General features: G+C 47.3%; 6 protein-coding genes across 6 annotated transcripts; 2 read left to right on the forward strand and 4 right to left on the reverse strand.

Moving 5' to 3' along the window:
- Window positions 1-1,600: 1,600 nt before the first annotated feature.
- On the reverse strand, window positions 1,601-2,782 carry LOC101757779 (transcription factor ILI1). The gene is made up of 2 exons (XM_004976943.4): window positions 2,287-2,782; window positions 1,601-2,183 (listed from the first exon to the last, which is right to left on the reverse strand). The coding sequence occupies exons 1-2, from the start codon at window positions 2,440-2,442 to the stop codon at window positions 2,031-2,033; spliced, it is 309 nt and encodes a 102-aa protein (XP_004977000.1). The 5' UTR covers window positions 2,443-2,782; the 3' UTR covers window positions 1,601-2,030.
- Window positions 2,783-11,146: 8,364 nt separating this feature from the next.
- LOC101758192 (ABC transporter B family member 19) lies at window positions 11,147-17,789 on the reverse strand. Its single transcript, XM_004976944.3, has 9 exons — window positions 17,233-17,789; window positions 17,061-17,115; window positions 16,277-16,653; window positions 14,859-15,118; window positions 14,428-14,744; window positions 14,103-14,326; window positions 13,198-14,023; window positions 12,874-13,115; window positions 11,147-12,651 (listed from the first exon to the last, which is right to left on the reverse strand). The coding sequence occupies exons 1-9, from the start codon at window positions 17,515-17,517 to the stop codon at window positions 11,443-11,445; spliced, it is 3,795 nt and encodes a 1,264-aa protein (XP_004977001.1). The 5' UTR covers window positions 17,518-17,789; the 3' UTR covers window positions 11,147-11,442.
- An 8,078-nt stretch (window positions 17,790-25,867) lies between these two features.
- On the forward strand, window positions 25,868-30,400 carry LOC101758597 (microtubule-associated protein RP/EB family member 1A). Its single transcript, XM_004976945.2, has 8 exons — window positions 25,868-26,175; window positions 26,377-26,445; window positions 26,578-26,664; window positions 28,754-28,860; window positions 28,948-29,069; window positions 29,262-29,338; window positions 29,603-29,716; window positions 30,052-30,400. Exons 1-8 carry the CDS (start codon window positions 26,059-26,061, stop codon window positions 30,166-30,168), a joined length of 810 nt encoding a protein of 269 aa, XP_004977002.1. The 5' UTR covers window positions 25,868-26,058; the 3' UTR covers window positions 30,169-30,400.
- An 8,205-nt stretch (window positions 30,401-38,605) lies between these two features.
- LOC111257842 lies at window positions 38,606-39,199 on the reverse strand. Its single transcript, XM_022828022.1, has 2 exons — window positions 39,113-39,199; window positions 38,606-39,014 (listed from the first exon to the last, which is right to left on the reverse strand). The coding sequence occupies exons 1-2, from the start codon at window positions 39,161-39,163 to the stop codon at window positions 38,658-38,660; spliced, it is 408 nt and encodes a 135-aa protein (XP_022683757.1). The 5' UTR covers window positions 39,164-39,199; the 3' UTR covers window positions 38,606-38,657.
- A 16,309-nt stretch (window positions 39,200-55,508) lies between these two features.
- On the forward strand, window positions 55,509-59,120 carry LOC101759408 (V-type proton ATPase subunit D). Its single transcript, XM_004976947.2, has 2 exons — window positions 55,509-56,494; window positions 58,783-59,120. Exon 1 carries the CDS (start codon window positions 55,665-55,667, stop codon window positions 56,472-56,474), a length of 810 nt encoding a protein of 269 aa, XP_004977004.1. The 5' UTR covers window positions 55,509-55,664; the 3' UTR covers window positions 56,475-56,494; window positions 58,783-59,120.
- A 306-nt stretch (window positions 59,121-59,426) lies between these two features.
- Window positions 59,427-63,670, reverse strand: LOC101759008 (glutamyl-tRNA(Gln) amidotransferase subunit A, chloroplastic/mitochondrial). The gene is made up of 10 exons (XM_004976946.4): window positions 63,043-63,670; window positions 62,368-62,679; window positions 61,554-61,733; window positions 61,340-61,434; window positions 61,183-61,258; window positions 60,451-60,528; window positions 60,249-60,342; window positions 60,123-60,172; window positions 59,857-59,970; window positions 59,427-59,744 (listed from the first exon to the last, which is right to left on the reverse strand). The coding sequence occupies exons 1-10, from the start codon at window positions 63,583-63,585 to the stop codon at window positions 59,661-59,663; spliced, it is 1,626 nt and encodes a 541-aa protein (XP_004977003.1). The 5' UTR covers window positions 63,586-63,670; the 3' UTR covers window positions 59,427-59,660.
- Between the last annotated feature and the right edge of the window lie 6,372 nt (window positions 63,671-70,042).

A 70,042-nucleotide genomic window follows, 5' to 3' on the forward strand; every position in this document is an offset into this window, starting at 1 on the left:
ACCATGCATTATTAGCGTGATGCAACGTGTCTGTCATTCTCTGTAGACCGTGTTTTTAAAAAAAAAACAACGATGATGCACATGTAAATGCAACACAAAAACACTCATGAATACGTACACCCACGATCATACAACTAATGAACCACTGAGAGCACTCGTTGTGTGTACTTAATCTGGGGCACTAGGATTTAAAGCCTAGCAGCTAGAGTCATTCCTTCACGCTTCCAATAGGACATTAAGAGGTGGTTCTCACTCCTGTTGCGCTCGTATATTAACAGTTATCGATAGTTAAAACTATAAAACAAGTGTGACTTTAGAACAAACCTTGATGAATTTATATTTGTCATCGGTGGAAGCATCCAACATTACCATGCTACCAGCAGCTAGTGTTGCCTTTTCTCCTTCATGTTTTTTTGCAACCTACAGTTGAGTGCCTTTCTAGATACCGAAAAACCAGTCGCTGTATCCGATACCGCAACACTAACTAGAACGCCTGTGTACAATTTAGAGCTCATCAACAACAACAGTGAATCCCCTATTCTTCTGCAACTTTTGTATGTCTCGATCTAATCAGGCAAACCGGGCTTAATTTGGCCGTGGATTAGGTACTGTTACGTGATTAGTTGCACGGTTGTATTCATGGCCGTACGGGTGTATCTTTGATTTCCTGCCTCCTGTCGCCCCACTTAGATAATATGATTCTATGCATGCATGGTCCATGCATCCACATCTGCATCATTCACGACGTACGTACTATATTGCGTCCAAAACATTTCTCTGTTTGATATTTTTTTAACATTAATGAAATCCAACACCAAGCTCAAATTTGAATGGCCGGCCGGCCACCTTTTTCGGCCAAGAGATTGTTTGTCTGACCCGGCCAGCCGAGGAGGAGCATTGCATGTCTGAAATAAACTGAAATTAAACCTAATAAATATATCCAAGTGCATACAAAAAATTCAGAATAGTAAATTGTTCTATTGAGCTCTTGTGACTTTATTGTACTACAATAATACAAGAAGTACATATATGTGGCCAACCTACTATATCTATGTTTGCTGTTTGCTTATTCTCTTACTCCATACAAACACCTATGAACTTAGAAAAGCCAAAACGACCTACAATTTAGGACGGAAGGAGTATTATATATATGGTGGATCGGACTTTCATATAAATTTTGTAATAGGAACCAATAGTGGTAAATAAAAAAGAAAAGAAAAGAAAAGAACATGATTATTTTCAATCTTCATGCACGTATATGCATGGAGGGATCGTACTGAACTGGACGCCGAAAATTGGACTTGATACGAGAGTCGCAATTGTGCATAGTAGTACAATGTTTTGTAGGAAGAAAAAAAGGGCAAAAACATCCATTTACTTGAACAACTTTCATTTTCGCGTATAGTAATTAGTACGTCGTAGTAGCTAAACAAGGACGAGGAGGCACCAATCTCCCCTGTCCCCTGCAACCTCCAACATCAGAAAAACGCAGGGCACAGCAACTACACGCAAACACGTCCCCAAAGAGTTGCAATAATTTTAGTGTGTGTGGCCCATCAAGAAAACAACCCAGGCATCTTAGAGTCAAGTACTAGCAAACTTAATTAAAGCACCACTGCATTAAACAAAGCCAATTAGCCACCTCAAAGTACATCAACATGAACCTCTAGCCTAGTAGTAAGTAGTAGTAGTATCTTCTATAATTGAAACCTCACGCTTGTTTGTCCATCTCCCATTATTTGCAAAACCTCTCACATCCAACTTGGATTAACAGCCAAACCGATCGAAAGCGAGCGAGGTAGAGATAGACGACGACCACAATGCAAGCTTACATCAAAGTACAAGAACCACACGCTGCTAAGCATGGCTCACTAGCTACTAATGTACTTGAGCAGTAGTTTAGTAGCTAGACAGCGGCAGGGCAGCTAATGATGAGCAGTTGCGAAGGTACGGTAACTAGCTAGGCCATGCCTGCTGAGATCTAGCGGCCGTGCATGCGCTCGCACCGAGCTTTATGTGCCGGAGATCGATCACATGAGGAGGCTCCTGATGATGGCGGCCTGGTCGCTGGTGACATCGGCGGAGGAGAGCAGCTCGGCGAGCGTCTCGCTGAGGTTGTCCACCTCCTGGTGCAGGCTCCTGATGTAGCTGCACGTGTCCTGCAACACCCTCGCCGCCGAGCCCTGCATTCGGTCGACCATTTCCACGAGTATAAGTTTAAGAGCTTGAGAGCTTAATCAGATGGGTTAATATAATTGAGCAAATATGCATGATCAAAGTGCTTACCCTATGCGCGCCATTGCGAGTTTGAGACTCCGGGAGCAGCGTCTGAAGCTTGGACAGGAGCTCGGAGATCTGGTCCTCCGAGATGGACCTTGACGACGACGACGACGACAGCGAGCTCCCCGCCCGCCGCGTGCGTGACCTCCGGCTGCTGGACATACTCGATCTAGTAATATATATTGGCTAGTAGCAAGCTACTGATGATAAGAGAGTCGTTAGGTTCAGTGTGGAAGCAAGTAGAAGAGCTAGCTAGAGAGCTCGGCGACTAGCTAGAGAGTTGTAGCTGCTTTAAGGCAGGTGAGTGGCGGTTGCAGAGATCAGAGCTATATATAATGAGGGGATGGCCGGCCGGCCGCCCGGCTGCGGCCCGTGATGGAGGATGGGGGGTTAGCAATCGGGAGGAGGGCAGGCCGGAGGGAGAAAGCGAGAGTTAGGAAGGACGTGGTGAGGTATATGGAGGGAAAGTAGTGGAGGATGCATGGAGATATAGCCGGCTGCGTGTGTGTGTGTGTGAGAGCATGGAGGAGCAAGCAACCAAGCGTTCTGGCTCCTGTACTTTTATTATTGCGGCCTCTGGATTTGTCAGTACTATGTGTGGGTTTTTTCTATATGATGTGCCGCCTGTCTGTGTGGCTCCATCTCCTGCATCTGCCGAGCATGCACGCAGCAGCAGGGGCAGCGCATCGATCCCTGAATTCAATTCATTATTAGATTATATCAGTCACGATCCGTGCTAGCAGCATCTTGTTCGTTGTTGAGCAGAAATATATAGAACAGGAAGAAAAACTGCTTTATTTTAGAAGATTTATTAAGCAACTGCAAGTACTTTACATGTGGTTGCAAAGCTTCTGTGGTGTGGTGCACACGAGAGCAGTACTCTGGTACACTGTTTATGATGACTATTTACAAATGATTTGCTCTGTAAATAGTTGGAACATCTAGGGATGCTGGAAAACTTGTACTCACGGTTGTCTGAAGCTGCGTGGTGGCGATTACAAAATGTTGTCTGCAAGTCCTTGCCTCGCGCGTCGATTCCAGAACTGCCAAATGCTTGAACCCGGCCGGCCGATCGAGATGCGGATTGGTCATACTCATACATGCTGGTGCCATGAACTAACTCCACGTACAGTAGCGTTCTCATGGCTGCTCACCTACATACTGGTGGTCGCCACGACAGAATCGACGATCTCGCAACGTGATCATTCACTCAGAGCCATGGAAACCGATCACCACCTCAACTGTCTGGAAACAGTTGTGCTTATAGAAATCTACCAACCACCACCCTCGGATCCGATCCGTCCACCGCCTCATGATACACATCCAATTATACAAGTTTGACCAGTTTTTATAATTTTCGTTTCGGATGGCGCATCCATGGGCAGCGAGCGGAACACGTGGCTGCGTAGTGATCGGCAGAGACTAGATACCATACCAGATGGTCCTGGAATCATTGGAGTCAACAGGATCATGCTGCATTGTTTCGTGATCTCGAAGGACGAACGGATGGCGCCTGCCTCATCGATCCTAGCTGATGATACTATATGCGCCGTGCAGTGAACCCAGGAAGCAGCGCCTTATGGGTGGTCTTAAACTTTTTCCCCCGGAATGGCGACCTGGAACCATAACAACAGTGACAGGCGATGACACGATGACAAGGATGAGAGCCTGATAGGAGCTCTCGGCATGCAAAAAAGGGGGTCAGTGTGGCGGCCTAGGTGAACTGCATCAGTCGTCAGGGTGTGTGTAAAGTTAAAAGGGTGATCGACCGGTCGGCCTCATTTTGTTTGCGTTGCGGTGGTGCTTGTTGTCTAGGCCTGTCGATCGTCTGAAGTGTGAACTGCATATGGAAACCCCCAGCCTGACAAGTTAACATCAGTTAAAAGAAAGTGATGGTGTGTTGTTGTCGTCTGTGTGTGACTGACCCACACCGTGTTCACATCAGTTAACAGGGTGCGTGCTACTTGGCCCATGTTGCCAAAAGACGGAAGAGTCCACGGGTCCACCCTGCTCGATGGCGAATACCTGAATGCGCCGCTGCCTATCTTGTTGTATGCAGAGAACCATTTCTGAATAACATTGAACAGTGCAGTAACATTTTCTTCACCTGCTGCGAGCCTTTCCGTTTTATACCTTTACGATCGGCTACTTGAGATGAACGATCGGCTTGGCTACTTGAGATGAAATGAGGTACGAGTACGACAAGTCGAGAACAGAGGTTCACAGTACCAGGCTACCAGTAGTAAGAAAAGGCATTATTGGGTAATGAGTATGCTTCCTGGATTCTCGTGTGGCGACGACGGTTGAACGGCAATCATGGCGCCATGATTTGTTTGGGACTGCACGAGGGCTCACGCACCTCTCGAGCAAGCGACGAAACTAAACAAAGCGGGAGCCCGGTCAGGGGCACCCAATGCAACATGGCACAAGACGCTTTGTCCCCAGCTCGGTCAAGACAAAGACCAACGAACCAGAACGGCGGGCCTGCTGCCGTGCTGCAGGACCACGCTGGCTGCTGCTGCAGACAGAAACGCGCTCCGCCTCCTGATTGGGGCCGATGGCATCTGGCGATCCGATCCCGATCCCAATCCCTGGTCCCTGGATCGAGCAAAGTAAAGGGTGTGTTTGGTACCGGGGACGGGACGGGACGGGGCGGGACGGTCCCAAATTTGATAGTGTTTGGTTCGGAGTCACGAGGGACGGGACGGTCCACAAATGGGAATATGCTCCCAAGATGCGGGATGACCCCGTCCGGCCAAAACGAGCGGACAGAGTCATCCCACTTCGGGCGCCGTCTGCTCCGTCCTTCTCCGTTCGCAAGACTGGCGCGGGGCTGCTTCGTCTCCGGCAGGACGGGGTCCTCCAGTGGCGCGGCCGGTGCCCAGGGTCGGCGGCCGGCAGGGACCTCCGACGGCGTGGCCTGGGACGAGCGGTCGCCGGAGCAAGCGGGTCCAGCCGGCGGGGCGAGCACCCCGGCGCCGCGGCCGGTGCCCACGGCCAGCAGGCCCCTCCGGCGGCGCATCCTGGGGCGAGCGGGTACCTCCGGCGGCGCGGCCTGGGGCGAGCGGGGGCGGCGCGGTTGGGACCTCCGGCGGGGGCGAGCGGGGGCGGCGCGGAGCTCCGGCGGGCGAGCAGGGGCCGTGCAGCCTGGGCCTTCGGGAGCTCTAGCGGGTTGGAGAAGATAAGGATGAGGAGAAAAAAAAAAGAAAAGAAGATGACATGTGGGCCCATATATGACATGTGGGTCCCACTAAACACATGTAGCTAACGGTGTTACCCGAGCCATCCGTCCCTCGTTTTCAATCCATCGTACCAAACAAAAAACTGGGATGAATTCATCCCTCTCAACCAAACATAAGACGGGATGATCCCATCCCAAAAAATAGGAACGGCACCGTCCCATCCCTTCTTGTCTCCAAACCAAACGCACCCTAAGGCATCGTCGGCACCCTGTCTTACAACGCACGCACGCGGATCACCAGCAAGCTGCAAGCACATGCCTGCGCTTCGGTTTCGATCGTTTGTTCTGCTGGCAACGAACTCGGCACACGGCTCGCAAGATCTAGCGCGGCGGCGTCGGTGGTGGTGGTGGTGGGGTGGACCTCGGTGCGCGCGCTGGGCGAATGCCGGCCACGGCATGCAGCGCGCCGACCATGTGTGTCGTAGCACCTACCAATGAGGCCAATTCGAGTGGAATCGAGCCCATCTCGTTTATTAATCGCTCGCCTGCGGGGCACAGCAGGGTGTTCTACTCGTCACAGGCTCACATGGCGCAAGTAAACAGCGCCTAGACGACTGGAGTAACTTCCGAGGCCATATCCTGGGCAGTTCGTATCCATGCACGGATCGAGGGAGATTGGCTCTGATGGGTTCTGGTCTGAGTTAACTGCGGCGGCGGCCGAACGACAGCTCCAACCGGCGCTAGTCGTTCCCTTCCAGCTACCTCTTCTCCCTCTCATTTCTTCCGTGAAACCAGCGATGGAGCAAACCAGAGAGCCGCCCACCGGACATAGCTACTCCTCCCTATGCAAAGGACAAATCCGGCCTGGAGGGGTTTGCTAGAGGCCTGATCTAGTGCCAAAGCACCTGGATCGAGCTACCCGTCGATGCTGGGTTAGACCTGCAGATCAAGCGCGAGCACCGCTTGCTCATCCAGCATGCAGATCCAGCGCGGCCACCGCTTGCTTGTCCAGTGCGGGCACGCGGTGACCGGGCACCGTAGGCTGAGGTCGGCGCACACCTCAGGTGAGCAACGCCCCGAGCAACGAGGGGTAAGCCAACCGCAGCCTTTGAAGGACTAGCCTGTTCCGTTTCTGGAAAATCCCTGTGGGGAAGCTCGAGGCTCCTTGGGCATTCCTCTCTAGGAGTTCACAGACTAGGCTGACGCTGGTTGGCACTGTGTTGTGGCTTCCGTTGTGCTCGATGCAAGCGGATCCACCGGTGCTCCTTACCGTGCATTGCTTGAGCCTGGGACTGGGTTGGGGTGGCGCATGGTGGCGGTGGCCGGTGAGGCTACTGTCTACGTATGTGCGCCAGTGGTGTGAGTCACCGGTGAAAGTCTAGTTTCCTACCTCCGACAACGACGACGCCTGCAGGCGCCGTTCTCCTCCATGGAGGCGTTGTCTTGTGACTCCTATACCATCTCCACCGCCAGTGCCGTTCACAGATGTGGCGGAGGCTGTTGTGCAGCGAAAGCTTCGCGCCTGGAGCGCGAGGGTGTCTCACATTTGCACAATCAGTTGTGGTCCTCGGCTGCTTGATGCCTCCTATCTTCTTCATCTCTTCATTGTCGGTATACTTCATGCACTTGTTGACATTGGTTGTTGGCTATCGTCGTGGTTCAGCGAGTGTCCCCCATTTGGCGCCTCTACTCCATCGGCACTCTTCTTGTTGATGGTGCCATCAAATTTTATGCCGGGTGGTGTTTCCACCTCTTCCACCATTCCCCTTCGAGGCTTCCTCCCCTCGAATAGCGTTGGAAGATGGTATTTGGAGCTCGGATGTCCTTCTAAAGGTGTTACCGTTAGCTTCAAGGAAGATCGTCGTGTCCCGTAGTCTCTGTTTTGCGCACCTCTCTCCACCTTTAATCCCCCTTCATTGATGGTCCCTCAGATGGAGGGCAACAACGAAGCGGCACAGCTACGAGGGGTGGTGTGGTCGTGCAATGGTCATGGCGTATTGGCGAGTATGTTGTTCAATGGTGGTTCTAATCGGCGAACGGTGGCTGTTTTTCGACTTGTGTCATAACTTGTGTGTGAATTGTATACGTGTTGTATTTCTCTTTCTTTGTGTGTCTAGTTGTACTCTTATTTTGTTTCTTAAGATCTTATACTGCTTTGATCCACTCAAGACAGTATTCTCTCCCCCGGTGACCGTAAAAAAAATTGCAGTTCGTGCAGGTACAGCGACTTTTCTGTCTGCTTAACTGGTTCTACTGTTTGAATTTATCGACTGATAGAAGCATTTCTAACAAACCCCGACACATTTAAGTCAATTTATATTTTCACCAACCAATCAAACGCTGACCATCTTAAATGTTGCCAATCAAAAAGTTGGCCATGTAGCTTTGATCGTGGGGGCAGGAAGGTCTGATTTCGTCCTTCTTAGTTTGTCCTAAAAATCCTAAAAGCACTTGCGTTTATAGACGGGGAGAATAGTACAGTCCATTTACCGTTTTTTAATCAAATTCTTCGCCTTTGACATAAGGCCATTCGTAATTATGTCCAAACTTTGATCTCTAACTGTCCGTGTGTCCTCATATTTTTCAAGTTTGCACCATTACCCCTTATTTGACTAAGTCAATGTATATTCGCCCCTGGTTTTGCCATCAAAATAGGCAAAATCATCAGCAACGCTGCATTGACAGAGTTGAAGATCAAATTGAGGTCCAAGCAGCGATAGTTGTTCAGAGCCTAATCACTACATAGCATCTACACAGAGTGATGCTGTGCATGCAGCGTTATCCGATCCACAGCAACGTACTAACTCGATGCCTTCTTGATTAGTAAGTACGGAGTATCATGTTAAGATGAGCTGAGAAACGGCTAACACTTCACAGTCGGAGCCCGGCATACCTGGATCTGGATGAGACCATGGGAACCAGTGCTCGATCTCCTGCATGGGTTTGGCTGGTGACGAGGCCGCCACGAGGCGCCGCACGTGGGGCGCGGGATGCGCGGCCTCGTCATGCATCTCGGAGCATCTGCCCTGCGCCGCTGCGCGGATCAGGATCCACCGCGCGTCGGCCGCGCCCGCGCTGGTCGGCTTTGGCCGCGCGCACGGCCTCCGGCTGGTCGGATTCGCCTGGCCCGGCACGTACCCCGTCACGGGTCGCTCGCCGTACCGCCCAAGGGTACCTTTTTGCTAGTCACCAGCCCGCCACGTCGTACCGCGCAGCACCGTACCCCCGATCACGTCGGTTGTTGGAAGGCCGCGAGCGCCGGTCTCGGCTGGGGCCTGCGGACGGATCGACCTCCATGTGCAGGCCTTCCAACCGGTGGATTATGGCTGGTTCCCTCGCACCGCACCGATCACGTACGTTCATGCACGTACCCATATTGCCACAATGCCACCAACACTAGGGTCTTATGATGTGAGACCTGGTTCTTCAAAAAAAAATGATGTGAGACCTGAGAAAGTGAGAATTAAGGGTGCATGTGGCGATCGCGATCACTGGGAAAAGTCGAAACAGCCGGGTCGATCGATCGAGCTGAGCAGCAGAGACATCGAGCGGGCTGGCGGCTTCCAGGCCACGGGACAACAACAACTTGTTACAGGCATGCTGGCGCATTGATTCGCCACACTGTGCACGGGCTCCGACCGTGCGCCGGGGTTACAGTGCTCTCTTGCGGCAGACACGCGTGGCTCGATTCGGATCCGGAGGCGATATATCGAGGCCTCCCTCGCCGAGGCGTGCCCGTGTTCACCGATGGGGAGACGGGCCGAAAGCTCCCGCCGGCGGCGTTGCAGTACGTCCGGGCGCGCAGCTGGACGGAGCAAAGCATGAAAGCGCGTCGGCGAAGATTTATTAACGTACAGGTGCCGCATTGCAGTCGGTCGAGCGATCAATCGCTAGCTGTATGGCGCACGTACGGGGGCGCTCTAGTCACCATTGAATTGATCTCAAGAGATTTTCGTATCGTCCCTGCTATTCGTAGTAAGTGTCACGAGGGAAATCTTTAAGATCTGTACAGTATGTATTTGCAGTCAGATATGGCTTTCAGGACTGTAGAGATACGGATCGCGATGCTTGCAAGGTTTTCTTTTTTTTTTGGTATGTCCGTGTAGTCAGCTTACTGCACGCTGTGCTGCCTGGTCAGGTCAGCCAGACAGAACGTACAAACCGGTGCCCCGTCGAGTTACCCGATGTACGAGACCACTCATCGACGTTAAGCATCTCTCGTACAAAGCGCGATTCACTCGCCGCACACGCCCTGACCAGCTCGGAATTCAACATGCACGCACGCACGCCGCACGCGCGCGCGCGTACTGGCAAGCACGACGACACAGTGCCGTAGCCTGTAGCAGGGCGCGAGTCCACCACCCCACCCGTGTCAACCACCGCCGGGGAGCGGGACCCGATGGTCCAGCACCTGCGCCACGCGCCTGCGCGCCGTTGGGAAAGCAAGGCCTCCCCGTCCCCATCCACGTCCAGCAGCGAGCGGCCGCGGTCGCCGACCTGGGCGCAACAGTGCGGCGGATACCGCGCGGATCGGCCCAAACAGTCGCCGCTCTAGCAACCCGCCGCCAACCGGCCAGCCACAGCCAAGGGAAACACCGGCAAGCCGGCCGGTCAAGCGGCCGCCGGAGGCCCATCAACGCGCCGCGCCCCCCATGCATCTCATGTGTATGGCCGGCAGCGGCTTGCAAGTACGCCGAGCAACAGGGAAACCAAATCTATGGTCGCTACGGTGAGCGGCGTCGTCTTGCGGCGACGGAGGCCCATGCACAGTGTGCGTGCTGTGTTACGCGCCACCAACCGGAGGCCGGAGGAACCAGGTGTACCGGCAGGGTTCGTGTGTATGGGGGCGTATCGCGACTGTACAGGGTACTGGGGCGAGCGTACGGCTACTTCCGCGCCCCTGCAGCCGGAGGAGCTCGACGTGCCAGCGACCGAAGATGCCTAGTTTGGCTGGCACGCAAAGTGCAGCAGGGTCACCTCGGCTCCATTAATTGCGGGCCTAATTATATCGTGCTCTATGCTTATGATGAGAGTACAGTTATCAATGGGAAATTAAGATTATACTCTTACATACCAAATTATCATTCGTTTTAAATTTTTCTATATACATAATTTTTATACGCATTTAGACGTACATACATTTAGATCCATATCAAAAGTTTTGTATCTAGAAAAATTAAAAAAAAATAGTAATTCGGAACGGAGGGAGTAGATTCGTACGAGGACATCAGGTAGGCACCATAGGTATTGCGGTATTTCTACCATGTGACGGTGTACAGAGAGAGACAGGAAGGAAATGGTGGTCAACGTGGACCCTACATTAAGCCCAAAGGCTATTATAGGCCTAAGAAACAACACCGTTGGGGGCCGAAGAAAATACAAAGTATGGGCCGAACTTAAGACAGTTCCAGGGCCCGCGAAGTCGATAGCCCGATGCTCTCTTGCTGCCTGCTCCATCTCCGGCGGCGCCCAACGCCGCCGCGCCATGCCCGCCGAGACGCTGATGTGGGCTCGCCTCCGGAATCCGATTGCGACAGCCAGCTCTGCTCGAGGATCACACGACGTACGGCCTCCGCGCAGGTGAGAACTTTTTTTTTTTACGAGGGCGCAGGTGAGAACAGGAATTAACCAACGTTGCATCCATGGGACCATACAATGTGAGCATGTGACCCGCCGCTCGGGGCATTTTCATTAGTCCCTTCAAAAATCACATAATAATACTAGAGAAGATGCGAACAGATGGAGAAAAGTCAACAAAAAGATCTAAAGAAGAGTTGCATCATACATTCCGGGGGAAGATACAGATCAGATGTTCCAAGTTCAAGCTTGCGATCCACAGCATTAAGAACATACACGGTTGCCCTAGTATCTACATCCGCACGACCACCACCAACCGAAAAAAAAAAATCCGGCCATCCCAGTCTCCAAAACGAAGGTGTCATCATCATGTATTAATCAGAGGATGCACTTGCACAACGCCGTCAGACACGGTGGTGCTGCAACTGCAGCAGCCGTGAGTAGGCGCCCTCCGGCCGGGTCAGGAGCTCGTTGTGGCTGCCGTGCTCCACGATCCGCCCGTCCTGCACCACGGCGATGCGGTCCACCCCTCGGATCGTCGAGAGGCGGTGGGCCACCAGGACGGTGGTCCGCCCCTTCATCAGCCGCTCCAGCGCCTCCTGCAGCACGCACTCGGACTCCGCGTCCAGGGCGCTCGTCGCCTCGTCCAGCAGCAGGATGGCCGGGTCCTTAAGCACCGCCCTGGCGATGGCGATCCGCTGCTTCTGCCCGCCTGACAGCTGCACGCCACGCTCGCCGACTGCCGTCTTGTAGCCGTCGGGAAGCTGGCTGACGAAGCCGTGAACGTTTGCTGTCTTTGCCGCCTCGATCACCTCCTCCTCGGTCGCACCATCCTTGCCATACGCAATGTTTTCTAGGATGCTCGCAGCGAAGAGGACCGGCTCCTGCTGCACAAGGCCGATCTTGAGCCGCAAGGACTTCAAGTTCAGCCTCCTGATGTCCTTGCCATCAATACTGACTTTGCCCCCAGTCGGATCGTAGAAACGCTCGATGAGAGCAATGACAGTGCTCTTCCCTGAACCGCTGGCTCCGACTAGAGCTTGGCTACGCCCAGCATGGATCTTCAGGTTGAAATCCTTGAAGATTTGAATGTCTGGGCGTGCTGGATAGGCAAAGTCCACATGCCGCAACTCAATGTCCCCTCGGATGGTGGTGACACGCTCTGACTCAGGATCATCAGGCTCAATTCTTGTTGCCCTGTTGAGGATGCCAAAGATGGATCGGATGGATTCACCTCCACGGACGATCTCTGGGGCTAGGCTCACAGTCTCAGCTACAGAGTTGGCAGTCACCACAAGGACAACAAACACCTTGATGACCTTGGAGAAGGTGGATCCATGTGATCGGACGAGATGAGAACCATACCAGAGAATGAGCGCCTCCGAGGAGTACAGGCATAGCTGTGAAAGTCCAAACAGAAGACCTGATGTCTGGCTACGACGAAGGATTTGCTGCTCTGGTATGCGCAGTTCATGGCTGAAGAGTGACAAGATCTTGCTTTGAGCGTTGAATGCAGCCACGGTGCGAATATTGCTCACTCCTTCACCAGCAACCATACTGCTCTTGGCATGTGCCTTTGCTGTGTCACCAGCAAAGCCCTTCATTGAAATTTGCTGAAAGCATAAAAACAAACAACATTCCCGTTTCAGAGGCATGAAGCTGCTACACAGGCAGAGTAAAACTAAGACTTGTTCTCATTTAGATACATTGCCCTAAATTAGCTAATATATGCCTTTGACAAACTGCACTAAGAATTGTTCTTATAAATGGACTTGGTATAAGTTTTAACGGTGAAATGGTGACATGGATCACTGAAGAGTAGGCCAAGAAATTACCTGGGCAAAGTTGGCAAGCACAAGAAGAGGGAAAGTGGCCAGGATAAGGAGTGCCACTCTCCATTCAATGATAAAACCAACAACAAAAGAAGTCATAAGGGACGTCATGTTCTGCAGGATGACTGATATTCTCTCAGCTATAGCTGACTTCACATCTGCTGCATCGACTGCTAGACGAGCAGCCACAAGACTTGAGTTGTTTTCTTCTTCGTCAAACCAACCCACTTCATTCCTAAGTATTGCTGCAGTAAACAGAGTAGATATTCATACTATATTCAAGATGGCACCACAAAAAACCGATTGTGGAATGGAGATGATACATACCGGATAACATCATCCTCCTAACCCTGGTTGTAAGATTTTCTCCCATGATGCTGAAGAAGTAATGCTGCACAAGATAAGCAACAACAGCATATATGCCTGTGCCGATGTAGATGAACACATATAGCTTTGTTTTCTTCTCCATTTCATTGGGGTCCCTGTAGTAGAACACATCCAGCATTTCACCCATAACAATGGCAAATGTTGGACCAATAAATCCCGAGAGGACGGAACCAATGGCGCCCAATACAGCATAAGGCCATTCAGGTGCATTCAATTTCAGGAGCTTCAGGAAGTAACCACGTGGTGCTGGGTATTTGCGGTCATTATCTGCATTCGAGATCATCTCTATGCGTCCATCTGCTCCAGTACTGTACTGGTAGCTCAAGTTCCTTAGACTTCCAGACCTGAGGCTGAGAGATTTGGTGGAAAGTGAGCTTGTCAAGTGCATTGACCGTGATCTGCGGGTAGATGCACCTCCAAGATCCCTATTCCGTGCTGATTCCTGAAAACGAACCAGGGAGGCATATGCTCCAGTGCTTCCTTTTGCTAGGAGTTCATCGTGTGTCCCAGTCTCAACAACTTGGCCTTGTTGAATCACAGCAATCATGTTCACGTTTCTTATAGTGGACAGACGATGGGCAACAACTACCGTCGTCCTCCCAACCATCAAACGGTCAAGAGCTTCTTGCACGATGCTTTCTGAGTCTGCATCTAAAGCGCTGGTAGCTTCATCAAGGAGTAGAATCTTCGGGTTCTTCAGCATAGCACGAGCTATTGCTATACGTTGCTTCTGACCACCAGACAGCTGGGTGCCTCGCTCACCAACCTGTGAACAATAATATGATAAAGTTAATATTTGGTCGTTTAGGCTACATTACATGTACGGAGGGAAAGTAGAGACGCACCATTGTGTTGTAGCCATTTGGAAGAAGAGATATAAAACTATGAGCATTGGATGCAGTCGCCGCAGCCTCAACTTCTGCAACAGTGGCATCTGGCTTTCCATACAGTATATTCTCAAGGATAGTGGTTGCAAAAAGAGCAGGTTCTTGGTTTACTAAACCAATCTGGTCTCTCAACCACCTCAGTTGGAGTGTCTTTATGTCAACATTGTCGAGCAAAACCTGGCCTGAAATGCAGTTAAAAGTTTAAGACAATAGTTTAGAAGGATCTCTACATATTCACAAAATGTAAATCAACAGTCCCCTTAGGCAATGCATTTGTTATTACCTTCATTAGGATCATAGAACCTTTCTATCAAAGCCACAACAGTGCTCTTTCCAGAACCACTGCCTCCAACGACCGCGACAGTTTTACCAGCAGGGAAGAAGAGAGAGAAATCCCTAAAGATCATAACATCAGGCCTTGACGGATAACTGAAAGTAACTTCCTTAAATTCTATGTTTCCATGGACCTCAGCCAACCACTTTCCATCCTTATGATCATTGACTATGGAGGGTTTCTGGCGGATGATCTCCAGCAATTTGTAACCAGCAATCTTCCCTTTGCTGAAGGCTCCAAGGTTTGAGAAAGCCTGCCCAAGGCTCCTGTAGAACAAAATAAGCAGTTATTACACACAAGAGAAACAAGGAAAATAGTTTCACGGACAGGAGAAAACAAATGAAACAGGATTATCATAAAACCAACATCTTTTTACTTACATGCCACCGACGATTGCAGAAAAAATTGCAGTAAAAGCCTTGCCACCGTCACTCTGTCCATTCCTGATGAAAACACCAGCATACCAGAATACCAGTGCCCAAGACATGCATGCTATTCCGTAAGTACATCCGATCCCAAGCCCTTTGGCCATACCAGCTTTGTAACCAAGCTTCAGTGTGTTCTGAATTGCCTCAGAATAGGAATTAAGTGCTTTGCTCTCTCCGACAAAAGAGTACACTGTTCTTACTTGGGCAATTGCCTGTACAAGGATGTTTCTCGATCAGCATATAAGCAGATACAAGCAATTAAATTCTTATATATTGCAAGATGGTGATTAACAGACAGTGTCAACCAAAATAATTTGAACAATAAACAAATCAAATAAAATGCTATCCCACCTATTGCTGGTAGCAACATAGTAGAGCACTTCATACTAAAATTACTGAAATTGCACAAATCATTAGGCAATTGGGCACATGGACATATATGCGGTTTTGTTCTAAGAAAACTATATATGTGATTTCCATATCGAAAGAAACAAAAGCATTCACCAGTTTTGTAGTATCAACAGTTGATCACCTGCATCATATGGCTAAAAATCATCAACTCAACTCCCATATTCCTCTAGCATCACATACTACATGTTTTCCAGTGATTGAATGTTACCCACAAAAGAATCAAAAGGTATTATCCCAACAAAGTAACATGACTAAACTTTCTTTGTACGGGGCACCACAATTGATAGCTTATAAAAGAGATACTGCAGTTCAAACTATGCGCAGAGCCATTACGCATAATTTTTTAACAATCTACTAATAGTCTAATACTAATTAGTAGGTCAACAGTGTATTCTTCACACAACTACTTAATGTCCTTTTGTTAGGCATAGCCTGCCAAACCTAGTTGCTTAGTAATAAAGTAGTCAGGGAAGTCTTTTTACTACTTTCACTGAGGCATCAGCCTAGTGCAAATAGGAAACTCTTGAAGTAATCCATATAGAGAGTTTTAGAAAATGGAAAGGGCACAGAACCACTACACCAAAAGTTGAGCACGCAAACCCTGTGGAAAGCTGAAAGCCGCAAGCACTGCCCCCACCAAGTTATGGAATGGCTCATAGGATTCCCAAAGCATAAAAAGTTGAAAAAAGAACAAATCGCATGTTGGTCAGTCGTCTTGCAGCATTAAAAACAAGATTTTTGGCTCCTAATCAGCAGACAGCACCAAGAATGACTACCTACCCACCAGCCCAATTCCCTCACAAGTCCAAGCGCGCACTACGGAAATGCATAGATTAATCGAACACGAATCCTAATCCTAATCCAAGAGAAATATATCTGACGACACTATGCAACAGTGGACAGAACAGCAACAGCCTAGTTCCCCACGGGAAACACGACAGGAGGCAAGCGTCTTTTACCTGCTCCGCGACGACGCCTGCATTTGCATAGGACTCCCGGCTCTTGGAAGTGAGCCCGGTGAGCGTGTACGCGTACAGGCCTCCGGCGAAGGCGATGGCGGGGATGACGGCCACGCTGAGGAGCGCAAGCCGCCACGCTGATACGAACCCGACCACCAACCCGGCCAGGAAGGTGGCGATGTAGTGGATAAAGTTGCCGACCTTCTCGCCGATGGCGTCCTGCACGAGCAGCGTGTCGGTGGAGACGCCGAACACGATGTCGCCCGTGCGCGCGTCCGTGTCGAAGAACCCCACGTCCTGACGCAGCACGGCGTCCAGGTAGGCCTTCCGAAGCGCGATCACCTGCCGCTCCCCGGTGTACATCCAGCACGCGATCTCTGGGGAACGAAAGAGTGCAGCTTCAGCCAGTGTGCTAGAATCAAGAATATGTTGAGCCCACAAGGTTGCAACTTGAATGTGGAACTTTGCATCAGGCACGCCGCCGGCATGGACGCCGGTGAGCTCGCTTGCCGGATTCGTCGACACGAAAACGAGACAAACATGGTATAGTTGTAAAACTTTTCCCCGTTTGGTGTGATGGCGACGGGACTTGTGCAAGTGAGTGGGCTGGTCTTCGAGATGCCCCACCGGCCATGACCAGATCCTATTTCGCAAACAGGCCCCTGTACTCCATTACTATGCTCGAAAAGAGGCTTGGCGCGTCGGAGAAGACAGCAAGTGATGGGGAGTCGTACGGAACTCGAGGGGGCGAGGAACAGGGGATGGATAGAGAAGAGAAGGTCACCTGCGTAGGAGGAGACGCAGACCACCAGCCCCAGGTAGACGAAGTAGAGCGCATACTGCAAGAGGAGAGGATGAATCGCTCTGTTAGCACCATAAACACTGGCGAGTTGCGACGATAAGCGGCGATCTCGGCGAGGTTGTTTGAGTGAGCAAGGGAGGAAGAAAGAACGGACCTTGGCGACCTCGTCGGTCATGGTGCGGAGGTCTGTCTGGTTCTTGCCGAAGCCGTTGATGAGGTCCCCGAAGAGGAGGAAGAAGAGCGGCATGGCGGCGCCGTGCGCGAGCGCGCCCAGGCTGCCCGCCGCCATGAGCATGAGGTCCCACTTGTCGGCGAACGAGAACAGCTCGTGGAACGCCACGGCCTGGTCGGCCCTCTTCTTCCCCTCCCCCGCCGCATCGCCCCCTCCTCCACTGGCCGCCTTCTCCGCCTTCCCGTCCGCCAAAGCCGACTCCGCCATCGCAATGCGTTCCCCCGCCCGACCTCGACAGTCGACAGAGCGGCTCGCACTCTCAGGCCGCCGCCGCGGCGCCCTGCGGCATTGGAGACGGCGTCGCCGCTTTCGCTTCTTTCTTGGCCTGCGGTGGGGCAGCAAGCAGAGCGAGACGGGGGAAGTGCCTGCCGGCCTGGGCTGCGCCTCGGTATCGGTGACGTGCAGGCGAGGTTTGTGGGGGTGGGGGTGGCGGTAGTGGTGAGCTTTTGTGCTCCGCGCTGCGGTGGTCAGGTCAGAAGCTAGCGCGGCGTCGGGGCGAGTGATAAAGAGGAGGAGGGCAGTGCAGTGTGGGGCGCGGGGTCAGGAGGCAGAGGCGGAGCACAGCTGCGCTCACTTGCGGTGAGCTTTACCGCTCGCACTCCTTTTTCAGCTCAGCAGGATTGCAATGTGCAGAATTTTAACAGGGTGGTTTGTTCAGAGTGTCGTTTTATTTTTTAAAAAATTTATAGATATTATTACGCATACACTATACACTGTATTTAGATATATAATAATATGTATGAATCTTAAAAAGCTAAAACAACGTACAATTTTGAACCGTGAGAGTACTCATCATGTAGTAGGTGTCGCGTAACGGTAAATAGAAAGAATGCCATACAATCACATTAGAGCAAGGAGATGCATCAGTCATGAAGCAGCACTAGACATGGAGCACTCGGAGTAAGGTAGCATGAGATGATCTCGCATTTGTGAATTTTCTCTTTACTAACTTGTTCAGTGTAAATGTTTACTCCTCAAACCTTGTTTGGATAAACAAGTGGCCTTTCCAATTCATATGGATTGAGGCCCTCTTAATCCCTCCTATACGTATCCGAAAACAAAGTCTCAAGGATGTGGATATTTGTTGTCATGTGTCATGACACCGAACTCTATTCGCATCTTTGGGCTGGATAGCATCTTCAAGATAAAAAGCGTATATTCCTCCAAGAAATACGTCACAACATACCATCTAACCAAAAATAGTTCGTATTTCATAAAAAATACAGTATGTATCTTTATAATTTTCTTTTTTTTAAATAAAATCTTTGTAAAATTCTATACTGATAGTTTGATCGAGCACCGGACAAGGGTCATACTCTACTGTAACGTTCGTATAGCTATGTAGCTAGCCGTAGGTGAGTGAACGGTGCCAAGAACAATTGGACGAAACAAGACCTCGTTGATCGGCCCCGGCCGGTAGACGTTGACCGGCATCCTCTGCTCTTCTCCCAGGCCGGCGAGCGAGCGGCGCCTTGGGTTCACTGGCGGTGACGGCACCCGAGGGGCGCAGTGCAGCGCATGGGGAGGAGTGAAGTAAAATAAAGAGGGGAGAGAGCGGGTGGACCAGCTGCGCGGAGCAGAGCACAGGCAGAGGGCCTGTTTGGCAACCACCTATTAAAGTTTAACACCCGTCACATCGGATGTTTGGATGCTAATTAGGAGTATTAAATATAGGCTAATTATAAAACTAATTGCACAGATGGAGTATAATTCGCGAGACGAATCTATTAAGCCTAATTAGTCCATGATTTGACAATGTGGTGCTACAGTAACCATTTGCTAATGATGGATTAATTAGGCTTAATAGATTTATCTCGCGAATTAACACAGGGTTCTGCAATTAGTTTTATAATTAGCTCATGTTTAGTTCTCCTAATTAGCATCCGAACATCCGATGTGACACTGTTAAAATTTAACACCTCGTATCCAAACACTGCAGTCTGCAGAGGCAGCAGGCAAAGGTCGCTGCCTCCGCCTGCTGCTCAGGTCACGGCGCTCCGCCCATGTGCCCCGGCCTCCGCTCCGGCGCTCCGCGCTCCCCTTCCCCTCCGGTCCTCCCTGCCGTTTGGCCTATGGCAACTTGGCAAGCCCCGGCTGAAGTGGGCGCCTCTGCTGCCCAGCGCTACCGCTGCGGCCTCGCCTGACGGCTGGCCGGGCAGCGCTCGAAAATCTGCTCGGCGTTGAAGGCGGGCCGGGCCAGCCAGCGGCCGTGTGCCCGTGTGGCTTGGGCAGGTTGGAGCGGGAGGCCATAGGCTGGCGCACGGGGTACGCGCCGAGTACCCCTGGCCGCCGCATGTGCCGCGGCCGCACAGGCCCCTGGTCCTGGTCCTGGAGAGCGGCTTCCCCTGCTATGGTCGTGTCGACTCAGATCGTAGGGCCGTAGTACCGGAGGCCTAGAGAGAGCCGGCCGGCTCACTGTGGACGATAAATCCCGCTCGTCCTATCAAATCACGCACGGTGGAGGACTGGAGGTACACGCTGCACGCCACGCTCGTGCACCGCCGTCGTCCGTCGCGAGCCTCGCCGTCGGCCGTCGCCGCGGAGCACGGGAGCAGCTCGAGACTGTCGTCGATCAATCATGCGCCGGCCGGTTACCGACGCAACAAAACACGTACGGCCGCGCAAGTTGCGAGCGCCGAGCCGACACGGCCGGTGATCATTGACGGCACCCGACGCGATCGACCCACAGGCGCGCTGCGTCATCGGATCGAGGTGACCAACGCACAGTATTTGTTACTGACATGATCTTCTCCGTTGTCACTCACAGACGTGCACAGGTGTTTTAACTTCGATTGGTTCATATAACGCAAATGAAGGTGCTGTTAGGACAAAGTGAGCTTGGTAGAGAACTAGTAGAGCTGATGATGGCGGCTCGGAGAAAGCGTGCCCTCCACCTGTTTGCACGCGACCTAAAAATAATGGTGGCACCACGTGGGCGTAAGCGTACTTTACACTAGACTAATCGCCAAATTCCCAATCACAAATGTGAACCCAAGCTTTGACAGATGCTGAAAGGTAACTGACGCCGTAGAAACCATGGCCACGGTAGCCCTAAAATTTAATACTCAAACTTTCAAGGAAGAACGGTTTATTTTTTTAAAAAAAAAAGGAAAAACAAGCATTGGCACGATAAAAAGCATAGCGAATGTGCGTTCTGCAGCAGGGGCGACAGAGATGACCGAACAGCCGCTATCCATCCTCACCCCCGGGGAGGATCTTTGAACCGGGCGAAAGAAAAATTTGACACAACACTTAGCGTGGCTGCTACTTACTGATGGAGACCCTTTTTGACCGTCCGTGGTGGCATGCGTGTGTGCATCTTTAATTCCCGGCGGATCGATCGGGCGTAGTCACGCTCCGGATTTGGTTTGTCGATCCGGACGTTGGCGGTTACGCTAGCATTTTGCAGCCGGGCGCGTATTATTCCTCGTGGTGACAGCGATTCTGCCCTGTCCACAACACCAACCGTGTGATGACTTGTGCTTTCAGCTAAAGCCTCTCTCTGAATTTTTGACTGCATTCTATCACTCTAGTATTGTACAGCTGCTTAGTAGTACTAGGATTGAGAAGAGTGTGCCTTCATCGGAAGCAATATCTGACTATACTCAGGCTCGTTTGGTTCCACGGGCTAGTCGCTATCATATCGAATGTTTAGATACTAATTAGGAGTATTAAATATAGATTAATTATAAAATCAATTGCATAAATGGAGGCTAATTCGCGAGATGAATCTATTAAAACTAATTAATCCATAATTTGACAGTAAATATGTGCTAATCATGAATGAATTAGATTTAATAGATTTGTCTCACGAATTAGCCTCCATTTGTGTAATTAATTTTATAATTATCTCATATTTAATTTTTTTAATTAGCATTTGAATATTCAAGGTGAGCAGAAACTTAGCCTCAAGAATCAAACACCCGAAGACAAAAGGGCGGTGAAATAAACAATAACCGCCTCTGCTGTGCAGGGTAGCTGTGGCAGAAAGAATGGCCAGATTGCAGAAATGATTGGAGCAGCCGGCAGCACCAAATGATAGGTTTTTACGAAATTTCCAACTCACAATGACAGTGTACACGTATAATATAATAATAAACTGAAACTGCTGCTACACAGTGGCATCTTGTTGGGGTCTTTCAGATCGTCACTTCGTCAGTGCCCCGCATGTTTCCGAGTCCGAGCTGCTCATCGGCGACACTTTACAGGGAAAACCAGATACGCTGATAGATAAAGCCGTCGCGTTTTCCTCTCTCTTTCTTTCTTTCTTTCAGCTCATCAAAGTGTGGCGATGACGATTGATGAGTAGTGAACAAAAGCCTGTGGCGCTTCGCGTGCGTCCTGGACGACACACGACACCCTGTCTGTGCTGCTCCTGCTGCCATCAAAAGCGAGCAGCCGATGCGATAGTTGTCGTGCCAGGACTGCTCCAATTCCTTTTCCAAAGGATTCAGACGCCGTCTCTCTGCCCTGAACGGACCGCATGTCCCGTGCAATTTCTCAGGACGTTCCCTGTATCGGCTATCGTCGTCGTCAGGCTCAGGCTGGCTCGGATAGGATACTTCTTGGAACCCAACCCGCTCTCATCGTGTGCATCTGCTTGGAAGGTAGCAGCAGCAAAAGCATACGGCCATACACTAGCAGAATAATACAGTAACACGGTGGAAAAAGGAGGCGCGTTTTGCAATAAGAAATGCGCCGGGCATGCGGATGACAGCTTCGGCCGGGCGATCCTGCACATTTGCAGAATGTTTTAGGTCACCCCATCGATCTGTCCAGCCTCACTGCACGCTTCCTTTCCTCACTGTCCGAGAGCCTCACTCAAGGGCAGGAGGATAGCCAGCCTTGCTTTTGTACGGTAGCTTTAAGGTAAACCCCGTGCATGATTAGGGTTTGTGGGAGGCATGATCCCTTGCCCGGAATATGATGTTCGTGGCTGCTGGTCCCCTGCGATGTCGAGGATTAAGCTGGATACCGGGCTTGATTAGCACAAGCGTCTCGATCGCGAACGTACCTGGCTTCCATGCAGCAACACCCCAACCGCTGCTAATCGCATATGCTTGCCCGGCAGAAAAGGTCAGGGAAAAGCGAACAAAGCTCCGAGCTGTGTGTGACACCGCCCGCCGAGCGCGCACGCTTCCCCACCGCGAGGCTATGGGTGTAGCTGATGGTAGCATCGCCATTAACTAATCGGCTAATCGCTGCTACTAACCCAAAGGATAGACAGCATCATGGCGCTGTCTGACCGTCTTCGTCAGCCTTACGCAGGCTGGCTGCTTAAGATAGGGTGAGAACCGAGAAGAGTCTGGTCTGGAGGAGCAAGAGCCCTAGATCAGGGGTAAATGCTCAGAGATGAGATCTCGCGGGAATCATCAGGGAGGCTGCATCCAGCTTTTGCACGGTAACCGAGCGTTTACAAACACTCATGGCCACGGGATTTCTGGGCATAAGAGGCCGTCTTGTTTTTTAAGGGTTTTTTTTAAAGATTCTCACAAATTTGTTCCCAGTGGAACCATTTCAAAATCTGAACCTTAGCTTAGCGCCAAAATTACACGTCTCGACGCCAGCCATCCTGACGCCAAGATCCATGCGCAGCTGCTGACGCGGATGCCGACATGGTAGGGGCTTGGCGCCATCTATGATGACGTCAAGCCTTGGCGTCGTGGATCTTGGTGCTATGCTTGGCGCCGTAGGCCTTGACGTCGAGCAATTTACCCCATAGCTCTTGACGGTTCGAACGAAATAAGTATAATTATTTCGAGGAGTGTGCAACAAACTACGCTAAGTCGCCAAGACCTACGACGCCAAGCTTGGCGCCAAGATCCACGGCGCCGAGCCCCCACCACATCTCTAGGATAAGAAGCTCACGTCCTAACCAGTTGAACCACAACGTAGTTTGTTGCACACTTCTCGAAATAATTATACTTGTTTCGTTCGAAACGTCAAGAGGCATGGGGTAAATTGCTCGGCGCCATGCATGGCGTCAAGATCCACGGCGCTAAGGCTTGGTGCCAAGGCCCCGTCATGTCGGCATCCGCGTCAGCAGCTGCGCATGGACCTTGGCGTCAGGATGGCTGGCGCCGAGACGTGTAAGCTTGGTGTCAGTGTGGATGGGGCTAAACTAAGATTCCAGATTTTGAAATGGCTATGCTAGGTGCGTATACGTGAGAATCTAAAAAAAGGCTTAAAAAAACAAAAAAGACGGCATCAGAGGCATGGTCTGCTGATCGATTGGTTCCTAGCGGTAGCAGTAGACGTTGGCCTGCAGCTTGCAGGCCATCACTGTGCTCTAGACAGTTCAGATGAGGCGGATGCAGTGCGTGCGTCCAATTTGTTGGGGGAGGGAAGGGCTGGCTGCTCATGCTCAGTGCTCTGTTATATTCTGTTCTGTTCCGTGCTCGCGAGAGGCTGCAGGCAGCACGGTGCGGCGCGGGCCCAGGTATAGCGTACGCCTTCTGTTCTCCGTGGATGATGAGACGAGAGGGCAGGGGAACCGAACCATCAGCGAGCGAGCGAAGTGATCGATGGAGTGGAGAGAGCGCCCTGCTCGACGGCAACATGTCACTCCGGCGCTTGTCCGGACTCGCCGTCCTCGGATTCATCCATCCACTCATGATCTCCGATCAGGTTGGCGCAGGATCCTCTTCATCATGTTGAGCGCCGCGCGCGCGACGAGCAGCCTTTTGGGATTCGTTCGGGGACGCGCCGATTGCGATGCCGATGCGACTGGCTCGCTAGTCTCTACTGCATGCCTCGTCGGCGAGACACGGTAAAAAGCCGTCGCCTTTTTTTCTCTACAGGTGATACCAGATCGAAGGCTCGCTGATCCTGCGACCCATGTACCCGTTGCAGTGCCGGATACGTATTCTGTTGGAATTGTTCGCACGTGTGCGTCGCAGTAGTCTGCAGGAGCACTGCACCATAGCGTGCCGAACAGCCAAAGGCGAAACACAGGGCGTTCCCTGAGGATCGCGTCTGAAACTCTGAACAGCACAACAGAACACCGAAGGGTGTGATTGCGTTAGTCGGAGGAAAAGCAAACGTGAGAGCAATCGAAACTGCTACTGAAACACCGATCGAGTATTGGCATCAGCCATCATGATCCATGATAAGTAATCAGTGGACCTTGTATAAGAGGCATGAGAGTTGTATGGAAGAGACGCATCACGCAGGAAGATGAATGGAAGTAGTGTGAACAGTCGTTTGCCGAGGCAGGCGTGGCATGTGTACACTGTGTCCTGTGGTCTCGTCAGGCTGAATCCTTCGTGTAACAGTGGCACCAAGGGGGTGTTTTGATGGACTAAGGCCTGTTTAGTTTCTCCCAAATTTCCAACTTTGACACTATACAAAAAGAAGATTCCCCATAACATCAAACTTGCGGTACATGCATAGAGTACTAAATGTAGACGAAATCAAAAATTAATTGCACAATTTTGTTGTACTTTGCGAGACGAATCTTTTGAGCCTAATTAGTCAATGTTTGGATAATAATTCACAAATACTAACGAAATGCTACAGTTGCGCATTTATGGCAAAATGCAAACTTTGCCACTCCCAATTCGGGAACTAAACAAGGCCTAAAATTCATGTCACATCAAATATTCGGAAGCTAATTAGGAGGATTTAATATGGGATAATTATAAAACTAATTACCCAGGAGGCTAATTCGCGAGACGAATCTATTAAGCCTAATTAATCCATCATTAGCACAAGTTTACTATAGCACCATATTATCAAATCATGGAGTAATTAGGCACAATAGATTCGTCTCGCAAATTAACATCCATCTATTAGTTTTATAACTAATCTATATTTAATACTTTTAATTAGTAGTTAAATATTCGATGGGATAGGAACAGGGATCTGAGGAGGTTCAAATCACCAAACACCCCTAGGTGCAGCGGTAACCTGTCCGTGTCTGTCGCCTCTGTACATGTTGACTGACAGTTGCTGATCGAAACATTTCGAAAGTTTCAGAGACCAATCCACTTTACACAGCACACAGCAGCAGTGTTGTTCGTAGCAAACCGAACCCCACGAATATTCGCAAAAAACACGATGAGACACAGGCCCAGTACTCCATTCTTCAATCTTCCCCACCCAGACTGTACACAGTCCACTTCCAAGTGGGGGGCCCCGGCGGCCCTCTCTACTCCTTGATCAACCAGGCTCGAGGCCGGCCCAGTAATATTAATGCGAGCCCATGAACGGCCTCCTCGACCACCACATAAATGACCACACACCGCAATCGGGCCCCCAGGAGGCAGCTCAGGCCCACCCGTCGTTGACCCGACGTCACTGGTAGCGGACCGGTGCTGCAACAAAGTGGGATCCAGCGATTCAGAGCCGGACCCATTCGACAGTGGGGGAGGACTCCGTGTCGACTCGTGCGCGCACGAGACGGGACGGGAGCCAGTAAAGGCGGCCGGGCCCACGCCGCCATTTCGAATTTCGGGGTCCCGTCACCGCCGCACCACCCCAACAACCCCCCAACGTTCCTCGCTCCAGAGCGTTTCAACTTTCAAACCGGCCGCCGCAGCGCCGCCGCCAACGGATCCGCGGTGAGGTTACTTAAGGTGCGGTGACCGGAGGCGAGCGCAGAGAGAGAGAGAGAGAGAGAGAGAGAGAGAGAGAGAGAGAGAGAGAGAGAGCACACGCGAACGCCCAGCTCCGCCGTTTAGCGTGGAGGCGTTTCGAAAAGTTGTATCGCAGCTCGCGACCGAGGGGAGAAAGGTGGGGTAGGAGGCGATGGCGGCGGCGGTGCCGAGCATCGGAATCATGGACGGCGCCTACTTCGTGGGTAGGGGCGAGATCCTGCACTGGATCAATGCGACCCTCCAGCTCTCGCTCGCCAAGGTCGAGGAGGTCAGGCCCTTTCTCGTCCCCACTGTTTCTGGCCACGCTTGTCTGGTTCGATTCGTCAGGTTAATGGTTAGGGTTCTGATCTGTTCGCGGGTATCGTGATCTCTTCTTCGTGCGAGAGGATTGTATGGTTTGGGAATGGTTGGATGCGTGGCATGGTGCGGAATTTCGTTTTCATTCTGGGAGTTTGCTGCTTCGCTGCAGGCTGCGTCGGGGGCGGTGCAGTGCCAACTGATGGATATGGTTCATCCTGGAGTGGTGCCGATGCATAAGGTTGATTTCGATGCTGATCCCTTCTTGGTCTTTCGAACTTCGAACTCGATTGATCTGTATTTCGGTGCGGACGCGTTGGTGTTATGCTGTTTATTAGTTGACTGCAAGCTTCTCATTTGTGCGTGCTTGCAGGTTAATTTTGACGCGAAGACAGAATATGATATGATTCAGAACTACAAGGTTCTTCAGGATGTGTTCAACAAGCTGCGCATAGTCAAGGTACTGGCTGCCAGCCTTTTGATTGCGCGCTTGATGCATTTTGATCTGTGGAATTTGTGCATGATCTTCTCCTGTGCTTGCCATTGGTGAATAATGTGGGTACAATAATAGTCAGGCTTCTGTGGTAGCTTGTGTTCCAATTTGGAATGGATGTTTGCAAATTCAGCAAGACATTAACAGTTATACAACTCTATAAGAAACTTGCTGCATGGCAATTCCATTGTAGCTCTTCTGTGTAAATTCTAGTCTGCAGCATTGCTGTTTGGTTGGGTGCAGCACACGTACAAAGTAGTGTAGAATCTGGCAGACTGGCATGCTATTGGATAACATGGAAACACAAGTACCATTTTTGATCAGGTGCTGCTAGATAAAATGGAGATAAAAAGGAGAGTAAAATGCACTGTCGGTCCTTAAACTTGTAAGCATGTGTCATCTAAGTTGTTCACCACAGTTTCAAAGTGTCTCAGTCAGCATCTGCGTGCCTACATGGCATGCTGAGTATGTGCTAGTGTGGACTCATGAGGTGCCTGATAGCTTAGGCCTACACGGCAGCGACCCCCTCCTTTCTTTCCCCCTATCTTCTTCCTCACCGCAGCGGAAGAGGGACCAGCGGTCCCAAGATGCTCGGATTACAAGCGCTCAAGTTACCTTTTCTGTGCATTGGTCCGAGGATGAGGAGGACGGCATCATCGAACCTGCGCCGCTCCTCCCAGCCGATGAGGCAGCCGACCTGCTTGCCAGGGTGTGCCCGCGCCCACAGACGACGGACGCCGCGCGCTAGACTAGTGCGGCGCTCAGGTCCTTCTCATCGCAGTACACCTCGCACATGACTCCATCGGGCCACCGCTCGCAAGCCGGCTGAGTGCCGTGTAACTCTGGGAATCCACTGGGAATTCAATTTGTCACTCTATTCAATGATGAATGTGGAATGCTTAGAGGTTTTTCACGAAAGTACCACCACCATGTCACCCTTGATCTACCTTATTTGCTATTTTTTTCCAATCCGAGCGAGCAGAGGAAGCAAATAGACAGCGGATCAAGATTTCTTTCTCTGCTTCTTTTCTTTCGATTCAATAGCAGAACATTTCCTTCTCCCAAGTCTCAAACTCTCTCGTCTCCATGAGCAAGTGTGCAGCCGCCGCCACCACGCTCTTTGTCCTCTATATTTTCTTCATTCTTCTACACGCACAACCACCGACTAACTTCTTCCTCTTGGTCCTTTACCACTAAACCACCACCAGCAGCTGCTTCCACAAATCCCCCACCTCAGTCCCTCCATGCGAGCAAGCAACAAATCCACAGCACGTTGCAGATACCCACCTGCTCCCTCTCCGCTGCAAGTCCCCACATGGCACATGGTTGTCCATACGTGCGAAGCTGCGCTCCAACGTGATGGTCCATGACGGGCCATCAGCTGCACATCCGAGCTCCTCGGTGAGCAGCTCGTGCATCCTCTCCACAGCAATCGCTCTCTATTTGGGTTTTGGGACATGGCAAGCTGCTGGTCCCTCTTCCGCTGCATGGAGGAAGAAGATAGAGAGAGGAGGAGGCAGCTGCTGTGTGGACCTAAGCCATCAGCCACATCATCAGCCCACGTTGACACATAGTCAGCATGCCATGTAGGCACACAGATGCTGACTAAGACATTTTGGACCTGTGGTGAACAACTTAAGTTTGAGGAGTTGAAATTGCAATTTCAGAGTTCATGGACCTAGATGACATACACTTTAAGTTACAAAAAAAAAAAGATGACACACTCTTACAAGTTTAAGGACCGCCAATGCATTTTACTCTAAAATGGACAACAGTGGTGGTTGTTTCTATTGCTAATTTCATAGGGCAATCTTATATCACCACAATAATAGGGATATTACCTTTTTCATCTACTCCTTTTTACAAGGGTGGATGTTGTACTTCCACATGAGCATCAATAACAGTTTATGCTACTGGAATGTTAACTGATTTACAGCTCTTTTTCTAACAAGATGAGCCAAGATTGCTTCATCTGGGTCATGCTTCTGTCATTTCTAGTCATTTTGCAGCATGGAAGTTCTTTGTTGCTCTCGTAGATGATTATGTTTTCTTGCAGAATATTGAGGTCAACAAGCTTGTTAAAGGACGACCATTGGACAACTTGGAATTTCTTCAGTGGTTGAAAAGATACTGTGATTCTGTAAACGGTGGAATTATGAATGAGTACGATGTCTTGAATCTTGATTATGTTGACTGTAATAAAAAGTTGTCCCTTACAAAGGAATTGAGAAAACTGTCTTCTTGTTTCAGAAACTACAATCCTGTAGAAAGGAGGTCCAAGGGATGCAAAGAACGTGGCTCAAAGGGTTCCAATAAGTCATCTAAATCATTGCAGGCGAACAGACTTTCTGGTGGTGATTCAGCTGACGGAGGTAACAACAATTCATCTGACCTTTGATTAAGTGCTTGTCTATAACTAAATCACATGGCTGCATCTAGAAACCATCCTTTGCTTCATCCTTAGTGCATTTGTTATTATAAACCGAAATAGTAAACTACAGGGAATGTTACTCACTTGTCTACTTATGCCTTATTACTATCTCCATGCTGATCTGATTACGCAGGCCCTGGAGTTGGAAAAGTATGTAACACTTTTGCTGAAGAGCATTACGTAGAACAGATTCAGCAGCTGTCTGAAAAGGTATGGGTTATTTACTTCGGGTTGCTGGTTACATTTATGTACATTCCATTTAAAGTCGGAGTCATTGGAGAAACCTTGGTAGCATTTCTAGTGACCGGCATGGCAGTCAACTCTTATTTCAAATATTACATTATTTGGTAGCTGTTTATGCTGATAGATGTGGCCTTTAATCCAATCATCCCATGATGTCGAACTTCACAGGAACAGTAATGATGTTGAATTAAATATAGCTGTTGATATGGTACTTCCTTTGTTGAAAATCAGATTGCAGACCTGAAAGTTTCTGTGGACAGCATGGAGAAAGAAAGAGATTTCTACTTCTCGAAGCTGCGTGATATTGAGATACTGTTTCAGCGACCTGAGTTGGAGCATCTACCGGTAAGAAAAAAAATCAATTTGATATTCATGTGTTTGCACAGGAATGGTTTGAAATTGTGTATCCTAGCAACTTGAACTATCAGAAAATATTATTATGCCCTTTCTAGTGTGTTTCTCTGAGCTTAAGGGACTGTTATACTGTTATCCAAAAGTAGTCTACTAGTATGTTATATCCAAACGAGTGAGTGAATGCCATCTGAGCTCACATGTGATTCAGGAACTGAATAATATGGGTGTCCAATCTTTTTTTTTCTTGAACCGCAAAATAATTTTGAGTTATACTTGTTTTTCTTTCTTTAGGTGATTCGCTAATGACCTGAACTTTCTTTTGACAGATGACTAAAGCTGTTCGGAAGATACTTTATGCGGCTGATGCAAAGGATTCACCACTACCTGATGCGAATGATATAATCACCAAGTCACCAGGCTTGTTCTCAGACGAAGCCGAGTGAGATGTGCACGCTCCATGAGCTAATTTGTGGCTATCTATTGTCCACCATCGTAGTTCTGAATCTGTAGCTGAGCAAATCACATTTGACATGAGCCTTCATTGCATGTCAAAAACAGTTTTCCTGTAAGAACTTGCTACTTGCGAGTAATTAACTAGTTATGTTGAATTCATGCTCAACGTGCCAGTCCCTGTGTGTCTTCCGGGGAGAGATTTTATTCTGGCATCTTTGACCACAGGTTGCTTGTTTATCTAATGTTCTACCTGCACGAAATTATTCGGGATTGGTTTGAGAAATGTTTAGCACGATATTGACCTGCACTTCATGCACAAGTAAACTTAAACTCCAAGACTCCCGGTGCTAGAACATGGATGCATGAGTGTTCAAAGTTGCAACTCATGTGGAATCGTAGACCCATCAGGACTTAAAACCTCGTAGCTACTCACAAGTTACAACTGGAGTTTGCAGCAAGGCCTAGCAGCATTGCCATCTATAAAAAAAGGGCGGAATCACTCTTGGTGAAATCTTAGCTAACTCTAAGCACACTCGTCCAACAGCTAGGCACACAAATAAGAGTCCGGAATAAAGCAACGATAGGTTGATATGGCACAACCGAGATAACTTAATCTGTGTTCAAGCCTTCTCGGGAACAATTCAATGCTAAACTGCTTAGAATCACGTGGAACCAGAACTTGTCCCTGAAGCGTTGGGTTCCCCATCATCCGAAGCCCTGATTTTACGCCTCCCCTTGGTACCTGAAGAAAGCCATACCATGGCAGCATTATCATCAGCACTGGGGATGGGTCCAATATTGGCTAAAGCATATCTCCGAGCATAGATGAAACCAAACTGTGTTTTGCCAAGCAATGCTTATCACTCCAAATGGTAGAGGAAGCATATGTACCTGGGACATAACCTAGTACCCTTTCGTGGCTAGCGACCATGGCGGAAATGAAGAATACTGTATGTATCATTGTGTGAGTCATTGTAGGCCTCAGAATCTGCAGTACCCAAACAATAGAATCACAACCTGATATTTCACAAAAGAGGAAGGGGACAAACTGTATGACAAAATATAAAGGAAACCCAACCATAAAAAAACATGAAGATTCATATTTTTGGGCTGGTCTCATGGAGATTAAAGATCAATTTCTATCAACGGGAAGGTTTGAAATTCACAATGGGAAACAAACTAAATTCTGAGAGGATAAGTGGGTTGAAAATGCACCTTTGAAAGAAAGATTTCCATCTTTGTATAATATAGCTAGGAGAAAAAATGATACAATTGCCAAAGTTTGTAGTTCTGTACCTCTGAACATCTCTTTTAGAAGAGCTTTGACAGTGACAAACTAATAGATTGGCTACATTTAGTGGCCGAGGTGGCAGTGTATAATTTAGATGAATAGAATGATATGTTTCTTTGGAATCTGAATGAAAACAATGAATTCACAGTAAAGTCAATGTACAGAGAAATTATGAAACAGGAAGGATCACCCTCTTTGTGTGTCAAGATCAAGATCAAGGTGTTCTTTTTGAACCGGGACTAAAAGGTCCCCTTTAGTCCTGATTGCAAATACCAACCGGGAGTAAAATGTAGCGCACCCACTTTTCTCGCGGGCCGAAATTAAACCGAGATTAAAAAGGGTGGTATCTAAAGTCAGTTCTCTAGTAGTGCTTCTTTCCATTTAATCCCAACCGAATAAGAGAAAGTCTTCCGTGGACCTCCAGGCCTCAAATTTTGTTGGCCATGCATACGTAGCTCTGAACTAATCGGTTGAACTATGTATCTCTGGATCAACGGTAGCCAAGAGTCCGATGATCACTTGCACTTGATTAACTTCCCGTTGATATTTCTGTTTCACCGTAGAGCCGACAAATATATCTATATCGGCTTCCAAAATCCGAGCCGCCATAATATCCAGGAAGTATCTTTGTGATATAATCTGACGAGAGCCCCTTGAATAGGCAATTTGTAGTTGTCATTGGAAATGGTTCGTCCCACTGCGGAGCCGATAGATGTATCAACTGTTTTTCGTGGAGCCGACACAGGTATCTGTATCAGCTATTTTCTCAATCCAATCATTATGGCGATAGATTTCTTTATGAGCAGTTGGCTGGATCTAATAAATATTTAAAGGCTTCATCTTAAACTTCATCTGAATGATACGTAGCCGATAAATTTATCTAATCAGCTTTCAGTAACAATGTTCTGAGGCAGTATAATAATAGAATCATGTTGCGTCTTGATCGCCTTTAGATTTTCTATTCAGGTCCCACCGGGCATGCTAAAAATACGTTGACGCAAAAATCGGACCATTGACTCCTGTGACACACTAAAGGTCTAGGAGATTTGCTTCACTCCGGTGCAGGTCCGGTAGATCGGCGCGCGTGATAGCGAAAATAGTCCTTTTGAAGTTCGAGGCAACCGGCCGGTCAAGCCGATGTGATCCTGGCACCAACAGTGATGATGGTGTAGCAAAATAAAGCATGATGAATAAATTATCAGCTATGAAGCCGATTCCAGTATCCTGATGAGTGTGAGTAGTTCATCAGCTATCTAGCCGATACAACACAGTTGGCGATAGTGAAGCATAAAAAACCATCGGCTAGACCAATTGCACACGTAACATTAGTTTTTATCAGGCAGACTCTTTGAATTGTCGGTACGTAGCACTACCAGGCTTGTTTTCTGAAATACAAATGAGTTAATAGCATTATGCATGAGCCTTCTTGCATGTCAGACAGTCAGAGGCATGCTTCCGCGGAGTGATTTAATTTGTTCTGTGATCTTTCATTTTGCTTCTTGTTTAATTTGCTTGTTCAGTTGTTTGGCCGATATTAACGTTGGAATCTGAACAACGATACAATGAGTCAATGACAGATAGACGTTCACATGAACGCTAATGTTTATGGTTAAGAGGTTCCAAAGGAAGCGAACAACACTGGGACTGGAATTAATGACTCAATCACGAGAAAGAACAGGGCGGATCTAGCGTGGGGGCTCCCCCTACAGCCATGAAACTCCATTGGAGCAAAAGGTGGAGGAGGAGGAAAAATGAGGAGGAAGATGAAGAAAGCAATGAAGAGATGAAGGTGGGAGAGGAAGGGGAAGAGAGCCCCCCTACTTCCCAGGCCTGCATCCACCCTAAGCCGAGCTTCCACGATCTTCCTGATCTCGTCTCAGTCAGCTCCGTCCTTGCCGAAGCTTGTCCCCGAAGCGTTGGGTTCCCCATCATCCGAAGCCCTGATGGCACACCTCCCCTTGGTACCTGAAGAAAGTCATGCCATGCATATGGCAGCATTGTCATGGTGGATCCAATATTGGCTAAAGCAAGTCTCCAAGGCTGTAACCAAACAGTATTTTGCCTGGTAATGCTTATCACTCCACATGGTTGAGGAAGCATTTATACGTACCTATTAGTACCGTTGTGCGTGCAAGAACCACCTCTGAAATAAAGAACATTGCAAGTATCATTGCGTCAACCATTGTACGCATCAGAATCTGCAGTACCCAAACATTAGAGTTACAACATGGCACAGTAGATGAAGGATACAATTTATATGACAAAATATAATTAGCCAACCTCATATGCCTTATTACTCTTTGAAACCGCCCTGAATCTCTCTTCCAAACTGTACATTTTTTGCTCAAAGTCGCACCAAGCGTCGTCTGCTTCCCGCGCAAAACTGTAGCTATATGCAGCATTGTTAGCATTTTCCACAGCATCCTGAAGCAAGATGTGGCCTACTGCGGCCACACCCCTAAAAGCGCCAAGGAGTGAAAAATTGGACTCATCATTGAACTTCTTATCATGCGTGTCCTTTGCTAGCTTAACGAAGATGGATACATACATCATGAGGGTCTGAATTTCAAGGGAGAAAATTAGTACACAATTACCAGTACAATCGAGAGTTGTCCACATTACTCGCAGAGTTACCTGCTTTGTTGTGTATGGTGAAATTCCATCGTGCTTATCTAGTCTGAAACCAGCATTGTTCTGGAATCATTTCAACATGAAACAATTGAGTAATACTGCATACATAAATTAGAAGACATGGAGGTGTGTTGAGGGAATAAAAAGTCAATGCTGTTACCATGACTTTAGCAGCCAACCTCACACCTGTTGCAGCTATCATGCAAAGATACAAGGAAAATGTTGTGGCTTCTATGTGCTGCAATTCCCACAAAAGCAAAGTCAACATGCATGTAGAGACCTAACATATTTCACTAAATTTGTAAAATTTAACCAACGGTTTCATTGTGCTAAATATTCAACATCCCTATGGCGTTGATTTTAGGATGGCCATACAAAGGGCTAAATACAGACCTACAGGGGAGCTTTGAAAATATACTTTCTTATTGATTATCTTCTAACTTTGGGCATTCTTGCTGCTGGTGCTAATAACTCTCCGTGCAATTATTTTACCCAATTTATTGGAAATGAGACTTACAAAAATGCTGGTATTCCGAGAAGTCATCGCCTTCTCATACTCCTCAATTTTTTCTATGTCTTCTCGAAATGGCATATCCTTTGAAAACAAAAGGATGTCAAACAAGCATTAGGGGAAAAAAATGTAATACTCGATGTCAATAGAAGGAAGATGCATGTTTTGTTATTAACCAAGCAATCATAAAATCTTTTCAATCACATAACAGAGGAAGAATGACCTTATCCAACTTTATTTGCCAAACAATTGTGAATAGGGAAACATTCAACTCTAAAATAGGAGTAACACTTACTTTTTTCATCTCGTAGGTCTCCTTAAATGTCTCATGAAACGTCGTGACCATTGTCTCGATCTAAATTGAAGCAAACCAACAAATAAAAACTCATATAAAACAAGACAGACTTGGGAACCTAAGTAAGATAAATAACTCCTCATCGTACCCAAGAAACGTCACTTAAAGAAAAAAATAAAACTATTTCTTTATATATATTTGTGGCGAGCTGGCATAGGATTTACTCTACGACACCACTTTACTTATTCTCACATTCTAACAAGTTAAAAGGATATGAAGATATGTTGAGACAGTATTTAGATGTATGAAATAATAGAAGAAAACGTTAGTTCTGAGTGCCTTTTGGTTAGATTTTATTTTTATTGTACAATCCCCATGCATAAAATCTGGAGCATGGAGAAGGTTATTTTCTTTAAAAAGAATTGTAGGATTTAAACATAAATCCGCCTTAGTACGAACATGGAATTACTTTAAAAAGAATTGTAGGATTTAAACATAAATCCGCCTTAGTACGAACATGGAATTAATTTGGACGTCTCTATTTTTCATGTAATAACTGCTGATGATCTATCTAGCTAGGGCATGATCGAGATAGGCAGGCTGGAAGAGAGATGAATTTAATTTGTTACCCAGCGCTTCTCGTCGTCCGGAACCAGGCCGGAGGTCCCACCGCCGGCGCCTTTCCGAGCACCGATCGCATGTCGGTGGGCCGTCCTAAGCGTCGACGTCCTGAGGTTGAGCGAGGCGCTGCCTCGCCAGCCGAGTGGACGGACAATGCGAGGCGACGAGGTACTGAGGCTCAGCTGGGGTGCGCGCACGACAAGGCCGGATGGACACGGCCGGAGCGCCGCCATCCGAACGCCTTCAATCGATGGAGTTTAGATGGTTTTTCTCGGCGAGGGGGTCGTTTTGCTTCTCTTCATCTCTCTGTGCTTTGGAGATTTTAAAAAGTGGCGAGTTGTGGTACGACTTGAACACGTACAAAACAATGTTTTTAGTCGGACTCTTTGACATTTTTTTTATTTTGGACTTGGTACGTACGTGTGGCAGGCTTGTTTTGAGACGAATTTTGTGGAGCTGCAATCTACTAGGATGAACGTATGAGTTCGCGCTTAGGTTGTCAAGTACATGTGCATGCTGTTTTTTGCATGGGATCCATTCAAGCTGACTTTAGTCTTGTGTGGCGTGAGGGCCGGGCTGAATGGGCTTAGTCCCGGCCCGCTCTTTTGTGTGGCCACAGCCCACAGCACAGGCTATAGACTATGGATTGTGGAATCAATATGTACACCTGAATTTTTTTTTTCATGGAGGAAAATACAAAATTGCTTAGATATGTCTGATCATCCTACCGAAGGTACCACCAAGATTAGTCACGATTTTTTTTAAGTTCCAGAGACATCCCGTACGGCCGTACATATGTGCATTTGTATTATCTTACATGGGCGTTCAAAAAGAGCTCGCTACTCTAAATTGCACCCCACGTCCAAGTTCAGTCTTACATGTTGACTTCTTATCTGTCACTCCACAGAAGCACGAAACATCTGAAACATGACGCGTCTTGCATTGAACCAAACTGAAAATAAAAGGCAGGAGTAAACATACGTAATCGAGAAAGTAAATTTGAGGCCCAATGTTATAGCCCATGTAGTTGTCTTCACCATGTAAAATATAATAGCAGGAATGTTTGTCTCCTCCAACAAAGATGGAACGACTATTCCACTATTTCTTAATTGCAACAAATTAAATAGCAATGGTGGAAAACTAGTCCATGATTTTTTGCGAACCTACAAACAAACAGAACGACGAATTTATCCAATTTAAGGACACTAAGATATATATATATATATACCTTATACAGAACAATTGAACATTAATTGGCAAAGGACTTTGATATCTGAATAGACATAGTTTATGAAGGCTCATTACATGAAAAAAAAGAAGAGATATTGCTCAAATGAGCACAAACCGAAATGACAGGAAAGGCAAGATAATTAGAACATCTCATTTCGCTCCTGAAGAAACTATTCAGAAAATGAAAATAACAATACTCAGACAAAACTGCAGCCGAGAAAATAATATGTGATGAGATTAAAAGAAGAAAAGAATGGTGGTCAAAAGAAGCAAACAATTTCCTCTATATTTGAGGTGCTCAGTACCAACTAACTCCATAGATATAGAATATGTAAGAGACACACAATGAGATCATCTAACCCATTTTACACATACAGATAATTTCCCCCATATATTTAGTAAGCAATGAAACAAAGGATTATCTCATCAGGTCTTTGGAAACAGATGATATACCATATCAATAGCTGCACTGAAGGCCACAGGTTGTGCTGCTGGACCTTGTAACAAACTTTTCTGTAAAGAAAAAACCTAGAAATTTATGATTTGTAGGCAATTATCTCAAACATTCTTCCATAAACTTCTGTGAGTCTCCATCAACTTGAAAGGCAAAGTTTTAGATAGTGCTAGTTTGTGAGTATCCTTCTAACATGTGGAAAACACGACTCACTTCAGAACATCATCCAATGGATAGGCTGAGTGATTCACAGAGCACTCAGACTGAAACAGCTTGCAATGCACATGCCAAAAGTGAAGGTATGGAGTCACGTACTGACGTACTGCAGGTCTGCAGCCACAAATTTAAGAGGACACCAGTTCAATTGATTGGCTCGCTATATCACCATAAAAGTTGGAGTAGTTTCCAATTATTGAAGCAAGGTTGCACTTTCATACTCTCATAGAACCAGCACCAAGATATCGTTATCTGGCTGAGCAGCAGACCTCAAGGACGGCTCTAGAAATGGGACTATGGGAGGCAAAAATTTGCAATATCGTTATCCATATATGTAGTATGCTATTACAATCACTGAGGCTTTGCAATACTTTTCTGCTAGGACCATCGACCATGATGTATTGATGTATGTATGTATGGCTATCGATACTCGATGAGCTCTCGATACCATCTGATTCGCAGCGCACATACGATTCAGGTGTTGAATATTCTGGGGGTGGCTAATGTTTTTCATCTAGATTTTTTTTGAGCCACTAATTTATTTAGACTTATAATCCTTGTCCTTTCTGGATGGTTTACTGCTGAACTGAATTTTCGTTTTACAGTTGACAGATGGCCAAAGCGTTTCAGAAGATACTTTATGCAGCTGATGGTGATGCAAAGGATCCACCAGATCACCACTACTTGAGGCGAACGTTATAATGGGGAGCTTGTTCCCAGATGAAGCAGAGTGAGATGTGCCGCTTACATGAGCTAATTTTATGGCTCTCATCTATTATCTGCGGTCTAGTTGTGAATCTCTAAATGAGTAGATAACATGTGACATGAGCCTTCTTGCATGTCAAAAAGAGAATTCCGTGGAGTGATTCAATTGGTTCTTGTAATCTTTTTGCTCGTTGTTATTTAATCTGATGTTCTGCCTGGAACGAAATTCTATTGAGGTTGTCTTTGCGAAGAGTTTAGCATGACAGTGCACACAATCTTCCTGCACAGTGAAACTCGGGAGTTCCAGTATTCTACACGCTTCCTGCATGGAAAAACTTAGCCTCCAGTAGGCACATGCGACGAGGCCGCCCAGCACTTTCATCCATACAACCGGTGAAATCGTTTGTGAAATCTAAGCCACTCAAAAATGCATCAAACAATATTAGAGCAACGATCCAATAAAAGACTGACGCTTGCTTGAACGCAACTGTTATGTTTAGGAGGTTCCTAGTAGGAAAGAAAACATCACAACGGTTCTTGAACTAGAATTAGTAGTGACTCCACGAACTCTGTGCTCTTCTTGATCTCCAGCCTCAGATTGCGCCGAAGCCGCCGTACTTGAGGTTGGCATTCGCATACACGATCTTGAAGTACATGACGAAAGAGGTCAACCAGGCCCACGAAGAACTCCATCTTGTCCACGATGTCGGCCGAGAGCGGCACCATTGGGTCAGGGTACTCCGAGATATTGCCATCCTTGAAGAAGGTCCTGCGGACGAGCTTGATACCCTGAATGCAGTTGACCAGGGCATCCGCCCTCATGTACCCCTCCCTGGCCTGCTCCTCCAAAACAAGGAAAGCTTGCCCGGCTACGCCCAGTTCCTGCCACAGAAGATTCATCGTCACAGGTTAGTTTTTCTTCAACAACAACACATACAAGGTCAGATAGGAACAGAACTGTAAACTGCTATCGAGTCTACCTTGACTACGTCCGGATGGACATCCTCCTTGGCCAACATGAACTCAACCATGGGCGTGCACTTCTTTGCAGTACTGAAGGCTTCGTCCAGCAGCGGGCTCGTCAGGGTGGGGTTGGCCACGAACGCAATTGGGCGCTGCGAAACCTTGAATATCTCCATCTCCAATCGGAACGCCAACACCGTGGCTTGAAAATCAGAGCACCCAGTTGTTTGGTTAGTATTTTCAAACTAGAACGGAGTACCGACAGCTGAACCTGAACATAGATGGGAAAATAAGAAAACAACAAACGAACATAATCTAGGCCAAGAAACAATGAGATTCTTCCTCAAGAAAAAGATGTAATCTTTATCCAGTACTTGCATAGTTGTGTTCAAAATCATAGGTAAACGCGAAAGAGTTTGATTAGTTGTTTCAGACAAGAACAAACGCCCACGGGTTAATTTTTGTGAACAGCTAGGTACTTGCAGTCTGTCCAAATTTCAAAATCAGACAGCTGGCATACTGATGAAAGTGGGAGTAAACAATAGTCTCATAAACTGGGCTAAGATCTGTTTAGCACACAATTGAGACAAGATCCAAAACGATGGAGAAAACAAACTGGGCCAAAATTTGGCCCATTGAGAGGGCCTCTCCACCGATTTACACTAGGCTGCTAGATGAACGAAACTCTCAACTTCTAGATTGGCACAACACCACATAACCAAGCAAGAATGCAAGATGCAACACGGCGACGAAACGAAGCGCGATGGTGGATAGTAGGTGTGGGTACCTCACGGTCGGGGGACGCTGGGCCGTCGTTGCTTCCTCTCGGCACGGCACCCGCAGCGGCCACCACCATCACCAACCGACGACTCTTGGTCTTGGAGGCCAGGAAGGTCGTCGGGATCCCCAGCGCCAGCGTGTTGCCATGACGAGGCGGTGCTCCGATAGAGATGAGGCCGTAGCGGGTGAAGCAACCGGCCGGGGACGACACGGCGGCAGGCTGAAACTCAGAGAAACCAGTTGTTTGATTAGTCCATTGAAACTAGAACGAAAAGCAGGCAGTTGAACTTGAATATGGATGGAAAAAGAGAAACAGCAAAAAGAACATATACCGCGCCAGGATTTGGTTTAGAAATCGTTCTTGTGAGAAAAGATGTAACCTTTACGCAATCAGGGTGGGGTTGGCCACGAACGCAATTGGGCGCTGCGAAACCTTGAATATCTCCATCTCCAATCCGAACGCCGACACCGGCCTGAAAATCAGAGCACCCAGTTGTTTGGTTAGTAGTTTCAAACTAGAACGGAGTACCGACAGCTGAACCTGAACATAGATGGAAAATAAGAAAACAACAAAGGAACATAATCTAGGCCAAGAAACAATGAGATTCTTCCGTAAGAAAAAGATGTAATCTTTATCCAGTACTTGCATAGTTGTGTTCAAAATTATAGGTAAACGTGAAAGAGTTTGATTAGTTGTTTCAGACAAGAACAAACGCCCACAGGTTAATTTTTGTGAACAACTAGGTACTTGCAGTCTGTCCAAATTCCAAAATCAGACAGCTGGCACACTGATGAAAGTGAGAGTAAACAACAGTCTCATAAACTGGGCCAAGATCTGTTTAGCACACAACTAAGACAAGATCCAAAACGATGGAGAAAACAAACTGGGCCAAAATTCGGCCCAATAGGCTGCTAGATGAACGAAACTCTCAACTTCTAGATAAGCACAACACCACATAACCAAGCAAGAATGCAAGATGCAACACGGCGACAAAACGAAGCGCAATATCGGATAGTAGGTGTGAGTACCTTGCGGTCGGGGGACACTGGGCCATCGTCGCTTCCTCCCGGAACGGCACCCGCAGCGGCCACCACCACTGCCAACCGATGACTCTTGGTCTTGGAGGCCAGGAAGGTCGTGGGGATCCCCAGCGCCAGCGTGTTGCCATGACGAGGCGGTGCTCCGGTAGAGATGAGGTCGTAGTGGGTGAAGCAACCGGCCGGGGATGACACGGCGGCAGGCTGAAACTCAGAGAAACCAGTTGTTTGATTAGTCCTTTGAAACTAGAACGAAAAGCAGACAGTTGAACCTGAATATGGATGGAAACAGAGAAATAGCAAAAAGAACATATACCGCGCCAGGATTTTGTTCAGAAATCGTTCTTGTGAGAAAAGATGTAACGTTTACGCAATCAGGGTGGGGTTGGCCACGAACGCAATTGGGCGCTGCGAAACCTTGAATATCTCCATCTCCAATCGAAACACCGACACCGGCTTGAAAATCAGAGCACCTAGTTGTTTTGTTAGTAGTTTCAAACTAGAACGGAGTACCGACAGCTGAACCTGAACATAGATGGGAAATTAGAAAATAGCAAAAGAACATAATCTAGGCCAAGAAATAATGAGATTCTTCCTTAAGAAAAAGATGTAATCTTTATCCAGTATTTGCATAGTTGTGTTCAAAATCATACGTAAATGTGAAAGAGTTTGATTAGTTGTTTCAGACAAGAATAAACGCCCACGGGTTGATTTTTGTGAACAGCTAGGTACTTGGAGTCTGTCCAAATTCCAAAATCAGACAGCTGACACACTGGTGAAAGTGAGAGTAAACAACAGTCTCATAAACTGGGCCAAGATCTGTTTAGCATACAACTGAAACAAGATCCAAAACGATGGAGAAAACAAACTGGGCCAAAATTCAGCCCATTCAGGGGGCCTCTCCACCAATTTACACTAGGCTGCTAGATGAACGAAACTCTCAACTTCTAGATCGGCACAAGACCACATAACCAAGCAAGAATGCAAGATGCAACATGGCGATGAAACGAAGCGCAATGGCGGATAGTAGGTGTGAGTACCTCGCGGTCGGGGGACACTGGGCCGTCGTCGCTTCCTCCCAGCATGGCACCTGCAGCGGCCACCACCACCGCCAACCGACGATTCTTGGTCTTGGAGGCCAGGAAGGTCGTGGGGATCCCCAGCGCCAGCGTGTTGCCATGACGAGGCGGTGCTCCGGTAGAGATGAGGCCGTAGCAGGTGAAGCAACCGGCCGGGGACGACACGGCGTCGGGCTAAAACTCAGAGAAACCAGTTGTTTGATTAGTCCTTTGAAACTAGAACGAAAAACAGACAGTTGAACCTGAATATGGATGGAAAAAGAGAAACAGCAAAAAGAACATATACCGCGCCAGGATTTTGTTCAGAAATCGTTCTTCTGAGAAAAGATGTAATCTTTACGCAATCAGGGTGGGGTTGGCCACGAACACAATTGGGCGTTGCGAAACCTTGAATATCTCCATCTCCAATCGGAACGCCGACACTGGCCTGAAAATCAGAGCACCTAGTTGTTTGGTTAGTAGTTTCAAACTAGAACGGAGTACCGACAGCTGAACCTGAACATAGATGGGAAATAAGAAAACAACAAACGAACATAATCTAGGCCAAGAAACAATGAGATTCTTCCTCAAGAAAAAGATGTAATCTTTATCCAGTACTTGCATAGTTGTGTTCAAAATCATAGGTAAACGTGAAAGAGTTTGATTAGTTGTTTCAGACAAGAACAAACGCCCACGGGTTAATTTTCGTGAACAGCTAGGTACTTGCAGTTTGTCCAAATTTAAAAATCAGACAGCTGGCATACTGATGAAAGTGGGAGTAAACAACAATCTCATAAACTGGACTCAGATCTGTTTAGCACACAATTGAGACAAGATCCAAAACGATGGACAAAACAAACTGGGCCAAAATTTGGCCCACAGAGGGGGCCTCTCCACCGATTTACACTAGGCTGCTAGATGAACGAAACTCTCAACTTCTAGATTAGCACAACACCACATAACCAAGCAAGAATGCAAGATGCAACACGGCGACGAAACAAAGCGCGATGGTGGATAGTAGGTGTGGGTACCTCACGGTCGGGGGACGCTGGGCCGTCGTCGCTTCCTCCCGGCACGGCACCCGCATCGGCCACCACCACTGCCAACCGACGACTCTTGGTCTTGGAGGCCAGGAAGGTCGTCGGGATCCCCAACGCCAGCGTGTTGCCATGACGAGGCGGTGCTCCGGTAGAGATGAGGCCGTAGCGGGTGAAGCAACCGGCCCGGGACGACACGGCGGCAGGCTGAAACTCAGAGAAACCAGTTGTTTGATTAGTCCTTTGAAAGTAGAACGAAAAGCAGGCAGTTGAACCGGAGTATGGATGGAAAAAGAGAAACAGCAAAAAGAACATATACCGCGCCAGGATTTTGTTCAGAAATCGTTCTTGTGAGAAAAGATGTAACCTTTACGCAATCAGGGTGGGGTTGGCCACGAACGCAATTGGGCGCTGCGAAACCTTGAATATCTCCATCTCCAATCAGAACGCCGACACCGGCCTGAAAATCAGAGCACCCAGTTGTTTGGTTAGTAGTTTCAAACTAGAACGGAGTACCGACAGCTGAACCTGAACATAGATGGAAAATAAGAAAACAACAAAGGAACATAATCTAGGCCAAGAAACAATGAGATTCTTCCGTAAGAAAAAGATGTAATCTTTATCCAGTACTTGCATAGTTGTGTTCAAAATCATAGGTAAACGTGAAAGAGTTTGATTAGTTGTTTCAGACAAGAACAAACGCCCACAGGTTAATTTTTGTGAACAACTAGGTACTTGCAGTCTGTCCAAATTCCAAAATCAGACAGCTGGCACACTGATGAAAGTGAGAGTAAACAACAGTCTCATAAACTGGGCCAAGATCTGTTTAGCACACAACTAAGACAAGATCCAAAACGATGGAGAAAACAAACTGGGCCAAAATTCGGCCCAGTAGGCTGCTAGATGAACGAAACTCTCAACTTCTAGATACGCACAACACCACATAACCTAGCAAGAATGCAAGATGCAACACGGCGACAAAACGAAGCGCAATGGCGGATAGTAGGTGTGAGTACCTTGCGGTCGGGGGACACTGGGCCATCGTAGCTTCCTCCCGGCACGGCACCCGCAGCGGCCACCACCACTGCCAACCGACGACTCTTGGTCTTGGAGGCCAGGAAGGTCGTGGGGATCCCCAGCACCAGCGTGTTGCCATGACGAGGCGGTGCTCCGGTAGAGATGAGGTCGTAGTGGGTGAAGCAACCGGCCGGGGATGACACGGCGGCGGGCTGAAACTCAGAGAAACCAGTTGTTTGATTAGTCCTTTGAAACTAGAACGAAAAGCAGACAGTTGAACCTGAATATGGATGGAAACAGAGAAATAGCAAAAAGAACATATACTGCGCCAGGATTTTGTTCAGAAATCGTTCTTGTGAGAAAAGATGTAACCTATACGCAATCAAGGTGGGGTTGGCCACGAACGCAATTGGGCGCTGCGAAACCTTTAATATCTCCATTTCCAATCGAAACGCCGACACCAGCTTGAAAATCAGAGCACCTAGTTGTTTGGTTAGTAGTTTCAAACTAGAACGGAGTACCGACAGCTGAACCTGAACATAGATGGGAAATTAGAAAATAGCAAAAGAACATAATCTAGGCCAAGAAATAATGAGATTCTTCCTTAAGAAAAAGATGTAATCTTTATCCAGTACTTGCATAGTTGTGTTCAAAATCATACGTAAATGCAAAAGAGTTTGATTAGTTGTTTCAGACAAGAATAAACGCCCATGGGTTAATTTTTGTGAACAGCTAGGTACTTGTAGTCTGTCCAAATTCCAAAATCAGACAGCTGACACACTGGTGAAAGTGAGAGTAAACACCAGTCTCATAAACTGGGCCAAGATCTGTTTAGCATACAACTGAGACAAGATCCAAAACGATGGAGAAAACAAACTGGGCCAAAATTTAGCCCATTCTGGGGGCCTCTCCACCGATTTACACTAGGCTGCTAGATGAACGAAATTGTCAACTTCTAGATCGGCACAACACCACATTACCAAGCAAGAATGCAAGATGCAACATGGCGATGAAACGAAGCGCAATGGCGGATAGTAGGTGTGAGTACCTCGCGGTCGGGGGACACTGGGCCGTCGTCGCTTCCTCCCAGCACGGCACCCGCAGCGGCCACCACCACCGCCAACCGACGACTCTTGGTCTTGGAGGCCAGGAAGGTCGTGGGGATCCCCAGCGCCAGCGTGTTGCCATGACGAGGCGGTGCTCCGGTAGAGATGAGGCCGTAGCAGGTGAAGCAACCGGCCGGGGACGACACGGCGTCGGGCTGAAACTCAGAGAAACCAGTTGTTTGATTAGTCCTTTGAAACTAGAACGAAAAACAGACAGTTGAACCTCAATATGGATGGAAAAAGAGAAACAGCAAAAAGAACATATACCGCGCCAGGATTTTGTTCAGAAATCGTTCTTGTGAGAAAAGATGTAATCTTTACGCAATCAGGGTGGGGTTGGCCACGAACGCAATTGGGCGCTGCGAAACCTTGAATATCTCCATCTCCAATCCGAACGCCGACACTGGCCTGAAAATCAGAGCACCTAGTTGTTTGGTTAGTAGTTTCAAACTAGAACGGAGTACGGACAACTGAACCTGAACATAGATGGGAAATAAGAAAACACCAAACGAACATAATCTAGGCCAAGAAACAATGAGATTCTTCCGTAAGAAAAAGATGTAATCTTTATCCAGTACTTGCATAGTTGTGTTCAAAATCATAGGTAAACGCGAAAGAGTTTGATTAGTTGTTTCAGACAAGGACAAACGCCCACAGGTTAATTTTTGTGAACAGCTAGGTACTTGCAGTCTGTCCAAATTTCAAAATCAGACAGCTGGCATACTGATGAAAGTGGGAGTAAACAACAGTCTCATAAACTGGGCTCAGATCTGTTTAGCACACAATTGAGACAAGATCCAAAACGATGGAGAAAAGAAACTGGGCCAAAATTTGGCCCATTGAGGGGGCCTCTCCACCGATTTACATTAGGCTGCTAGATGAACGAAACTCTCAACTTCTAGATTGGCACAACACCACATAACCAAGCAAGAATGCAAGATGCAACACGGCGACGAAACGAAGCGCGATGGTGGATAGTAGGTGTGGGTACCTCACGGTCGGGGGACACTGGGCCATCGTAGCTTCCTCCCGGCACGGCACCCGCAGCGGCCACCACCACTGCCAACCGACGACTCTTGGTCTTGGAGGCCAGGAAGGTCGTGGGGATCCCCAGCACCAGCGTGTTGCCATGACGAGGCGGTGCTCCGGTAGAGATGAGGTCGTAGTGGGTGAAGCAACCGGCCGGGGATGACACGGCGGCGGGCTGAAACTCAGAGAAACCAGTTGTTTGATTAGTCCTTTGAAACTAGAACGAAAAGCAGACATTTGAACCTGGATATGGATGGAAACAGAGAAATAGCAAAAAGAACATATACCGCGCCAGGATTTTGTTCAGAAATCGTTCTTGTGAGAAAAGATGTAACCTTTACGCAATCAGGGTGGGGTTGGCCACGAACGCAATTGGGCGCTGCGAAACCTTGAATATCTCCATCTCCAATCGAAACGCCGACACCGGCCTGAAAATCAGAGCACCCAGTTGTTTGGTTAGTAGTTTCAAACTAGAACGGAGTACCGACAGCTGAACCTGAACATAGATGGAAAATAAGAAAACAGCAAAAGAACATAATCTAGGCCAAGAAATAATGAGATTCTTCCTTAAGAAAAAGATGTAATCTTTATCCAGTACTTGCATAGTTGTGTTCAAAATCATACGTAAATGCAAAAGAGTGTCGGGATAGCTCCGCCCGTGGCCGCCTCCGCCTCTCGGGATGGCTCCGCCCGCGGCCACCTCCGCCTGTCGGGATAGCTCCGCCCGCGGCCGCCTCCGCCTCTCGGGATGGCTCCGCCCGCGGCCACCTCCGCTCGTCGGGATAGCTCCGCCCGCGCTGGGGATGGCTCCACCTGACAGGAGAAAACGGCGCTGACGGGAGAAAAGTGGGACGCCCCCGTTCGCTCATTTTGGAGGGACGGGGGTGTCCCGCATCTGGAGGGAATATCCCCTTGTGGGGATGGACTCATCCCTAGTGTCTCTGAACCAAATAGTGGGATGAAGTGGGATCGTCCCGTCCCATCCCACTTTATCCCTGGAACCAAACATACAATTAGGGGGCGCAGATTCACAGGTTTTCTTTACACACAAGAAACATATAGCTGGCCAGGTGCCTTAGGCTGCGTATGGATCATGGAGTGCTAAAATTTAGCGAGTGCTAAAGTTTAACACTTCCACCCATTACCACTCCATTCGGAGACATGATTAATGGGTGGAACTAAGGTTTATAAACTGTCATTTTACTCCTTGTCTTGGCATCTCAAACCCCCCCCCTCACCCCACAAAAAAAACTTTGCCAAGCCACTGGCACCCATAAGCAGGTCCCACCCCCCCAAAAAAAACTTTGCCAAGCCACATAAGCAGGTCTCTCCTAGGGAATGCTTTTACACCTTTTTAAGTGGGGTAAAGGTTAGTGCTCCCATTAGCACTCACCATTAGTACTCAAGTTTGGATGTGCTAGTGCTCAATTTTAACACTTTTACCCGTTAACACTTGGATCAAACAAGGTATTCTTCCTTTTTTTGTAAATAGAATTTTTGAACACGGAAAACCCAGCTACCAACCAAACATAATTGGCAAAATACTTGTTTAACTAATACTGTCAACGTAGATTGATTCCAACTACTTTTCCACATTATAAATTGGAAAAGCACACCTCCAAGTCTCGTTGACCGGTCGATGTAGATATTGTTTTGTTTCCATCGTCAGGCAACACGTCCCACGGATGCACGAGGACGTGCTAGAGATGCTCCATGCATTGCATCGTTGAATAATTGTACCAAAACTCACTTCAATGCAAGAATCACGTAGTGCTGCTTTTGCCATACTCAAACAAAATAGAGTTTGTCTCAACACTCACCAGTGAGCACCAAACTCTGAGAAACATCTTTGCAAGCTTACTGGGGGCAGGCCCGATATTGCATAACCTCATGGGTGCTTTGGCCTGCGCAAAAGGGAAAGGACAGAGCCTATATGTATAGAAGCAAACAATATACCCTATGATCTCATACATCTTGGAATTGTTTTTGAGGACACTGCTTTGCAGAAAAACTTCAAGTTAATTCCAGCATGTGCATGAGCGACTGTTTTGAGTTTCTTTCGTCCTGTGACACGACGGCTTCTCAAGTCCCAAGCTCCCCAGTACCTGTACATGGATGAATGGGTGTTTGAAGTGGCTACTCATGCATGCTGCATGCATGTAGAATCATACCCCATCAAGGTGCGCCGTGCACGCACCACGCGAGGGAGACGGAGCAATGCTGCCCTTCGATCCCCATGCTGCATATATAAACTTATAAAGGAACACGGTACACGTACGTACCTGCATAATAACAGCACAAGGGTTTCAACGAGTCGGTCGTCGGCGAGCACATGGTCTTGCCTTTCGATCCCCATGCCACATGTAGCACACACCAGTTCTAGTGTTCTGCTAGGTCTCTATATGCTTCCTCAGCCGGCCACCAAACCAAACCAATTGCTCATGTCCTAGCACAAACGGAACGGCTACACCACAGCAGCGCACACGACCTTCGATCGGCAGGCAAGGGTGGCGACGGAAGGCTGCCATTTTCTGTTTCTCTAGATTCGAATGCTTTGTGGTGTCACCACCACAAAGCATCCCACCCTACTTCCGTTGTTGAGCTCGGCACAGCGGCGGCCCGAGCTCTAGTGGCGTGCTCCAGCCGCGCCGGCGTTCCGCCCTTCTCCCCGCGGTGGCAGCCTGTCGGCGGCGACCTTGGAGGTAGAGAGAGACGGGGGCAGGCTAGCGAGTGGCGAGGCAGAGAGGAGAGAGGGAACGGATAAGAGTGGAGTCCACTCAACATGGAAAGATGTGCTATCGACTTACGTCAGGTTGAGCGCCATGCTTTCTCTCTCTTCGTTTCTCTTGCCTCCACGTAGGATGAAAAATGGCGTGGATCCTAATATGGTAACCATTACGGGTGCCCTAGGACTTGTAATGGTACTTGGTAATAGTTGTTACTTCCGTGTTCCGTTCATTTTCGACTTGCTTTTAACTATACAGCAGGAGGCATGGGCATCATCCGGCCCATGCATCCAACATTCCAGCTTCCCTAGCGTCGTGTCGTTTGTTCTCCGTAGGACCGTAGCACACTTGACGTGCGCCGCGCATTGCCGCTTCTACCGGTGTACGGCGCAGAGCGCGCCCCGGCCGGGATTGTTTCTCCTTGGAGCGCAAGGCTCCGTGTGGCCGGATGCCAACTCCCAAACGGCCTCCCAGTCCCCGGCCATCGCACGAGGCAGCGACAGCTGCACATGCGCAGGAGCTTATCTGATCCTCTGCAAAGGAAGGAGCTCTTTCTCTTGACCATCTCGCGATTCTCAAAGGTCAGCGCTGGACCCCCATCTCCTCTGAAAAGCAATCAGGAAAAAGTAACCTGCAGGGAGGGTGATTGGAAATTAAAAGCCTCCATCTCCATGGATCGGGAGGAGTTTTGCTCTCGCATTATATTTGGCATTGGGATCCTTCGTTTTCATATATCTAAAGGACAAAAAAAACAAATAATATCTACAGTTTGATAGGGTTTTACTAAAAAAAAAGGCAAATCTTTGGCAACCCTCCCTTTTTTTTCAGATGTAGGGAAATGAGGGGGCAACAACCCGCCGGACGCTACGATCAGCCCGCACGAGAGGTTAGCTTGGTTGCCTGCGCGCCCATGGCCAGTTCGAGGAAGGAAGCAGCTGCCTCCGGCTCTCAGCAGTAGACCATGGCCAAACGTTGCAACCAGCGCCGATCGTGCAGTTCGTGCTCTCGTGCATGTGCCTCTTCCGTCGGTTCTCTCCTTGCCATGCGACAGCCCCTGGACCCTGGTGGCTGGTGCACAGACTGCTCATCTTGTCGAGTGTTGCCTGTCTCTCAGCCAGAAATCAGATGCCTGCAGGTGCAGGGAACGGGAGAATCTGGACCAGGACCACCTCGCAAGGCCAGCCACCACCGGACGTCACCACCTGAACGGCTGAACGTTTCTCTCTTTTTTTTCTTTCTTCTTTTGAACGGGTCACGGCTCACGTACGGGTCACCTGATCAAACGTTTGAATGGAAAAATGAAGTGCTTATTTTTTTTAAAAAAATTGAAGTGCAACCTCATGGTTTCTTTTGCACCAATTGCCGCACACACCACTGCACCAGTAACACCGATCCGGTCGGTGCACTCGGACTCGGTGAACCTGGAACTAACGTTACGTGTTGCAAAACTAATGGACTATTCATTCATTTTTACTAGTACTCCTTCCGTTAAGTAAATTAATTTATTTTTGAACTAACTACTCGTCGTAAACGTCATATATATAAGGACGGAGGGAGGTAGTACTTGACCGCCACGTTCGTTTAGAGGAAGAAGCACGTAGGTTGCGTGACAAAATCGATCGTGGAAACAAATCAAGTCAGACCAGCATAGCCAAACAAACGTGTCATCATGCTCCGGAGGCCGGGCCGGGATTCTTGGCATGGAGCACCTCGGCTGACCGGCCGGCCGGATCGCAACTTCCAACTCCAACCGCCTCTGCGGCTCTGCCCATGGCTGCTCTGCCTTTGAGCCGACAGCCGCAGAGAGCCCAAGCTTACGGAAGGAATCGGCATCCAACAATGTGCGTGCCCAGGCCCACCCCCATGCGCGCGCCGTTCCATCGAACGCGTAGTATGCCCGAGTGCCTAGTGCAATTTTTGTCACAGCATCTTGGTTGGTTCCTGTCCAAACTATTTTAGGATTCAGTTCAAGAATAAAAAAAATGTTCTTATGCACAAATGCAACCTAAACGAATATTGGCTCGGAATTTACGAACTGACCAATTTTTTATCTAGAACAAATTTAGGATAAGGAAAGAGCACTACATGACTTCGATCACGGAGCTACTATCATGCCGCGCATCGGTGTATCTCTTCTTGTGCATGCGGGCGCGCAGATCGCCGGAGCCGAGCGGCCGGCGGGTGCTGGTTGGGGCCTGGCTCTTCACCGATCCTTTCCATCATGGCGTGCGCCGCCGATAGCAGGGGCCAGTGGGACACGTCCAACGTCCAGCAGCTGCCGTGGGGCCAGTGGTCACAGACAACGCTGCATGCAGACGGCCTGCCCGCCTGGGGTTGCTGCATGCAGCGCCTGCAGCAGAAATTTCGCCGCGGAGCGTGGTGCTGCCTGCTGGCTGCTGCGCCTTTGTCCTCGCTGGTGACTCGGTGAGGATTGCTCTCGCTACGCGCCCATGCGCAGGCAGGCAACATAAGCGTGCATACCATTGAACCTATTGCAAGTAATTAGTGTGGAGAACAAACAGGTAGAGGCTCTTAGGTTGTGTTTAGTTGCCTAGCTTAGATTCAGCTTGGGTAAGAGTACTTAGCCATGGCCAAGGTTAGCCTCTGTGGCGGGGAAATGAGTTTTGTGTTTGGTTTGCTGGCTTAGTTCAGCCTGATCTTCAAAAATCATTTTTAGTTATTTTTGTAACCAATTCACAAGCTTTCCTCAACCACAAGAAACATAACTGGCTAGTGTCTTGTTTTCTTATTATTATTTTTAAAAAGAATGTATGAACACACAAAAAAAACTCAATTACCGACCAGACATAATTAATTTGCCACATCATAAATTGCAAAAGCACAAGCCAAATCACCCATGAGACTATGCAATAACTGCATCACCCATAAGACCCATAACTGTCGGTTGGCAAAATGGCAAGGGACACATGGGATATAGAAACACATAAACTTGCATGTGTTAAGTGGAAGGAGACATGCAAACGAGTGTCGGAAAAAAAAACCCACTAATACGGTTTTTGCAATTTTCTCTTAACTTCAGCATAAGCATAGTAAGGCGTTGCAATGTTAGCTATCCTACCCAACAAGCTCACAAACGCGATTATCAATTGCCACTACTCTCTTAAGTCTTCGAGCCATCAGATTCCTCTTCACTTGAAGCCCTTGCAGCACGCCTCCCCTTGCTACCTGCAGAAAGTTGGGCATTGTCAAGTTATTATCATCGACACAACAGGACGGTGTTTCGTCTAGCAATGTTTTCATGCCAAACGGCGGAGAAAGAGTATTTACCTGGGATATAGCCTAGCACCTTTTCGCGCCTGGTGAGCATTTGCGAAACAAATAATACTGTAAGTGCCATTGCCTTCTCCATTGTAGGCCTCAGAAGCTGCAATACCCAAATTAAATGTAAGATTACAACACAACACAAAAGGGGGAGCCACTACTACAGAAAAGCAAATTGTAGTCCTTAAGGAGACTGTGTAGAAGCAAACAATATACCCTACTACCTTATACATCTTGGAATTGTTTTTGAGTACTGCCCTAAATTGGTCTTCCAAATTTTTAATATTCTGCTCAAACTCGGGCCAACTGTTGTCTGTGTCCTCGACTAATGAATTGTAGTTCCACGAGCCATATTCAGCAGAGTCAACACTTTCAATAGCATCCTTAACTAAGATGTGGGCTATTGCGGCCACACCCCTAAAAGCACCAAGAAGAGAGAATACAGAGTCATCATCAAATTTCCTATGATATGTGTCCTCTGCCAATTTAACAAAGATGGACACATACATCGTGAGGGTCTGCATTTGAAACGAGAAAGTTATTGCACATTTACGCAGTACAATTTAAGAACTATCCACACATGAAACATAGTAATGAGTTACCTGCTTTGTTGTATGTAAATAAGTTTCAGCTTGCTTATCATGTCTTAAAGTTGCATTGTCCTGAGATTATCTCAAAATGAAACAATTAGTGTAACACTTGATATGCACAAATTAGAACAAATCATTTTGAGAAAAAAAAATCAATGCGGTTACCATGACTCTGGAAGCCAACTTCACAGCTTTTGTAGCTACCATGCAAAGATGCAGCGATAACGCTGTAGCTTCCATGTCCTGCAATAATTCCGACAAAAGTGAGTCAAGTTTATCAGCGTGTTCCTAGTTCCTAAGCATCTTTTCCATTACCAATTATTGTGCTAAATATTCGACATCCCTATGACATAAGGATAGGGAAACTATGAAAATATAGTCATCACCTTACTATTGGAGTTTTTTTCCTGCTAGGAATAATAAATCTCATTACAGTTTTACTAAATAAATATTTTAGGAAGGGGACTCACAAAGATGTTAGTGTTCCAATAGGTTATTTTCTTCCAATATCCGCAAATTGTTTCAATCTCCTCGCGGAACGACATATCCTTTGGAAACAAATAGATCAAATACAAGCATCAGTAAAAAAAGATATAAGATATAATGATTCTGCCACAAAATAGAAGTAATACGGACCTTATCAAATTCACAGTTCTTCTTTAATTCCTCTGCAAAGTTTTTGAATTGCTCGTCGGTCTGAATTAAAAAACATCAGCAAATAAAAATCCACATAAAACAATATATATGATCCAATAACTAGTCAACTTTTGTATATTTCTAGTGTGTATAAAAGTCGTATAGAAACTGCATTTTACTGATTTTACAAACAATTGATAGAAATTATAGAAAGTATACTTTCAATGTTTTTTAATGCTAATACGTCCTTAAAAAGCAGAGAGAGCATGTTATTGCACTGTAGTTTTTTCCTTTTTTCGATAGGCATCTGCCCAGAGAAAACTTAATAAAAACACATTTGATTGGATGGCTAGGTTACCCACTTACAAATTAACACACAATTAAAGACATCTACTCTGCTAACTAACTCTACTAAACCCCTTTACTAACCAAACTAACTCTACTAACATGCTTGCCGCGGCTGCACCTTCGCCGTCACCGACCAAACCACCACACAATGCATACGCGCCTCTGGCGAGATGATCGATGACTCACGATGCAACCAAGGATGGCCGAAGCGAGACACCAAGCCAATAGCTCCTAAAGCGATAAGGTATTCTAGACAGCGCCTCCAGAAAGGATGCAACGTCGGCGGCGGCGAACCCGCCTAGGATCTGGGCAAAGTTTCCTCCGAAGACTCCCACCAGAGGAAGGCCACTGCATTCGCTCCCGCCAAGACCGTCATCGCCGCAAACAAACCTCGCCGCACAAGACCTGCAAAAAGCCACCCACGCCAGGGAGGCCGGTGTGCATCTAGCTGAAACTATACACACTGAAATCTTCTCCAATCCAAGTCGAGTACTACAATTTGACCTCATCTGCCGAGAACGGATAACTTAAATTCCAACAGTGACATTATAAAAAAACTGTGATAAGTGAGGGTCAATGGCATGTAATGTAACCAAGAAGATGAGTGCATTAATTGCGGTTGGGAATGTCACTACACGAATATGTTTTAATAATCTATGGGGTGTTTGGATACCCTTGCTAAACTTTAGCAGCTAAAGTTTAGCAAAGTTTAGCAATAAATTTGTCAAACCTAAACTTTGCTAAATTATGGTTGCTAAACTTTATCCCTTTAGCAATTTGGTTGCTAAATTTGGTGCTGGACACCCTTTGCTCCTCATTATTGCTTGTGTGGACCCCCTCTCCCCCCCTCGCATTAAATAAGGACAGACAAGTCTTTCTATACCTTATTAAATGTTGTTTAGCCCATGGATCCAAACAACCATGGCTAAAGTTTAGCAACTCAAGTTTAGCAAAGTTTAGCTGCTAAAGTTTAGCAAACGGATCCAAACAGGCCCTATATATTTGCAAAAGAATTCAATGCAAGTGTGTAGGCATTCACAGCACTGTGGGCCAGCAGAGATCGGATCATGGCAAAACTATCATAGATTGAAACACATACTATGCAGCCGAGAGTGATAAGACGGGCAATTGAAGTCGTGTTACCAAGTGCTTGCCGCACGGCTCCAGGGCCAATCGGGGTCGCCTCTTTGAACACCGATTCCGTGACGGTGGCGCAGCCGGGGAGCCGCCGCCCTGCCTGCCAACCCGTGGCTGACGAGCGAGGTGCTTGCCTGCCGTCCGAACGCCGGGACAACGCGAAGAGAAGACGACGGGCTGCCGATGCACGGTCGGCGCACGCCCACGACGACATGGCCGGATGAGCACGGTCGGAGCGCGGCCATGGCGCCGAACCTTAGGTTGGATTTGGTTCTTATTCCGTTATTCGTGGGGGCTTTGATCGCTGTACGTGCTTTTGATATGATATTTACATGAGTTGCGACTTGCCCGTTGGTGCTACGACACGTACCGTCTCGTTGCATGCCAAGCTGTAAGACGGCAACGCAAAATTGGGCCATACTGTAGCTTCGATCGCGTGACTAAGAAAACGGCCCAAATCCAACCGTTACTAAGAAGCAATGCGTATCGAATCGAGCCCGGTCTCTCCCTGACGGGGCCGGGGTGGCCGACCCAGCAACGACTCGGTTTTATCAGCCCAACTGCGTAAGAGGCACAATTTTTTTTCACCTAAAAATTTCCCCAATTCACACACCATCTCCATCTCGTCGCCGATCGATTCATCGATCCAACTCCACCTCCACATCATCAATCAATACATCGCCGTGCCCCCGATCCAACCACACGAGTCGACACAGCCCCGCGATCCCCTCTCTCCCTCTTCCCTCCTCAGATTCGCCGCGATCTAGCCGGCGGCGGGCGGCGCGATGGCGGGGCAGAACCAGCGGCTCAACGTCGTGCCGACGGTCACGATGCTCGGCGTGATGAAGGCGCGGCTCGTCGGCGCCACCCGCGGCCACGCGCTGCTGAAGAAGAAGTCCGACGCGCTCACCGTCCAGTTCCGCGCCATCCTCAAGAAGATCGTCGCCGCCAAGGAGTCCATGGGGGAGACGATGCGCGCCTCCTCCTTCTCCCTCGCCGAGGCCAAGTACGTCGCCGGGGACGGCGTCCGCCACGTCGTCCTCCAGTCCGTCCGCGCCGCCTCCGTCCGGGTCCGATCCCACCAGGAGAACGTCGCCGGGGTCAAGCTCCCCAAGTTCACCCACTTCGTCGACCCCGCCGCCGCCTCCGGGGGGCCCTCCAACGCGTCCCCGAGCCTCACGGGCCTCGCCCGCGGCGGGCAGCAGGTAGCCGCCTGCCGCGCCGCGCACGTCAAGGCCATCGAGGTGCTCGTCGAGCTCGCCTCGCTCCAGACATCCTTCCTCACGCTCGACGAGGCCATCAAGACCACCAACCGCCGCGTCAACGCGCTAGAGAACGTCGTCAAGCCCAGGATCGAGAACACCATCAGCTACATCAAGGGGGAGCTCGACGAGCTCGAGCGCGAGGACTTCTTCAGGCTCAAGAAGATCCAGGGCTACAAGAAGAGGGAGATCGAGCGCCAGAGGGCCAACGCCAAACTATTCGCCGAGGAGCAGCTCGCCGAGGATCTCGCGCTCAAGAGGGGCATCTCCGTGGGGGCTGCGGCAAATCTGCTGGTTGCTGGAGGGGAGAAGGACGACGACATCATCTTTTGATTACCTAAATCATTCAATCGGTGCGTAGAATCATCAATGCCTTGTCCTTCTGTTCTGGATCTGGGATCAGAAACTTTCACAATATGTGTTCGCTGCGATGATTTCTTTAATTCCTATATGGATCCATCCAAGTTACCTTCCCTAGATGTGTACATGATGTCCAAAAGTATTCCTGCCTGTGATAATTCATCTGAATTCTAATTTAGCCGTTCATTAATATGAACAAGATATGCTATTAACAACCACATGGCTGAAATTTTCATGCATACATGGTATCAATATCTCACTTTGCATCATGTTTGTATTGTACACTTGCAGATTGGCCGCGTTTGTTGTATTCCTGCTTGTGTTGGTTATCTGAACTCTAAAGTGATGTTCATTCGTGAAATTAAGATTTCGTAATCACAAACACATTAAATTACTCATGGCTACATGATATTACCGTTGCACTTCATCTGGAAACAATATCCGCTTTAGGATTTTATATAGGAACCAGATCTTTGCTCCATAATGTTTCGATGGAAGTGGCCACTGGCAATTAAGATTTGCTGAGCTTCCTATCATTATGGTTCACTTTTAGATTGGTCACACGGTATCTAATAACCAAAAAAGGAAGATATGGCATATATTACTAAATCAATTGCGGTAAGTGTGGTAGGGTATTCTAAACAATTTAGCAGTTTATCTTAAACTGCAAATTAGCAGCAGTAGCCACTATAGTTCCAACTTCCAGGTGTTTGTTGCACAGGTTGGAAAAGGACAATACCTACAGAACTTCATATACTCCTTGTCATATCATATATGCATATTTTTTATTGATGAATGTTATGTTTCTCTGGAAAAGGACCTGTTAAAATTTTTGTGCACCATTTATTGCTGAGAGAGTTATCAAGTGATAAATTTGCAGATTAGGGAAAAAAAACTATTGCTGCCCCCTCTTGATTTTTCTTTGAGCTCATCCACTGGGAGCTAGAGGAACATGATGATATGAGAAGGGAGGGCTGGGAAGGATGGTAGCACCAGCATTGCAGAAGTAGTTTTACTTTGCTCCTAATCTAATGTGATAGTGTCAGACATCAGGATAAAGTTTATGCGCAGTTTGCGAAGTACGAACATTAGTGTAACAGAGCAACCAGATTCTTTTCATGGCCTGTTAAGTTCAACATTTTAGCATTATGTCAGATGTGGTAGCTCAGGATAGAGTTGAAGTGTGATTTATAAGCACCTGGGTAACACTGCATGTAGATTCTTGAATTTTGAAGGCCAGTTCAGTTTAGCTTTCAGCTTGTAGGTTGAAGTTACTCCTGTTAGTTTGGTTGAACCCAAAGTTCACTGGACGCACTGCTCAGTTATATTTTTTTCGCAAGGCACACCAAAGAATCAGTTATGTTAACTTATCATTGGCGTGCATTCTGGACCTTATCTGAAATCTCAGGATATTTTTAATTAACTTTAAATGCAATATCATTTTTCAGCAGTAATAAATGAATATGTGGATAAGAGGAGTTGCAGTTTTTTTTCACACTGTAACTACTAACTGCTTTATTCACGATTAACAGTTCCATTGGCACTTCATTTCATATATATGTACATGCTATAGCTGGAAATCTCTGTTTTTCAACATAGATGCAGCGCTGCAGTTGTTTAGATTTTCATTGCTTTATCCTGAAATTGCTTGTGTCTGTATGCGTTATGGCTGCTATGATATGCTTCATATGCTAGAAGTGGATTTTGTTTTGGCCTGTGCACTCTGTCACATAAAATCCTGAGTGTATGAGCACGTGTATAACACTGCAACCCAAGGCCAATTCAATTTAGCACTTCAGCTCTTCATAGTTGGAAGCAAGTCCTGCTAGTTTTGCTTGAATTGAAAGTTCACTGGGCATGGGTTTCTCTCACATTAAGAGCTCAATTATATTTTTTGTAAAGCACATCAATGTTTCAAGCATTGCGGACCTGACCTGAAGTCTAATTATAAAACCACAATTTTACCACTGCCAATTTGGTTAACATAGTGCACATGCTATGATTGAAAATATCAGGTTTCTTATTTGCACTAGGTGTAGCCTAGTTTAGAATTTACCATGCTAAGATGTTGCACTTCTCTTACTGGGACTGGACATCTCACTTTGTATGGCATGTGTGTACTTCCCACTCTTCTTTTTACGACACTGATGTTTACTTTGGCTTGAATGATCTGATCAAATGCGTCATGCTGTTTATACCTTTCAAATACACAGGTGTAATCAACACACATGGAATTAGTCTATTTCATCTCCAGATTTTAATGGTTTGCTTCTCCTTGCAGTGGCAGAAACAATAAGTCGATGCTGGTGCTCCAGAATTGTACCTGTTCATAGAGTGATGGCGGTTTTGTTTCAGTGATGAGTAATCTGGAGCCTGGTCATCCAAGACCCTGAATAATCTGTACTTGGAAACCAAACATTGCCAATGAACTTCAGCACGGAGTGTTATGTGCAGCTGGTGTAGTAAATTCATTTGGACCATATTTCCCTGCATGTTCATTATAGTTGTATTTATTTATTTAGAGGTGCGTGCGGATTGCTGTACTGCACCTGCTCTGAAGTCGCAGAAAATGTATTTGCTTCTGGATGTGCATTCTGATGCAGTTCGTTATTTTGTTTCCTTGCTCGCCTGTTGGTCTAGCCCCTGGGAATGAATAGTGATGTGCCTTTGTGCGTATCTGCCTGCGTCAAACCCGTCGCTGCTGGGTGCCTGTCTGGTTGGCCGAGGATGCTGCCGAAGGAGCCCATGTTATTTCATCTTCACGCCTAGGCTACCAAAGGAACCCATGTTTTATTAGCTTCACGTCTATGCTGACCATTGGCCGACACTAATGGTCAAGCATGTGCATATGCGTATTGCTAATCATGCCAAATAGTGCTGCAGCGTGTGCTGTTTGCAGGTGTACATCACATGGGCGTCGTTGTCTCACTCAATTATCAGCAATTCCACATGTATATTGCATCAAAGTTGGAAGCAACTCCTGTTAGTTTGCTTTAGCAGAAAAATGTCTAAATTCTACATGCGCACAGCCAATTTCCTCGGTATACCACATGACATGTCTGCAAAATTATAAGAATAACAGAAGGGCTTTGAAAACCCGTCTCTGGTAATTGCTTGTTTGATAGCTCTGAGTAGGGCAGAGAGAAGCCTACATAGCAGCTAGTGTTCTGCCAGCAAAGGTGGAACAAAACTGAAATTCTGGAGTGTCTGCTCAAAGATGTGACCTACTCTCAGCAAATTCCCCTGGATAAAATGGCAGAAGTAATATTTAGTGGGCTCTGAAAGTAGAACTGCTCAGATCCTGAAACACCACAGATTAATATCCAATACTATGTCAGCAACAACAGTACATTACCTCACTGAATGGTGATCCGATCATCTGTAATCCAACTGGGAGCCCCGCAGCTCCACCTTCAACAAATCCACAAGGCACAACCAATGCAGGAAGCCCGGCCAAATTAACATTGACCTGCGTAAGTTGTCATTTGCAACCCCTTCAAATTTCTATCATGAGAATTAATGTAACAGCTTGAAGAGAATTTCTTGTCGGCAGGTGCTTTAGAATAGAGACCAAAGTAGGCACAAGTCAACATCAACCAAAGAAAAGAAAGTATTTAATACCGTCATGATATCTCCTGCATACATGGCTAATGGATCATTTATCTTTTCACCTGCCAAAAAGATTTGAGTTATCAATCCTGAAGAAATCAGGGAAGGGACCATACTCATAAGCAGATTACATCATACCTATCTTGTAGGCTGCTGATGGCGCAGCTGGTGAAACAAGAATATCATATCTTTCCAAAGCATCTTTGAAGCTTTCCTTAACCAATGTCCTCACCTACTACAGTGCACGTACTTTACTATTTTTGGTGGCATAAAATTGCTAGTAAGCGGTAAAATAACTAAAACACAAACATTGAATTGGATGCCACAGCTCTGATGTTACCTGCTGCGCTCGTTTGTAGTATGCATCATAATACCCAGCAGAAAGAGCATAGGTTCCCATCAAAATTCTCATTTTCACCTGGAAAGAAACAACAAAATTACTTTGTGATGTAACTCAAAATGAAAACAACTGTTTCAAACACAAAAGGTCCAGGCACTATCCAATACTACAGATCCACTTGTACGCTATGTGAGTACCACTTGTATGCTATGTGAGTACGATGTAATAAAGATGAGTTAACATTCCAACTACCACACTCTTAGCAACAATACATGCCCACAATGGGCAGACCTACATGTGTAGCCTCAATTCACAACAGCCAAATGTGTCTTTAATTCTGAAAGCTTTGCTTATCGAGAGGGCAGATATGTTTTCTAAATTAGAAAAAAATCTACTTGATATTTGCAAGAAGAGTGGAGCATATAATTGTCTCTTTAATTATAATACTACTCAAGATCCAGTGCCTATCCAAGGTCACTAAAACACTAGAATGAAAACACATTCAGACAAAATTTATGGACAATGTGACTAGCCTCTGAACTGTGATGACATGGGACAAGTGCATAACTGTACACAATGTGACAGCTCTGGTCCTAAGTCCTAAGCAACCTGGTCACTTTGCTAAGGTGCATGACTACGTCTGTAGAAACAGCATGCACAAATATTGAGAAGTCAACTGATGAGTATACTAGTGGAGTATGGTTATGATGTATTGATCTGAGAATGCTGTACCTCGTGACCCAAACCGTTAGCCCGGGACTCTCCATAAACCTCGTTCAAATCATCAGCTGAAACCTGCCTTCCATACCTGAAAATGGTGTTCCAAAACATAAATCCTTTACTGTGAAAATACAGGTAAAAGAATAAGGTTTAGTTACAGCAAGATCACCTGATACCATCATAGCGTGATAGATTAGATGAAGCTTCAGATGAAGCTAGTATGTAATAAGCTGGTAAGCCAAGAGAAAACGAAGGCAGTGAAACCTGAAATATGATAGAAGAAAAAAGTTCAGTAAATATTTCTTTCAGAAATCCATTGTAGAAAAAGGGAAAATATATACTTATTTATTGTTATATATTTAGGAAAGAGGAAAGTATCAAACCTCTTCCACCACAGATCCAAGCCGTTCCAGGTGTGAAGCAGCACCCTTGATTGATGATACAACTCCAGTGTCCACACCTTCTCCAAGAGTTTCTTGTATAATCCCAATTCTTACACCATTTAATGGTTTTGATTCAAGTGAATCTAGAGAGACTAACTCTGATGCATAGTCTGGAACATCCTGAAAAAAGTGACTAAAGAGATCAGGTTAAGCAGCAATGAACCCAATTTTTAATGTTTGCCTTCAGATTGCTAATGGATCATGATCCAATTGCAGAGGTTTATAATTCAAGAAGTATAAAATCAGTTTAAGGTGTTATTAACAAACATGCAAGCCTACCATGTGGTATAGTCCCTCTGCAATCTGTTTTTAATTGTTTTGAGATATTATCCTATAATCTCTTTTCCAACCAAGGGAAAATGACCCATGTGGTGCCTTTTCTTACTAATGAAAAACACAAAACAGTTAGGTAGGTGAAAGTGCACAAGTAGTCCTTATCAGAACACATTGACATTGACAGGATCACTAGCAACCAATACATATCAAACCATGCAATGTCTGCAAGGAAATTTAGTCTGGTGTCCAAGCGTAGAACTAATCCATACAGCTCAATGAAGGAAACAATGTGTGAAGTCACAGACTAATAGTTATTGCATTGTCTGCCAACAACAGCAATAATCAAGCGGTTGACTTGCAACTATACCAACCAAGGTTAAAACTTGAGCATAGTTCCCAACTCACTCGCACAAGAACGTATTTGAACTGGAAGATAAAAGGAAAATGTAATTTTAAGGTGAAGCCTCAGTTTCTTTACCTGCGAACTGCTGGTTGAATCCATCTTGTCATGGCCCGCGACAACAGACAAGATGGTTGCAGTGTCAAAAACTGATGAACCAAAGCATCCCACAACATCCAGCGATGAAGCATAGGCCATGAGGCCAAAACGAGATACCCGACCATAAGTTGGCTTCAACCCCACTACGCCACAAAACGACGCAGGTTGTCTCACACTTCCACCTGTATCACTTCCTAGTGACACTACGCACTGTCTAGCAGAAACAGCAGAAGCAGAACCACCAGACGATCCCCCGGGCACACGTGAATCATCCCACGGATTTGTTGTCACCTGCATATCACCAACAATATCTGTCACATCACTCATATCTGCATCTTAGCGCATGAATGGTATGTTGAGATGGAGAAGATTGCAAGTGCAGGTTTAGTTCCTCTTCAAAAGAAGTTTCGACACGCAACTAACCAACTACATGTATTAATATGGCAGTAACATTTTCCTGGAACCAACAAAAATCGTAACAGAGTTTGGCAACGTCACAAACAGTGTCGCCACATTTTCGTCTCACTGGCTGCTACCAACCAACGTAAAAACACTTACCATGCTCGACACTTGTTTTTGATATTTCATCCCAAACGGCAATGCTCAAAGTTAAAACAGTCCCGTTGAAATGATATGAGAATCTGGTCCCCAGACCTGAAACGCAGAGCCCTCGGTGGTGCTCCCCATGCCGAATTCGTCGAGGTTCGTCTTCCCCACCACAATGGCGCCAGCCTCGCGCAGCCGCCGCACCGCCGTGGCGTCGTACGCCGGCCGGTATCCGTCCAGTATCCGCGACCCGCCAGTGGAGGGCATGTTGGCGGTGCAGAGGTTGTCCTTCACTCCCACCAGCACTCCAGCGAGCGGCCCCACCGCATCCTTCTCCCCGGAGGCAATCCTCCGGTCGAGCTCCTCCGCCTCCCGCTCTGCGGCGGCGTCCGCGACGTGGATGAAGCTGCGCACGCTCGGCTCGGTGCGGCGGAGGCGGGAGAGGTACTCGGAGGTGATGTCCACCGCGGTCCTCTCGCCGGAGAGCAGCGACTCGCGGATGGAGAGGATGGACGATGTTGCGGGCCCCGGGGCTAAGGTCGTGGCGGGAGCGGATTGGACTGAAGAGACGGCGGTGAACCGGCGGCGAGCGGGAGTGGGGAGGCGTCGGTGGGAGATGAGGAGGCGGTGGGCCTGGAGAGGGGGCGGCATGGCGGCGGGCGCCGGGAAGGTTCTCCGGCCGACGCCGGCGTGCGTGGGTTTTGGGGATTGCGGATGAGGAGTGGGAAGGGGGAAGGTGTGAGGATTTGGGATTGGGATGGGAGGATACGACGGGTGGATTGGAGCCACGTGGGACGGAAAGTGATGGAACGCCGTCCGATCATATCAGGAGTCGCTGCAGTGAGGCTAGGCGAGAGAGATGAACAGCCAACGCATTCATCTTCTACGAGGGGCTTGAGAATTTTCTTTTCCTTTCTTTCTCGTTCATGTGTGCAAACATTCTGAATCATTTTTATGTCTCGTAGAGGCTCTAAGCTTTGACATTTGACTGATTGCTATAACAAAGTCAAAAAATTTACAAATGCAGATAATGCAATTGCTTCAAAATAGTTTAACGGGGATATATTCACTCTCCGAGCAAATCCCAGTCTTTTTAAGATGAACTCAACTATTTCAACTACTTAGCAACAATATTTTTACCAATATTCATCGAGTTAGAAAACATAACATCAACTCACAGCAACTGTTGAGCACATCATAGTCAAATGCCATTAACCATGACAACAACGGATAGAAATATACAAACTTAGTTGTGAATCATACCAATCATGATTCTCGGTGTCAAGTCAAAATGAATACCACAAGAGCTGTTAGATTAGATGGATGGGTTGCTACCTACCCTAAACCATCAAATGCACATCTCAACAGAATTAATTATGCACGTTCTTCCACTCTCACATGTATTGCTGATGAGATCCAATGTTTCTTACTCTCTTATATTAAATTGATTCCTACCATATTTTTCCTACTAAAATAACTTTGCGCTATATCAATACCACCTCCTAGTAGTTTATGATTGCCTTTGGTTTGGCTTTCCAACCTGGTTTTGCTTCTTAAAAAGCCAGTAGCCAAACTAAAGGGACATGTTGTAGATAAGGTGGTATCACAAAAGTAGCGTTTGTGTAGCTCGATTTTCACAGCACCACTGGGCTTGCTTTCAGCAGCTGTGAGGGCGTCACTTTCGTGGAAATTACCTGCACTGCCACTCCTTACGTGCTTACCGATTCGTTTTTCCCGTCATCTCCCCCCTTTCTTCTCGGGCGGCAGAGCACCGCGACTTAGCATCCACCCGCACGCCGCTAGGGTTCTTGGGGTCGCACGGGGTGAAACGTGGTGGCCGGCTGGCGATGCTGGTGACTTCCCTCTCCACCCCCCTCTCTCCTCCTCCCGCAAAGGCTGCTGCTAGGGTTCCCCCTATTCTCCAGCAGTGCACGGGGTAAAACACGGCTGTCAACCGGCCACGCCGGTGGCGGCCCTCTCCACCCCCCCTCTCTCCTCCTCTCGTGAAGGCAGCAGCAGCAGCAGTTAGCGTCAGGCGCACTCACGGTGGCCGGCAGATCCAGGTCCCTCCGATTCCTCTCTTTCTTTCCTAATGCCGGCGCCTGCTCTTTTTGGTCCTAACGCCACCGCTGGCTCTACTGTAGGCCACGACCCCTTTGTTTGACTAGCACAAAGGAGCCTCTCCGATCTAGCACGTCCCTTTGTCTCCTCCAGGCTTTCCATGCAGGAGCCGGCGGACGGTGCCCCTCATCTGTAAGAACAGCGCAGGGGTGGCGGAACCGCACAAATTAACCTGGCTAAAGTACACTTAAGTCGCTTAACACGCGCTCAAGTACTTTAAATAAATCAACTTGGTCGTCCGTCGGATTTCATCCAATAAACCACTAATCTCATGATCGAGAAAGCAAGACTCGCATGAAAGCGAGTGGTTACAGAGATTACAACAGTCCATCTCAATTAAGCAAGCACCGACCGGTGGTACTACTCCACCCACACCTAGACATGCAAACTTTTTGGCTCTGACGTTTTGTTTTTACCAAAACCGACTAGTGTAGGTCCTAACTTTCAATATTTTAACCACAAGTTCTATTGTTGTTTTACCATTCTAAGTTAGCAACTATACTAAACCAAGCATAGTTTCCAAGCAATTAATACAGGTAACAAAATTTGATCATCATCATCTTTCATTCTTACTCAGTGTAGCATAGCGATCAAGTAGTCCCAAACTGTGAGAGGCAGACGAATCGATTCAAATTTCTTAACCATGCATGGCGAACCTAATCCCATGATATCCGCGCACCGCGAAGGGTCGCTTCATTTGTCAGTTGTCCCCATCGATTCCCAGACCCGTGTTGGGTCCAGTTCCCTTGGTACAAGGCTCCATAGACCCGGCTTCTGCCGTTCTATGACCGTGCTTGTCACCACATGCGGCCACAAGGGAACTTCATTCTAGAGACAGTGGAACGATCCGCTCACATTCCGGTTCAATCAGATCAGCTACAGCTTCTTCTTCTATCGTCGGGTGAAGCTCGTATGTTCCGTCAGCAAGGTTCAGCTCTACACGAAATGCAAATGCATCAAGTTCAATTTTCATGCTTTCTCATAGGATGCAAAACATGAATTAACACTGCAGTATAAATTACATCATGACCACATTCACCTAAACAAGGTTCTACACCTTCTTTATCTGTATAAGGTAAGGTATGTTGTGGTATAAAACATGGGATTGATTTGATGGTGATTGGGTACATATATACAACTTAACTTTATTAAACTTCAGAGTGGGAAGGTATCCTAGTCTGAATATTTTTTTTACCTCTTCCAAAAATTAACTTTATCGTTACTCAAGGTTTCTTTCTTCCGTTTAGCTAGGTTAATCTTCCAAATTTTATTTCTATCTTCAAATAGTAAGCTATGAAGCCACAAATGTAACAAAAACTTAATTTTGTCCTATATAAGGTACTGCATAAATTTGAGGTCCATTGGAGGTGCATAAAAAGAATTAGAATTACTTTATTACCCTAAGGGAGCATATACTTAAACATTTTTAAATAAGAAACCACAACGAATTTGCATATGAAATTTTACCAATAGGTTCCAGAGGTGAAATAGAGCCCTTGGTGAATTTTTCATACTTTTTAGTGAAGGGCATCTTTTTCCATACATTTACCCTATTTATTCTTCCCTAAAAAGGGAAGTGGTTTTCTTTCTACTTCTGATCAGGTTCCATATTTTTCCTACAAACTACACTACACCACTGACTTATTTCAATTTGTTTCACATTTTTATCATCTCTATTTTAATTATTGTGTAAAAAGATAAAAGCAACCTTAGATTTCCATGATAAAACTAAACTAGAGATTTAAACATCTGATCTAGGCTCCACATCATTTTTATAAGCTTCCATACTCTAAAAAAACACTTGAGAGTTGGATTTACTATTTTAGCATTTTTTTTGCAATTTATTATGATTTAAATGGCTTAAACAAGGATTAAAATATATAACATTAATCCTAGCAGAGACATCTTCCAAAAGTATTTTTATTAGAAGCTACACTTTATACTAAGTCTAGCAAAATTGGTTTGACATTTATTTGAATTTTCTACGAGTTTTTGTGAATTTCTAAAGTTAAATCCATTTTCTGCCAATTATAAAAGAAAAACCTCTGCAAACTTACGGTCGAGCCCCTAGGTCTATAAGTTAAACGTGCGGAGGTCCCTGACTTTTAGCGCTAAGGCCCCTTGAAGAAGGAAAAAGGCACAAGTGTGTCCTTGGCGGCGCACCCGACGGCGGTCGGCCAAATTCCGGCGATGCGCCAGCCAATCCAGGGCAAGAAGTTGCGAGGGAGGCGGGGGAGCTCACTGGGAGTCAATTGGCGGCGGTTGGGGGTGCGGAGGAGGCTTGGTGGAAGCGGAACGGTGCAAGGGCGGGGAGCTTCGGGTGGCAGCGAAGTCCGACAGCGTGCCGGCGTCGTCGGCATTGAGGGACCCCAACAAGCGGCTCGGAAGCTTCACGTGGACACGACGGAGCTAGCGGTGGTGGTGGCGAGGAGCGGGGAGCTGCGGAAGGGGGAGCTCCACGGAGAGGTGGCTCGACGGCGGGCGTGAAATAGAGCAGGGGAGCGCGGCGAGGTTGGGCGAGCGGGGAAAGGGGGCACAGGCGGTGTCGGGCCTCCATTTATAGGGCCGGGGTGGACGGCGAACGAGGCGGGGTTGGAACTGGCAGCTAGGGACTGGAGGGGAGCTGAGGCGCTGCTGCGGCCATTAATGGCGGCGGCACCATTGGCAGACAGGGGGGGTGACCGGCGGGGTGAGGCACGTGAGGTGATAGGCTCAAGCGAAACGAGCGTGCGTGCGAGGAACGGCTTTACCGGGGCGTCGGGTTGGCGAGGCGGGCGCTTGAGGCGTCGCGGTCGGGGTGGCAGTTGGTGGAGGCGACGGTGTCGGGCAGGCGTCCGTGGGCGCGCGCATGCTCAGGGCCGGGCGTGCCCTCGGGCGGAGCGGGATGGCGCATGCACGACAGGGCGACCGTGCACTCATTGGCCGTGGGGCGCACGAGGCGTCTCCCTGCCGCGGCCGGAGACCGGGCGGAGCGCGGCGCGCGTGCTTGGGCGCGCTCTAGCCGAGGGATCCGTGGGATCGCTTCGCCGGGCCGATCTTCAACCGCCAAGATCTCCCGATTCTTGAAATGTGCAATATTAACTTCCTTTATAAAAGTTGCAGTCCTCAGATCCAAGTTCAACTTTCGTAATTGAATCGACTTCAAATTCGCAGCAGATTTGAAGATACAAACCTTCAAAGTTTGGAGGAACGCCGGATTTCCAGACTTAGGCAAAAACGGCGGTTTGGCCGATTTTTGGGTTTTCGGATGACTTGAGCCCTAATTTGAAAAGCTTATGATGCAAATTTGACCAGAGTCCAATTGAGAAAGTTGTTGTATAAACTTAGTTTTCAAACTCTTATAAAGGGTTTTGCTGGTATTCTGTTCAAGTTTTGTGAGATAAGCTTAAGCCAAGATGCATGGTTGAACTGCTTCCAGACTTGGCCTAGATTGCTGATTGAAGCTGGGTTGACCGAACTAGCTGAATTTGACTGGGGTTTTGGAAGCCTTCTGCGTAGATTTAGACTTTACTCCTTTAGTCAAACTTGTTAAGGGCTTGAAGCTCTAAAACTTTTGTATAGTGCTTATCTTGAGTTTATTTTGGAAAATTCTAGATAAAGAGCTTCAAAGTTGAGGCTTTATCTATTTTTCTTAAATGGACATAGTTTTGTACTTCTGAGTTTTTGAAGGTTTTCTTCTCAGATTCAAGTAAAAGACCAAAAATAAAAGTTGTTAGGAAAGTTGATTTCTACAACTCTTAGTTGGAGAGATTTTTAAGTTCTTAAGAAAAACCTGAGTTATGTTTTAAACAGTTGTTTAGCTTGTAAGGGTAAAAGTGTCTTTTTACTTGTCTTCACAACTACCAATTGTTCTTCTTTATGCTCTAATGAATTTATTTAAGATTAAACATATTTTAATTAGGCTAGGTTTTTACAGCAGGTAACTCAAACTCCCCCCTCTTCCATCCTCCTCTTCCATCCTGATGATATGCAACATGTTGATTATCAAACAAAATTGGTATAAGATAAATTGGTGGATGCATGATTGTTACTAGTTGTGTGATAAATTGGTGGATGCATGATAAATTGGAGGATGCATGATTATTATTGATGTTGTTATGATTGTGAATTGAATAATTTTTTTTTATTTATACAAGAATGGCTGATAAGGCAGATTGGTGTGATGCTAATGTGAGGAATTTCATTGACATATGCAAAGGAGAGATAGAAGCTGGGAGTAGGCCCGTGAAAATTTTACTTAGGATTGGTTGGAAAAATCCGGTAACTAAGTATGAAGAAAAAACTGGGCTAAAGCAAACAAAGAAACAATTGAATAAAGAGTTGGACAATATAAAAAGGAATATACATGGTTTATGGAGTTCAAGAATTCTACCATTGGCCGAAGTAAACTATCGAATGCTCCAAGGATTGGTGGGATGAACACCTAGCTGTAAGAACTGTGTACTGTACTTTTTTTCATTTATCATTTTGCATTCTTCTATATGGGTTGACTTGCTAACTTTATCCATTTAATTTCAGAGATGCAACAATGTATCAAATGCAACCATGTTAGGTTCAGAAAATAAGGGTCTGAAGCACCTTGATGATCTTCATATGTTGTTTGATAAAATACATGTTAGCGAAGTAAGTGCATCCTGTGCTGGAGATATTTCCTCTGATGACTCAAGTGATGAGGATGTGGGTGAGATACAAAGAACTCCAGATAATGATGATGTCAAGTTAGCTACTTTGAAAAAAAATCAAAACTAGGAAAAAAGAAACACAAGGACTCCTCTACTGTTACTAACGAAAAAGATGAGAAAAGCTCATTCTTTCTAACACATGTTTGAAGATAGAAACTGCAGCAGAGAAGATCTCCACAAAGTGTTGAAGCATCAGCAGCACCTCCAACCAGCCAAGTCCCTAGCATTGCAGAGGTCATGAAGATGGTGAAAGATTGTGGGGTGCAAGAGAAAACAACTCTAATGCATACAACTACCTTTCTAAT

Source organism: Setaria italica, chromosome VII (assembly GCF_000263155.2).
Source record: "Setaria italica strain Yugu1 chromosome VII, Setaria_italica_v2.0, whole genome shotgun sequence".
Classification (NCBI taxonomy): Eukaryota; Viridiplantae; Streptophyta; class Magnoliopsida; order Poales; family Poaceae; genus Setaria; species Setaria italica.

Bases quoted from the DNA above. Each gene is read 5' to 3' on its own strand.
- LOC101757779 (XM_004976943.4), bottom strand. From the start codon at position 2,442: ATGTCCAGCAGCCGGAGGTCACGCACGCGGCGGGCGGGGAGCTCGCTG. The intron at 2,184-2,286 runs GTAAGCACTTTG...GACCGAATGCAG, and splicing joins CTCGCAATGGCGCGCATAGG to GGCTCGGCGGCGAGGGTGTT.
- LOC101758192 (XM_004976944.3), bottom strand. From the start codon at position 17,517: ATGGCGGAGTCGGCTTTGGCGGACGGGAAGGCGGAGAAGGCGGCCAGT. The intron at 14,327-14,427 runs GTAATAACAAAT...ACTGCATTTCAG, and splicing joins GTTCTATGATCCTAATGAAG to GCCAGGTTTTGCTCGACAAT. The intron at 14,024-14,102 runs GTGCGTCTCTAC...TATTGTTCACAG, and splicing joins CAAATGGCTACAACACAATG to GTTGGTGAGCGAGGCACCCA.
- LOC101758597 (XM_004976945.2), top strand. From the start codon at position 26,059: ATGGCGGCGGCGGTGCCGAGCATCGGAATCATGGACGGCGCCTACTTC. The intron at 28,861-28,947 runs GTACGATGTCTT...TTCTTGTTTCAG, and splicing joins AACGGTGGAATTATGAATGA to AAACTACAATCCTGTAGAAA. The intron at 29,070-29,261 runs GTAACAACAATT...CTGATTACGCAG, and splicing joins TGGTGATTCAGCTGACGGAG to GCCCTGGAGTTGGAAAAGTA.
- LOC111257842 (XM_022828022.1), bottom strand. From the start codon at position 39,163: ATGGTTGAGTTCATGTTGGCCAAGGAGGATGTCCATCCGGACGTAGTC. The intron at 39,015-39,112 runs GTAGACTCGATA...CTTCTGTGGCAG, and splicing joins TCCATCCGGACGTAGTCAAG to GAACTGGGCGTAGCCGGGCA.
- LOC101759408 (XM_004976947.2), top strand. From the start codon at position 55,665: ATGGCGGGGCAGAACCAGCGGCTCAACGTCGTGCCGACGGTCACGATG.
- LOC101759008 (XM_004976946.4), bottom strand. From the start codon at position 63,585: ATGCCGCCCCCTCTCCAGGCCCACCGCCTCCTCATCTCCCACCGACGC. The intron at 60,343-60,450 runs GTAACATCAGAG...GCACTGTAGTAG, and splicing joins ACTACAAACGAGCGCAGCAG to GTGAGGACATTGGTTAAGGA. The intron at 59,745-59,856 runs GTAATGTACTGT...CATTTTATCCAG, and splicing joins TCGGATCACCATTCAGTGAG to GGGAATTTGCTGAGAGTAGG.